The 72,089-nt window shown below is 46.7% G+C and overlaps 3 protein-coding genes, 1 long non-coding RNA gene and 2 pseudogenes across 4 annotated transcripts; 4 read left to right on the forward strand and 2 right to left on the reverse strand.

Annotated features, from left to right (window-relative positions):
- Window positions 1-8,003: 8,003 nt before the first annotated feature.
- Window positions 8,004-9,642, reverse strand: LOC120910609 (oocyte zinc finger protein XlCOF15-like). Its single transcript, XM_040322366.1, has 2 exons — window positions 9,606-9,642; window positions 8,004-8,812 (listed from the first exon to the last, which is right to left on the reverse strand). Exon 2 carries the CDS (start codon window positions 8,802-8,804, stop codon window positions 8,004-8,006), a length of 801 nt encoding a protein of 266 aa, XP_040178300.1. The 5' UTR covers window positions 8,805-8,812; window positions 9,606-9,642.
- A 1,599-nt stretch (window positions 9,643-11,241) lies between these two features.
- LOC120912512 lies at window positions 11,242-11,365 on the forward strand (annotated as a pseudogene).
- A 7,866-nt stretch (window positions 11,366-19,231) lies between these two features.
- On the forward strand, window positions 19,232-21,847 carry LOC120909597. Its single transcript, XR_005741315.1, has 3 exons — window positions 19,232-19,293; window positions 21,208-21,317; window positions 21,810-21,847. It is a non-coding gene; the product is annotated as an uncharacterized LOC120909597 (long non-coding RNA).
- On the forward strand, window positions 19,614-19,717 carry LOC120912507 (annotated as a pseudogene).
- Window positions 21,848-22,920: 1,073 nt separating the features above from the next.
- LOC120909576 (oocyte zinc finger protein XlCOF26-like) lies at window positions 22,921-25,904 on the forward strand. The gene is made up of 2 exons (XM_040321343.1): window positions 22,921-22,932; window positions 23,088-25,904. The coding sequence occupies exon 2, from the start codon at window positions 23,571-23,573 to the stop codon at window positions 24,513-24,515; it is 945 nt and encodes a 314-aa protein (XP_040177277.1). The 5' UTR covers window positions 22,921-22,932; window positions 23,088-23,570; the 3' UTR covers window positions 24,516-25,904.
- Window positions 25,905-57,285: 31,381 nt separating this feature from the next.
- LOC120909583 (gastrula zinc finger protein XlCGF17.1-like) lies at window positions 57,286-58,319 on the reverse strand (the record flags this gene model as incomplete). The annotated part of the gene is made up of 1 exon (XM_040321350.1): window positions 57,286-58,319. A coding segment is annotated over one exon (957 nt), but the record flags the coding sequence as incomplete, so codon positions are not given.
- Between the last annotated feature and the right edge of the window lie 13,770 nt (window positions 58,320-72,089).

The following is a 72,089-nucleotide window of genomic DNA, read 5'->3' on the forward strand; positions in this document are numbered from 1 at the left end:
TCTCTCTCCTAGAGGGACCCAACCAGCAGTGACACCCCCTTCTTCTCTCTCCTAGAGGGACCCAACCAGCAGTGACACCCCCTCCTTCTCTCTCCTAGAGGGACCCAACCAGCAGTGACACCCCTCCTTCTCTCTCCTAGAGGGACCCAACCAGCAGTGACACCCCCTCCTTCTCTCTCCTAGCAGAGGAAGCCAGACAGAACTTTAAAGTCTTTAGTGATCTCTGATTTCCTTATAAAGTGTTTCTTCCATAAGTTCCACGTGTTTTCTGAGGTGTATATCAAGATGAGCATCTTCCCAGTGTGAGATCTCTTATGTATGGCAAAATATGACTTATATAGAAGACATTTGCTGCACTTGGGTCAAGGTGTCGAGAGTTGTGTGGGTTCTTTGATGTTTGGTAAGGCAAGACTTCAGTGAAAAACATTTCCCACACTCAGGGCAGGAATACGGCTTCTCCCCCGTGTGGGATCTTTGATGTACTAGAAGGTCTGATTTCTGTGAATAACTTTTCGTACACTCAGAGCAGGAAAATGGCCTATCCCCTGCATGAAATTTTTGATGCCTGACAAGTGCGGATTTCCTTGAAAAGCATTTTCCACACTCAGAGCAGGGAAACAGCTTTTCCTGCTTGTGGCATATCTGATGTTCAATAAGATTAGATTTCCACAAAAAAGATTTCCCGCACTCAGGGCAGGAATACGGCTTCTCCTCCATGTGAGACCTCTGATGTCTGGTAAGAATGAACTTCTGTGAAAAACATTTTCCGCACTCAGGGCAGGTATACGGCTTCTCCCCCGTGTGAGATCTCTGATGTATAACAAGATCTGATTTATGTGAATAACCTTTTCCACACTCAGGGCAGGGATACGGCTTTTTGTCTACGTGCAATCTCTGATGCCTGGTAAATTTGCTCTTTTCTGAAAAACATTTCCCGCATTCAGAACAGGAATACGGCTTGTCGCTAATGTGAGAGCTCTGATCTACAGAAAGGTTTAGTTCCAAGTGAAAACTTTCCCCACATTTAGAACAGGAAAATGTCTTCTCCCCCTGAATTCCGGCTCCATCCCTCACAGTACGAGGTTGCTCAGAGTCAGAGGGATTCCATGGTCTATCCACACTGTGAAGTCCTCCATCCATAGTGGAGCTCATTGTCTTTTCTCCTCCACAATCTCCTGCGATGTCCTCATCTTCCATTTTACAACCTGGAGATAAAGTGAGACGATCCTTTGAGGGTTTCTCCATGGCGTGTCCTGGAAAAATAGAAAAACATCATCAATAGATATGAGAGGGTTAGTTCACTTACATCAAGATTCCATTTGTGTTAGAAAAGTAACATTTAGCAATAAGTCTGTTCAATGAAGAGGGATCCAAATGTCACAGATCAGTTGGTCTGTTACTTGTATTTCCACGGATCAGCAGCAAAGCTGATCTGTTGCTTATAGTTATATAAACATGGTTTTCTGTTACCTCATTGCTGTACTAGACTGGGAGGTATAGGCCTTACTTGCCGATTTACATAGCATGCTACATGTCTAGTCCCCATCAGCCTTACTATTTAGTCATGTTCAGATCAACGCTCTTGGCCTGTGCAATAGGTTCAATTCATCGCCCCACAATCCACTCCATGTTGTTATCATATCTCTGCAATTCTATGTTCCCTGGATTTCAGTGTTCCTGTGTTCCAGTTGACACCACTGTCCCCTGAATACATTGTTTCTATGTGTTTATCAGATGATGGGGGATCTAGGTGGAGCCTCCGTACTGCTCTCTCCTTTACAATAAAGTCTCCTCTTACCCGGTGATGTGAGGGGCGGCTGATTGTCCATCATGACGTCCTTGTAGAGATCCTTGTGTCCTTCTAAATACTCCCACTCCTCCATGGAGAAATAGACAGTGACATCCTGACACCTTATAGGAACCTGACACACACAATGATACAGTCACCATCCAGACACACCCCTTGTCTGTTACTGGATAATGTCCCAGAATTCCCAGAATCCTCCTCACCTCTCCTGTCAGCAGCTCCATCATCTTCTTGGTGACTACTAGAATCTTCTCTATGTTGTGTCTCTCGGGTTTTAGGGAGTCACATGGAGGCACTGTGATGGTCATATGATCACCTGACTTCACAAGAGGAAATCTCTGTATTGGAGAACCAATAGGAATATCATGTTAGAATCCCAGAATCCTCCTCACCTCTCCGGTCAGGTCTGTGTTTTATTAATAGAGATAAGAGTGATGTCATGTGACCTCCCAGAATCCTCCTCACCTCTCCGGTCAGGTCTGTGTTTTATTAATAGAGATAAGAGTGATGTCATGTGACCTCCCAGAATCCTCCTCACCTCTCCGGTCAGGTCTGTGTTTTATTAATAGAGATAAGTGTGATGTCATGTGACCTCCCAGAATCCTCCTCACCTCTCTGGTCAGCAGGTAGATGATCTCCAGGGTGAGGTTTAATATCCTCTCAGTCGTGTGACTCCGGTCCTCCTCCATCCTCAGGGATGTGGTCATGTGATCTCTGTGGGTTTCTCTGTAGAGAGATAACAAAGAATTATCTGGATTGTATTGGTTGTACAATATTAGGACAGTGATAAAATGGGGTTAATAGACCCACTGCTCTCAATAGGTGGCACCTTATTATTGTCTGAACTGCTCTTCAGCCTAATTCTCCAAATGTATAAAATTCTAAATGATGACAAAAAAATTATATAATGAACCAACGTGACATCTCAGGTTAAACAAAACAGAAGACAATATACAATAGAAACTGATAATAAAATTACAAAAAAAAAAAATCTATTTTACAACTCGCTGTTGAACAAAAGATAATTATGCAATAATAATAATAAAAAAAAAAAAAACAAGAAGAAACATGAAATCTGAGTTCAATAAAAACAAAACATAAGATGCAAAGTAACTGACATAATAAAAATATAGAACAAAATTAACATCTCATAATTCAATAAAACAAAAGAGGATATGCAATAGTAATTGATATTTAAAAAAAAACACAATGTAATATATCACAATTCAATAATAGCAGAAGAAAATATGCAATAGTAACCAATATAAAAAAAACTATAGAAAAAAAAAACGAATATGACATCTCACAATTCAATAAAACAAAAGAGAATATGCAATAGTAATCAAGATAATAAACATAAACAAAATAATAAAATGATAAATAAATAACATAAAAAAAAAACAAGATATAAAGCCTTAAAGTTAGTGAAACAAAAAATAATATGCAACTGTCACTGATATAAATAAATAAATACAAATATATATATAAATGGACCCCATTCTAAACTGCATACAGTTCTAGTTATTCTTCAATAATACTATAAATAATAAAAACTTGGAATTAATTAGGTCCACAAACTTGATCCCTGATATCAGCCAGAATACGGTCAGTTTATTTGTCCTTCGATTGAGCTGAAGCCGAATCTTGTCCTTCTTGACAAGAGACTGCCTAGGAGAAAAGTAGGAAAATTAAGAGACTGTTCCGGCCCCGTAATTGGGGGACTGTTCCGCCCCTGAAGGGGTTAATCTAGGTTCCCACACTATATATGTGTGTATCATCATCTGCTGGAGATAAAAGACGTCACAGTGACTATGGAGGAAGAGGACGGACATGACGGGGGGGGTTACTGGGTGTAACTAGAAAATAATATCTTATTACCTCTTCTGCTGCCAGTTCCAACAATGTCTTCTCTCTACTTCCTCCCGACTCACCTCTCACCCGGAACTTCTTGTTTATACCTGACATCACTTCCTGTCTTCCATAGAGACTTCCTGTCTGGGTAGATGTGAGATCGCCACCTTGTAGAGCTCAGAGGAACTGCAGCCCAGAGGAACGTCTCTTAGGGTGGGCACGGCCTTGTGCTATGTGTGTATGTACTATATAACCTTATAGATGCAACTCCCCTAGGAAACTCAGCTGACAATTGGTTTTGAGGCGTTCTCTACCAGGTATCCCAAACCCAAACTAATAACACCGAACCTTGGGGAACCCCACTAATAACAACTTATTACCAGGTATCCTGAACCTTGGGGTACAACACTAATAGCACTGAACCTTGGGGAACACACTGAGCCTTGAGATACACCAATAATTTTTTTATTACACCACTAATAACAAGGAACCTTGGGGTTCACCACTAATAAATTTGAAACTTGGGGTACACCACTAATAACACTGAACCTTGGGGTACACCACTTATAACACTGAACCTTGGAGTACATCACTAATAACACTGAACCTTAGAGTACACCACTAATAACACTGAACCTTGGAGTATTCCACTTATAACACTGAACCTTGGGGTACACCTCTAATAACACTGAACCTTGGAGTACACGACTAATAACACTGAACCTTGGGGTACACCACTAATAACACTGAACCTTGGGGTACACCACTAATAACACTGAACCTTGGGGTACACCACTAATAACACTGAACCTTGGGGAACACCACTAATAACACTGAACCTTGGGGTACACCACTAATAACACTGAACCTTGGAGTATTCCACTTATAACACTGAACCTTGGAGTACACCACAAATAACACTGAACCTTGGGGAACACCACTAATAACACTGAATCTTGGGGTACACCACTAAGAACACTGAACCTTGGGGTACACCACTTATAACACTGAACCTTGGGGTACACCACTAATAACACTGAACTTTGGGGTAGACCACTAATAACATTGAACCTTGGGTTACACCTCTAATAACACTGAACCTTGGAGTACACCACTATTAACCTTAGGGTATACAGCTAATAACACGGGAATTTTGGGGTTCACCGCTAATAAGACTGAGCCTTGGGGTACGCCACTCATTACACTAAACCTTGCGGTACACCACTAATAACACTGAACCTTGAAAATTAACTGGATTGCCCACCTTCTTCTAATTGGACAGCTAGTAACCGAAGCCAGCAACCTTGGAGATCTGGAGATTCAGTGCTTGAGAACTTAGTTGGTGTTTCAGAAAAACGGCTTGACTCCTCACAAGACTGGGCTGTTTGTATTCATGCTGATACTCTTGTTTAGAAGGACACTGGACATAGAATAGAGATAAAGAGGTTTGTCTATGTTAGATGTGATGTGAAAGTGAGGAAGAAAGAGGCAGTGGCCCACCAACGGGGGGGTGGGGGGTTTCCCCCCTGGGTGCCACAGATTGGGCGGTGCCCGGCCGTCACTGGTTAGGGTGCCGCTCTGTGCACTGCTCTCTGCACATCGCTTACACCGGCATGGCAGCATCCAGCAACTCCAGACTGTCCAGATTCTGCATCGCCATCTGTCTATTACTGAGCAGCGAGATCAGACTCCATGCATGAGAGGGAGAGAAGTTCCTGGCATGGGCACACTCTTCCCAGGAGGGGGGGTCATGGCATGGGCATATTCTTCTCGGGAGCGAGGGGCGATACATGCTGTGGTCACACTTTTGCTAGGTGGTGATACCTGCTATGGTTACACTCTTCCCAGGAAGGGGGGTACCTGGCATGGGCACATTCTTTTGGGGGGGGGGGTGATACCTGCTTTTATCACACTTTTCGCAGGAGAGGAGATACCTAGCATGAACACACTTCCCAGGATGGTGATACCTGCTTTTATCACAATATTTCCAGGAAGGGGGGTATCTGGCATGGGCACATTCTTCTCAGGTGGTGATGCCAGATTGAGGGGGTGCCAGATATAGGATCCACCCCAGGAGTCATATGCTCTAGGTACACGCCTGAAAAGATGATCCGAGGTTTGGATGGTGCAGAGGAGGAATTACGGGTGATATGATAGACGGGTCTATGAACTGAGGGACTTATCATTGGAGTATACTACAGACGTCCTGAGATTTATAAAAAGGGGGAGAGTCGGCTGTTCCAACAAGTACAAGCCGGTAAAACCAAAACTACTAAGACACAAGATTAAGACTAAAACTAAAACCTACAGGATGGACCTTACTTGTAGTGTTAGAAAAAAGAGAAGAGAAAAACATTTCATCATACAGATTTGAGAACCTAGTTGGTGTTCCAGAAACACGACTTGACTCCTCACAAGACTGGGCTGTTTGTATTCATGCCGATCCTCTTGTTTAGAGGGACACGGGACATAGAAAAGATGGAGGGGGGTTCTCTATGTTAGATGTGATGTGAAAGTGAGGAAGAAAGGTGATCTTGTGGTTGGAGGTGGTGATGGTGCGGAGGAGGAATTACGGGAGGAATGATAGACGGGTCTATGAACTGATGGACTTATCATTGCAGTCTACTACAGACGTCCTGAGATTTATGAGAAGGGGGAGGAGTCGGCTGTTCCAACAAGTACAAGCCGGTAAAACCAAAACTACTAAGACACAAGATTAAGACTAAAACTAAAACCTACAGGATGGACCTTACTTGTAGTGTTAGAAAAAAGAGAAGAGAAAAACATTTCATCATACAGATTTGAGAACTTAGTTGGTGTTCCAGAAACACGACTTGACTCCTCACAAGACTGGGCTGTTTGTATTCATGCCGATCCTCTTGTTTAGAGGGACACGGGACATAGAAAAGATGGAGGGGGGTTCTCTATGTTAGATGTGATGTGAAAGTGAGGAAGAAAGGTGATCTTGTGGTTGGAGGTGGTGATGGTGCGGAGGAGGAATTACGGGAGGAATGATAGACGGGTCTATGAACTGATGGACTTATCATTGGAGTCTACTACAGACGTCCTGAGATTTATGAGAAGGGGGAGGATACGGCTGTTCCAACAAGTACAAGCCGGTAAAACCAAAACTACTAAGACACAAGACTAAAACTAAAACCTACACTTGAAGTGTTAGATAAAAGGAAAGGTAAAAAACATTTCATCATACAAATCTGAAGGCCGACTTTTATTCATTAACTTGCAAATATCATGAGTTTAAGAATATAAATATTTACTCTTCAATTATTAATATTTTTTTTTTAGATTATTTACATTTTTATCAGGCAATTATAAAATGTTACATGTAATATCATATTTTACACATTCGGCCAGCAGGTAGCTCTCTCCAAGCAAATGAAGCAACTTGAGCAGGCTCGATAACTAGTGAACTTAAATGATTATTTCCGTCATGGAGTCTGTTCTCCCCTTCCCTTCATCCTTCTCTCTCCTAGAGGGACCCAACCAGCAGTGACACCCCCTCCTTCTCTCTCCTAGAGGGACCCAACCAGCAGTGACACCCTCTCCTTCTCTCTCCTAGAGGGACCCAACCAGCAGTGACACCCCCTCCTTCTCTCTCCTAGAGGGACCCAACCAGTAGTGACACCCCCTCCTTCTCTCTCCTAGAGGGACCCAACCAACCAGCAGTGACACCACCTCCTTCTCTCTCCTAGAGGGACCCAACCAGCAGTGACACCCCCTCCTTCTCTCTCCTAGAGGGACCCAACCAGCAGTGACACCCCCTCCTTCTCTCTCCTAGAGGGACCCAACCAGCAGTGACACCCCCTCCTTCTCTCTCCTAGAGAGACCCAACCAGCAGTGACACCCCCTCCTTCTCTCTCCTAGAGAGACCCAACCAGCAGTGACACCCCCTCCTTCTCTCTCCTAGAGGGACCCAACCAGCAGTGACACCCCCTTCTTTCTCTCTCCTAGAGGGACCCAACCGGCAATGACACCCCCTCCTTCTCACTCCTAGAGGGACCCAACCAGCAGTGACACCCCCTCCTTCTCTCTCCTAGAGGGACCCAACCAGCAGTGACACCCCCTCCTTCTCTCTCCTAGAGGGACCCAACCAGCAGTGACACCCCCTCCTTCTCTCTCCTAGCAGAGGAAGCCAGTCAGAACTTTGAAGTCTTTAGTGATCTCTGATTTCCTTATAAAGTGTTTCTTTCATGATAAAGATCAGAGGAGCGCTCAGCCACGTGTTTTCTGAGGTGTATATCAAGGTAAGTTTCTTCCCAGTGTGAGATCTCTGATGTACGGCCTAATGTGATCCATATAGAAGACATTTCCCACATTCAGGACACTAATACACCTCGAGGGTTGTGTGGCTTCTCAGATGTATGTAAAGATGGGACTTCTGTGAAAAACGTTTCCCGCACTCAGGGCAGGAATATATCATCTCCTCTGTGTGAGATTTTCTGTGTCTGACAAGTGCCGATTTCCTTGAAAAACATTTCCCGCACTCAGAGCAGGGAAACAGCTTTTCCCGCGTGTGGCATATCTGATGTTCAATAAGATTGGATTTCCAAGAAAAAGATTTTCCGCACTCAAGACAGGAATACTGCCTCTCGCCTGTGTGGATTCTCTGATGTCTATTAAGAACGGACTTTTGTGAAAAGCATTTCCCACACTCAGGGCAGGTATACGGCTTCTCACCTGTGTGAGATCGTTGATGTATAACAAGGTCTGATTTATGTGTAAAACATTTTCCACACTCAGGGCAGGGATACGACTTCCCGCCTGTGTGTAATCTCTGATGCCTGGAAAAACTGCTCTTATCTGAAAAACATTTTCCGCAATCAAGGCAGGGATATGGCTTCTCATCTGTGTGATCTCTCTGATCTAAAGAAAAACATGGCTGAGAGTGAAAACTTTCCCCATATCCAGGACAAGAAAATTCATTTTCTTCCTGAATTCCGGCCCCACCCCTCACAGTACGAGGTTGCTCAGAGTCGGAGGGATTCCATGGCCTATCCACACTGTGAAGTCCACCATCCATAGTTGAGGTCATGGCCCTTTGTTCGGCACAATCTCCTATGATGTATACATTTGCAATTTTACAAGCTGGAGATAAAGTGAGACGATCCTTTGAGGGTTTCTCCATGGCGTGTCCTGGAAAAATAGAAAAACATCATCAATATATCTGAGAGGGTTAGTTCACTTCCATCAAGATTCCATCTGTATTAGGAAGAATGAACATTTAGCAATAATTCTGCTTGAAGAAGAGGGATTACCCTAATTCCGACAACAAAACCGTGGATTTTTTCCGACGAATGTTGGCTCAAACTTGTCTTGCATACACACAGTCGCACAAATATTGTCGGAATCTCCGAACACCAAGAAAGGGCTAACGTACAACGCGTACGACGGCACTATGAAAGGGAAGTTCAATACCAGTCGTGTTGGTAAAAGTTTGGTGAGAGACAATATGCGCTTTTCAGCCTCGTGCTTTTCAGTCCGTTACAGCGTGACAAATGTGCTATCTCCATTACGAACCCTAGTTTTTTTCAGACCGAGCGCTTCCGTCTCGTACCTGATTTAGAGCATGCGTGAAATTTTGTGCGTCTGAACTGTCCACACACGATCGGAATTTACGAGAACAGATTCAGCTCTCAAATTTTTGTTGTCAGAACTTCCGACAGCAAATGTCTGATGGAGCACACACACGGTCGGAATTTCTGACAACAAGCTCCCATCAAACATTTGTTGTCGGCGGTGAGTACGCGGCATAAGTGTCACAGATCAGCTGATCTGTTACTTTTAGTTGTACAAACATGTTGTTTTCTGCTACCTCACTGGTAGCAATAGACCTTATTGGCTGATATCACTCAGCTCCCACCCTACTCTGGACCAATTAGTGAACAGCAACGGAGCAGAGATAAGAGAAGAATATATTATCGGTCACCTGTGCTGATCTCTGTAGGCGTGTCCTCCTCTATGAATGTCCTCATCATTCCAGCCTCCTCCGTATATTGCTGATCATCCCTCACATACGTCTCTTCTACGTCACACTCAGTTTTTATGATCATCAGATCTTCACCCTAAACCAACAGAATGGCAGAAAATAACATCTGTAACATAGAAGTATTTATGATGTGAGGTCACATAGAAAATATCATCTTGTAGAGTCTCCTACTTACGAACCTGTTCCGTTTTGGGAAGACGTACGTTGGTCCACTTTATTCACAAGTCAAACAAAGAGAGGTTTATAATGCCTTTCACAGACATAATGCATAAGAAAGCAAAATACTGTAAAAACAGAAAATATTTCTAATCTTACAGTACAGTACCTTGGAATGTACAGTTCAGGGAGTCCCCGAGTTACGAACATCTGACTTGCGAACGACTCCTACTTACGAACGGGAGGCTGCGTGGTCATTTTTCGTCGGCGGGCACATTAGACGGAACCTTTTCGACGGGACATCGGAAAACAACGTATCTGCCGTTCTGCACATGCACGGACACTTTTCGTCGGCGGGCACATTAGACAAAAAATCTCCAGTGATCTTCACGCAAGACCTGCCCAGCCTGCTGGCAACTCGTGCCTCTTTGTGCCCCTCACCATCTGTATCACCTCCAGGGGTGGAGTGCGCTTAGTTGCAAGGGGGAACCGCTCTCAGCCTTGGCGAGTACCTCCGATAACTTTTTTTGATATTATTGTCAACATCATTGGCACAGCAGACTTCACATGTTCCATGATCTTGTTCCTTAGAATTGTGCCGATGGTTGAACGATTTATGTTAAGGGAACGAGTGACGTCTACTACCTTTTCTTCTTTTTTCCTCGCTCCAATCTCTCAATTATTTTCACTTTTGCTTCCATTGTTATTGCTTGCCACTTCTTAGCAGTCCACACTACAACACAGTGCTTTTACGCTTGCTTCCAGACAGCCTGGGCTTGAAAAATCCACACTGTACAATACTGCTGTAGACTATAGTACTGTACCGTACAGTAAAGTACACATCAGCACAACCGCTTGCGACAGAACGGGCACGCATGTGACAATGTCCGGCAGGCACGTGAGCTACTCCCGTGAGTTGACATGCGAACGAAGGTTTGCATCTTTGAAAGTTTGCAACATGAAAGTTTGTAAGTGGGGGAAGTACTCTAGAGTTATTATTGTTGAAAGTGAAGTAGTTGTGTGTAAGCAGGGAGTAGGTGGGCATTGCCTTCTGGCTTAGTTCGCCTGCTTTCATGGGGTCTCCCTTCGGGGGAGCCTCACCGAGGAGTGTTCTGTTTCAGCAGACCCTCCAAGGAAGTTGGGTCCGTGTCGGCTTCGGCTGCACGGACCACAGATTACCTCAGTCCCTGCCAGGAGCCTAATGCCCCGGGGGATCAGAGCTGGGTCCTCTTTGGAGGACCATTTGACGATGCACCCGTCGCAGTTTTTTGTGTGTCACTCTTTATTGTGTGTGCACATTTTTTCCTGCACCGGGTGAAGTTTTTGGGTTGTGTTATGCACGCCACAGGCTTTTCAATAGAAAAGGTTGCGTGTAGGCATGAATTTGATGAGCTGTGTAACATCCTCCGCAGTTTTCTTTGTGGTTTCTCTGCCTTTTGGCTAAGATCAAGTGTAGTATCTGTTCTTATCAGTAGCCAAGTGGAGGTTCTGTGCGACTATCTCCACTATGGTGGAGGTTGGGGTGGTTGCTATGCAAATCCACTGGTGTAATGGTAACCTAGAAGGTTAGTATCAGTATCAACCAAAACCGGGGTGCCCATACGTCATTGGGTGGACGGGAGTCGGTTCTACTATCAGGGTATTCCCGATAGTGGCAGTCCAGGGGTGCCGTAATCTCACTGTGAGTGAGGGTCACTTTGAGTTATGGCATCTAGGTCACTGCACCATCACACTTTTTTCACACCTGCCTCTTGGGCCTCCACATGTCAGAGTGTTCAATCACTTAATGTTCCCGACCCTCAACTCCACCTACCTGATGATGGTGGGGGATGGTGTGACCTCCCTGTGTGGAATCCCGGGAATAAGGACGGGGACATCTCTCTGGTGGGTTCTTGGTATTAGGTGGCTCCATCATAATATCCTTGTGTCCTTCAAAAAGCTCCTTCATCACTCCATACTCCTCATCCTCCTCTTCTTTAATAACATTATAATTTCTGTGCTTTCTAATCTAAATATGAAAAAAAAACATTCATTATGACAAACATTATAACAGTATAAATCACAACAACCAATCATTTTTACTCATCTACCTGATGATGGTGGGGGATGGTGTGACCTTCCTGTGCGGAATCCCGGGAATACAGAGGACGGGGACATCTCTCTGGTGGGTTCCCATTACTGGATCCATCTGTAGGAAACACACACACTGACTGAATACATTGTTTCTATGTGTTTATCAGATGATGGGGGATCTAGGTGGAGCCTCCGTACTGCTCTCTCCTTTACAATAAAGTCTCCTCTTACCCGGTGATGTGAGGGGCGGCTGATTCTCCATCATGACGTCCTTGTAGAGATCCTTGTGTCCTTCTAAATACTCCCACTCCTCCATGGAGAAATAGACAGTGACATCCTGACACCTTATAGGAACCTGACACACACAATGATACAGTCACCACCCAGACACACCCCTTGTCTGTTACTGGATAATGTCCCAGAATCCTCCTCACCTCTCCTGTCAGCAGCTCCATCATCTTCTTGGTGACTTCTAGAATCTTCTGCATGTTGTGTCTCTCAGGTTTTAGGGAGTCACATGGAGGCACTATAATCGTCATATAATCACCTGACTTCAGAACACGAAAATTCTGCATTGGAAAACCAATAGGAATGTTAGAATCCTCCTCACCTCTCCGGTCAGGTCTGTGTTTTATTAATAGAGATAAGAGCGATGTCATGTGACCTCTCAGAATCCTCCTCACCTCTCCGGTCAGGTCTGTGTTTTATTAATAGAGATAAGAGTGATGTCATGTGACCTCCCAGAATCCTCCTCACCTCTCCCGTCAGGTCTGTGTTTTATTATTAGAGATAAGAGTGATGTCATGTGACCTCCCAGAATCCTCCTCACCTCTCCGGTCAGGTCTGTGTTTTATTAATAGAGATAAGAGTGATGTCATGTGACCTCCCAGAATCCTCCTCACCTCTCCGGTCAGGTCTGTGTTTTATTAATAGAGATAAGAGTGATGTCATGTGACCTCCCAGAATCCTCCTCACCTCTCTGGTCAGGTCTGTGTTTTATTAATAGAGATAAGAGTGATGTCATGTGACCTCCCAGAATCCTCCTCACCTCTCCGGTCAGGTCTGTGTTTTATTAATAGAGATAAGAGTGATGTCATGTGACCTCCCAGAATCCTCCTCACCTCTTTGGTCAGCAAGTGGATGATCTCCAGGGTGAGGTTTAGTATCCTCTCAGTCATGTGACTCCATTCCTCCTCCATCCTCAGTGATGCGGTCATGTGATCTATATGGATTTCTCTGTGGACGGATATCAGAGAATTATCTGGACTTCATTGGTTGTACAATATTAGGATGGGGATATAAAGGGTTAATAGCTGGGGTTCTCCAGTGGGAATTGGCACATGTAGATTGGACTACTTATGCCGCGTACACACGACACACGTTTTTCGGGTTGTAAAAAAAATATGTTTTTTTTAATGTCATTAAATCGATTGTGTGTGGGCTCCAGAGCATTTTTCACGATGTAAAAAATTGCAATTAAAAATGTAGAACATGCTCAAATTTTTCACAAAGTTTTTAACGTTGTCGTTTTGTATAACGTTGTAAAAAAAGGTCGTGTGCGCGCTTTAACGACGTGAAAAAAACACGCATGCTCAGAAGCAAGTTATGAGACGGGAGCACTCGTTCTGGTAAAACTAGCGTTAGTAATGGAGTAAGCACATTCATCCCGCTGTAACAGACTGAAAAGCGCAAATCGTCTTTTACTAACATGAAATCAGCAAAAGCAGCCCAAAAGGTGGCGCCATCCGAATGGAACTTCCCCTTTATAGTGCCGTCGTACGTGTTGTACGTCACCGCGCTTTGCTAGAGCATTTTTTTTTTTCACGATCGTGTGTAGGCAAGGCCGTTTTAACGATCGGGGTGGAAAAAGACCATTAAAAAAGTAATTTTTTTACAACCCGAAAAACGGTCGTGTGTACGCGCCATTAGTGTTTGTTGTGTTTCTTGCTCTTTGCAAACCTGCAAAACTTTTTGAACTGTTGTTCTGCCAATTTCGACTCATATGTAAATATATACAAATGATGACAAAAATTCATATGAAGAACCAATATAAAATCTCACAGTTCAATAAATACACAAGAGAATATTCACTTATTAAGTGGGGGAATGTTCTGACTGTGAAGGGGTTAATCTAGGTTTCCACACTATATATGTGTGTATCATCATCTGCTGGAGATAAAAGACATCACAGTGACTATGGAGGAAGAGGACGGACATGACGGGGGGGTTACTGGGTGTAAATAGAAAATACGATCTTATTACCTCATCTACTGCCAGTTCCAGCAATGTCTTCCCTCTACTTCCTCCCGACTCACCTCTCACCTGGAACTTCCTATTTATACTTGACATCACTTCCTGTCTTCCATAGAGACTTCCTATCTGGGTGGAAGTGAGACGATCACCACCTTGTGAAGTTTAGAAGAACTGCAGACCCGAGAAACATCTCGTAGTGTGAACACGGCCTTGTGCTGTGTGTGTATGTACTGTATATCCTTATGCCGCGTACACACCATCACTTTATGTGATGAAAAAAAACGACACTTTCTGTGAAGTAAAAAATGACGTTTTTGAAACTTCAATTTTCAAAGACGAAGTTGCCTACACACCATCGTTTTCTCACAATGATCTTGCAAAGCGAGGTTACGTTCCACCACGTTTTACCATTGAAGCTTGCTTCATAAGTAGTTTCTGGGCATGCGTGGATGAAAAAACGTCTTAGAAAACGACGTTTTTTGCTACACACGGTCAATTTCTGTGAAGTAAAAAGTGCACTTTTGAAAAACGACACATAAAATTGAAGCATGCTTCAATTTTTTTTGGTCGTTTTTTACAAGACATAAAACAACGTTTTCCCCCACACACAGTCAATTAAAGTGATGGTGTGTACGCAGCATTATAGATGTGTCACCTCACCCGAGAAACTAAGCAGACTCAGGGTTCTCTCCTCAATATCCAGACGGTTGAGGCAAATCTCTGGGAATATCCCAGAGACTCCTAAGAAAAATTACCACCGGGCAAATGACAACAATTCCAACTTATATGAAAAAATACCAGTCTATCATGGGACAACTTTGCCAGGCAGCTTGTCAGTTACAAGCTTTCATACAACTGCATCTGACCCAGGCCCATCTACTAACTCGCCATCTGTCTTCCTTCCCTGCTTCTGCTCAACTTGGGTGTGGAAGAGAATATCTATCATATATTATATGCCCGCAGTCATAGTTTCTCAGCTTGGATTGTCCAGCTAGCCAACCGGTCTAAACAGCTGTCAAGCCCAAACCCGGCTACCCCACTCATCTGACAAGACAAGGCCCAGGCTAACACCACTTATCTGGCAAGACCATGTCCAAGTTTTCTCATGCAATTGTCAAGCTCAGGTCCAACTAGCTCACCTAGTTCTTGAGGCCAGCTAGCCCACTCAACTCATGAGCCCAGGCCCAGATAACCTACTCGTCTTTTGGGCCCAGCTTCAGCTAGCCCACCCAGCTTTTGAGCCTAGGCCTAGATAGCTCATCCAGCCCTTAATCTCAGGCCTAGACATCCCACCCAGCTTTTGAGCCCAGGCCTAGCTAGCCTACTAATTTTCAGATGGAGGGTCAGCTAGCCTGCTCATTGGCTGAGCCCAGGCCCAATTAGCCAACCAGTTCTTGAGTCCAGACCCAACTAGCCCACCCACCTCTTGAGCCCAGGCCAAACAAGCTCGCTCAGCTGTCAAGGCAAGGCTGTGATAGTCTACTTATTTGTCAGCTGAGGCACTCATCTGTCTTGCCAAAGCCCTGCTAGCTCAACCGGCTCTTGAGCTCCAGCCCAGCTTGCCCACCCAGCTCTTGAGCCCAAGCCCAGCTTGCCCACACAGCTCTTGAGCCGAGGCCTAGATAGCCTACTCAATTTTTCAGGCTGTGGCTCAGCTAGACTACTCATTGGTCAAGCCCAGGCCCAATTAACCAACCAGCTCTTGAGTCTAGACCCAACTAGCCCACTCAGCTCTGCAACCCAGGCACAACTAGCTCACTCAGATGTCTAGACCAGGGCCAAATAATCCATTGATATGTCAGGCTGAGGCTAAGCTAGCCTACTCATCCATCAAGCCTAAGGCCAGCTAGTTGAACCAGTTCTTGAGCCTAATTTCAGCTAGCCCACCCAGCTCTTGAGCCTGGGCCAAGTCCACTCAGCTATCAAGGCCAAGGCTCATCTAGCCCTCTCATTTCTCAATCTTAAGCCCAGATAGCTCACCAAGATCTCTTGTTAATTTGTTCAATTGTATGATTTGATTCAGATCATACAGGTGAGCATCTACTTTGTATTTTTGTATGGTAATAGGAAAGAATTAAAGCTGGACGGACATCATCTTTGTATATAAAAATAAAAATTGATTGGCCATTTGCCTAGTCATTGAGTGAATAAATTGTATAGCGCTGCAAATGCGAACTAAATCACCTCAAGGCGCTTATTTCCATCCAGTGTCGTCCTGATCCTTCAGAAGAGGTGGGTCTTAAGTTTTTTCCTAAAGGCCTAAAGGTTTTCTTCCATGCGGATGTTTGTGGGTAGAGCGTTCCATAGCCGTGGTCCTTGGACTGCAAATCTTCGTTCTCCCTTTGATTTGTAGCGGGACTTGGGGATGTGGAGGAGGTTTTGGTTAGTTGATCGAAGAATGCGATTGGGGGTGTAGTGTTTTATTTTCTCGCACAAGTATTGAGGAGTGATTTCTTGTGTGCACTTGTGGGTGAGACAGAGGGTCTTGAATGTGACCCGGTCCTTTACGGTTAGCCAATGAAGCGTCCTCAGGGAAGGGGTGATGGATTTCCAGGCTTTTTGTCCGTTTACCAGTCTGGCTGCCGTGTTCTGGACAACTTGTAGACGCAAAATCTGGTATTTATGTAGTCCTATGTAGAGGGAGTTTGCCTAGTCGAGTCGGGAATTGATGATTGTTCCAACTAATAGTGCTATGTCCTTTTCTGGAAGGGGATGAGTCTACGTAGCAGGCAGAGGAGATGGTGAGATCTGCTGACTACTCAGTATCATCTGGAGACATTTCCCTTCCCTTCACTTCCTGTTCTGTGGCCACTACCAAAAATTATGCAAAAAATCTCCAATTTGGGGGAAATCCTTGGTAGCCACCAGAAATAGTATGCCCACTGCATGAATTCCCCTCTATTCCTGTTCTGGTGACCACTCAGTTAATACGTAACTGAAGGCTAAACTTGGAGTAGAGAAGGATTAGAAACCCTGTTGGTTTTTTATTGACATCTGAGCCCGTTAGAGAGATTTGCCCTCTCTATTTGCACTGGTGGCCCATATCACTGAAAGAAAGTCAAAAATTTGGGGTTGTCGCCAGAACAAGAATTAAGGGGAAATCTTCCAATGGGGACACTAGTTCCTGTAACAACCAGGGATTCCTTCAATTTGAAGACATTTCTTCTCACTTCCTGTTTTGGCTATGGAACCTGAAGTGAAGGAAAATCTTGCCAATAGGACACAGATGGGAAAAACAATACAGGGGTTCTAACTCCCTTACGCTATCCAAATTTTTTTTTTTTTTAATTGTTAGTTCAAATTTAATATATTTTAAGTTATTATTATTATTATACAGAATTTATATAGCGCTAACAATTTGTGCAGTTTTTTAACGACATGGCGGCAGACAGTAAAATTACAATACAATTCAATACAGGGGAAATCAGAGGGCCCAGCTGGTTAGAGCTTACAATCTAGGAGGGAGGGTCAAGTGACACAAAAGATAATAACTGTGGGGGAGGAGGTGATGGAGAAGAATAAAGTACAGTTTTTAGGTGGGGGCAGAAGAGGAGGGTTTTCAGGGATCGTCTAAAAGCAAACAGAGTAGGAGATAATTGGACGGATTGGGGTAGGGAGTTCCATAGGATGGGAGAGGCTTGGGAAAAGTCCAGAAGGCAAGAGTGGGAGGAGGTGACAAGGGAGCCAGAGAGCAGGTGGTCTTGGGAGGAACAAAAAGAACGATTTGGTTGGTATTTTGAGACTAGGCTAGTGATGTAGCTGCGGGCAGAGCTGTGAATGACTTTGTAAGTTTTTGTTAGTACAGTGGAACCTTGGATTACGAGCATGATCCGTTCTAGGAGAATTCTCGTAATCCAAAGCACTCGCATATCAAAGCGAGTTTCCCCATTGATGGCAAAATCCTGAGAGGGATCAAGAAGGTTATTCACAGCGCGGTGGTCGCTTAGTTGGTTGTATACCAGACTTTTAAGAAGTATGGATAAAAAGGGGAGAAAGGAGATGGGGGCGTAGGTTGTTAAGGTTGGTGGGGTCCAGTGAGGGCAGTTATTGACTAGGGTTTGTGGCTTGTTTCTTATCCATAAGTAGGGATGAACGTGGGTCTGTTTGGATCCTAGTCCAGAAGCAGGCTGAGAATTAGACTTTGCACCCTGGGGAACCCCAACTTGGCGATCTGCAAGAGCTCACTACCACAGATACATGCTCAAGTTTATTTCTACTCAGAAGCCTTTCTTCCTGTATCTTATTGGGTTGTCTGTATTGCGACATCATTTTGGAGGGTATCTGTAGAAGTGCCATATTAGAGGTTGCTTGTGTGGTCACTCCTAGAATGAAAAGTTCCTCCACATGGGTGAGGTCATGACGAGCAGAATATGGACTTCTCTGTAGCATGAGACTCACCAGGTTACATAGGGTTGCTACCTCATCCCTTTAAACGCGAACACATATTAATTACACAGGTTCTCTGGCTGATTCACCCTAAAAAACAAAGTTTCTACCATGAAATCCAGCATACTAGCGCGAGCTACAGTATGCCTTTATTTATTTTTTGCGCCATACTCACAGTTTAATCCCGTAGTTAAGTTTCTGGGCGTTCCTATGCAGACGGGAACATGATTGACGGCCGGCTATGGCGTGTCACGCTTCCCGAAAATAGCCGGAGTAGGACTCGGCTCGACTCGCCCAGTGATGCAGGGCGCTGTGTAATGTAAAGGAGTCCAGAGGTACAGGGGGCTGTGTGATGTAAAGGGGTTCAGAGGTGCAGGGGGCTGTGTGATGTAGAGGGGTCCAGAGTGCTGTGTAATGTAAAGGAGTGCAGGGGGCTGTGTATATTAATGGGGTCCAGTTGTGGAGAGGGGGTACACAGTAGTAACAAAGAGATATTGAAGGATGCACAGGTATGCAAGAGGCACAGTGGGGTGTTTTTACATTTTAACGTGGGGGGTGCCAGATATTTGATCCGCTACGAGACGTTTCTGGGTGCTGCAGATCCTCTGAGTTCCACATGATGGTGATGTTACTTCCAGCCAGATGGGAAGTCTCTGTGGTTGGACAGGAAGTGATGTCACGTACAGTCAGGAAGTTCCAGGTGAGAGGTGAGTCAGGAGGAAGTAGAGAGGAGACATTGCTGGAACTGGCAGTAGATACGGTAATAAGATCTTATTTTGTACTTACACCCTGTAACCCCCGTCATGTCCGTCCTCTTCCTTCATAGTCACTAGGGATGAGCTCCGGTGTGTTTGCACACTCCACATGCAGAGCCCGCCAGGAAGTCGGTACTGCGCTAATCACAGGCAGTGAGACATTTCCCGATCTCTGGCCGAGCATCGGGACAATGTCTCCCTGCCTGTGATTAGCGCAGTACCGACTTCCTGGCGGGCTCTGCATGTGGAGTGTGCAAACACACCGGAGCTCATCCCTAATAGTCACTGTGATGTCTTATCTTCAGCTGATAGAATAGTGTTTTCCCTCGCTTCTCGGCCTTTTGGCTAAGATCAAGTGTAGTATCTGTTCTTATCAGTTGTCAGAGGAGCGCTGAAGCACCTACATGGGGAGGGTGGATGCAATCCAATGACGTCATTGCACCTGGAAGCATGGTTTCAGCAGGGACTAGGCCGAGCCGCCCGACAGATACTGGGGGCCGGCCCATGGTTGCGTCTGAGCAATCTGGAAGGGTGCTCCTGGTGAGAATGGGTGGCTGCACTTGGTCTGGTCTTTTTGCCGAGTTCTAGTCTGGCCTTCTGGCTGGCTGGTGTAAGTGCTATCCCTGTCGGCGATCCGGTAGGAGGAGCTGGTACTGCCCTGTGATGGGTCGGGATAGAACCATGCAAATCCGCCGGGTTGACGGAGGGTCTGGAAGGGCTAGTATTGGCGGAGGCTGCTACCTGAGCGGCAGTTCTCCCTAAGAAAACCTTGAAGGGCTCTCTATCTGGCAGGGGTGGAGGGCTGCATTGGCTGGTCGGGGGGGGGGGGGGGGGGGGGGGGGGTTGGATTTGGAACGAAAAGCCTATGGTGCATGTGCTCCTGGAGTGGCAGTCCAGGGGTATCTGAGAATCACTGTGAGTGAGGGTCACTTTGATTTAAAGATACCACGGTCACTGCACCAGAAACACACTTTTTTTAGCACCTGCCTCCTGGGCCGGGCCTTTTGGCTAGGACCGGAGGATTTTTTTATTCCTGGCCGGAGGGCCTGGTCATTGTATACCACAATGATCACTTCTTCACTCTCCTCTCCACTATCTCTTCCCCACTTTATTTAATTTATTAGCCTATGTTTGTCACGTTTTTGTCTTTTTTTGTTTGTGCATGTTATTGTCCACTGTGTGATTAGTAGGGTGCGGGTCCTCGGGCCAGCCCTGAATGTCTTGGGAGTGGGTGGACATGGCCTTCTGGCTTCACCTGCTCTCATTGGGGTCTACCTTCGGGGGAGCCTCACCTAGTACTGGGAGGGTTCTGTTTCGGCAGTCCCTCCAAGGAAGTTGGGTCCGTGACGGCTTTGGTTGCTCGGACCTCAGTCCCCGTCTGGAGCCTAACGCCCTGGGGGATCAGGGTTTTTGGGTCCCTTCTTCACAGGAGGACCACTTGACGTTGCACCCGTCTACACGTTTTTGTGACCACTCTTTATGTGTGTGCACATTTTTTCTGCACCGGGTGGAGTTTTTCGGGTGTGTTCACACGCCATAGGCTTTTCAAAAAAGTGTTTTCCCTCTTTTTTTTCTTAATTAAAGCTTTTAAAATAAAGACATACGTAGTCGCATCCACAGCTGATAATAGCTTCTCTACTAAGATAACTAGTAAACAATTAAAGAAGGATCCTATTGATCGTTCCTTGTCTGCAGATCTAAAACTACAAGAAAATAATTCAGAGAAAAAAGAAAAAGTGTAATTTTGGATCAGGCAGGTAGGATTAAATATGGGGACAAGAAAAACACTATGTAACCCAACCAGTTCACACAATGTGCCAGTTCCCACCAGGGGTAGCCCAACTAATAACCCCTTATATCCCCATCCTAATAATGTACAACCAATACAGTCCAGATAATTCTCCTCTATCCATCTACAGAGAAACCCGCATAGCTCAGATGACCAATGAAGATGGAGGAGGACCAGAGTCACATGACCGAGAGGATACTAAACTTCACCCTGGAGATCATCTACCTGCTGACTGGAGAGGTGAGGAGGATTCTGGGAGGTCACATGACATCACTCTTATATCTATTATTAAAACACAGACCTGACCGGAGAGGTGAGGAGGATTCTGGGAGGTCACATGACATCACTCTTATATCTATTATTAAAACACAGACCTGACCGGAGAGGTGAGGAGGATTCTGGGAGGTCACATGACATCACTCTTATCTCTATTAATAAAACACAGACCTGACCGGAGAGGTGAGGAGGATTCTGGGAGGTCACATGACATCACTCTTATCTCTATTAATAATACACAGACCTGACCGGAGAGGTGAGGAGGATTCTGGGAGGTCACATGACATCACTCTTATCTCTATTAATAATACACAGACCTGACCGGAGAGGTGAGGAGGATTCTGGGAGGTCACATGACATCACTCTGATCTCTATTAATAAAACACAGACCTGACCGGAGAGGTGAGGAGGATTCTGGGATTCTAACGTGATATTCCTATTGGTTCTCCAATACAGAGATTTCCTCTTGTGAAGTCAGGTGATCATATGACCATCACAGTGCCTCCATGTGACTCCCTAAAACCCGAGAGACACAACATGGAGAAGATTCTAGAAGTCACCAAGAAGATGATGGAGCTGCTGACAGGAGAGGTGAGGAGGATTCTGGGAATTCTGGGACATTATCCAGTAACAGACAAGGGTTGTGTCTGGATGGTGACTGTATCATTGTGTGTGTCAGGTTCCTATAAGGTGTCAGGATGTCACTGTCTATTTCTCCATGGAGGAGTGGGAGTATTTAGAAGGACACAAGGATCTCTACAAGGACGTCATGATGGAGAATCAGCCGCCCCTCACATCACCGGGTAAGAGGAGACTTTATTGTAAAGGAGAGAGCAGTACGGAGGCTCCACCTAGATCCCCCATCATCTGATAAACACATAGAAACAATGTATTCAGTCAGTGTGTGTGTTTCCTACAGATGGATCCAGTAATGGGAACCCACCAGAGAGATGTCCCCGTCCTCTGTATTCCCGGGATTCCACACAGGAAGGTCACACCATCCCCCACCATCATCAGGTAGGTGATTGACAATTATTGGTAGTTATAATTTAAGCACAAGCATATTTTTTACGATCATTGTCTTATTGGATATTTAGAGTGGAAACCTTGGGGGTCATAATGTTGTTGTTAAAGAAGAGTGTGGAGTGATGGAGGAGTTTTCAGAAGGACGCAATGATATTACGGAGCTGCCTAGTAACAGAAACCCACCAGAGAGATGTCCCCATCCTCTGTATTCCCGGGATTCCACACAAGAAGATCACACCATCCCTCACCATCAGGTAGATTAGTGACAGTTATTGACAGTTGTAATTTATACACAGCCTTATTTGTTACAACACGTGGTTTATTATATATTTAGAATGGAAATCTCTGGGACTGTAATATTGTTAAAGAAGAGTACAAAGTGGAGGATGAGGAGTATGGTGTGATAAAGGAACTTTTTGATGGACACAAGGATCTCTATGAGGATGTTATATTGGAACTACCTAATACCAGAAACCCACCAGAGAGATGTCCCCATCCTCTGTATTCCCGGGATTCCACACAGGAAGGTCACACCATCCCCCACCATCATCAGGTAGGTGGAGTTGAGGGTCGGGAACATAAAGTGATTGAACACTCTGACATGTGGAGATGATGTGTGGACTCTACAAGATGATATTTTCTAATTGATCTCACATCATAAATGCTTCTATGTTACAGATGTTATTTTCTGCCATTCTGTTGGTTTAGGGTGAAGATCTGATGAACATGAAAACTGAGTGTGACGTAGAAGAGACGTATGTGAGGGATGATCAGCAATATATGGAGGAGGCTGGAATGACGAGGACATTCATAGAGGAGGACACTCCTACAGAGATCAGCACAGGTGACCCATAGTATATTCTTCTCTTATCTCTGCTCTGTTACTGCTCCCTGATTGGTCGGAGATATAGGACCTCCACAGAGAACATCTCCTCCCTCATATCTACCTGATCCAGATGCTCACTGATTGGTCCAGAGTAGGGCAGGAGCTGATAGATATCAGCCAATGTCTTTTCTCGGAGGAGGACCGAAGGCCCTTTGACTGAAGAGGGGAAGAGTCCCAGCTGGTTGGGACCTCCTCAGAGAACATCTCCTCACTCATATCTACCTGATCCAGATGGAATCTTGATGGAAGTGAACTAACCCTCTCAGATATATTGATGATGTTTTTCTATTTTTCCAGGACATGCCATGGAGAAACCCTCAAAGGATCGTCTCACTTTATCTCCAGGTTGTAAAATGGAAGATGAGGACATCACAGGAGATTGTGGAGGAGAAAAGACAATGAGCTCCGCTATGGATGGAGGACTTCACAGTGTGGATAGACCATGGAATCCCTCCGACTCTGAGCAACCTCGTACTGTGAGGGGTGGGGCCGGAATTCTGGGGGAGGAGACATTTCCCTGTCCCGAATGTGGGGAACATTTTAGCTGTGAGCTAAGCCTTTCTGCTCACAAGAGATCTCTCATAGGAAATGAGTTACATTCCTTGAAATCTTTTATGTATCAATCAGAACGTGTCGCACATCGCAAATCTGACAAGGAGGAGAAGCCGTTTTTCTGTCCTGAGTGCGGGAAACGTTTTTCAAGGAAGTACTGTCTTTCCAGACATCAGAGAGCTCACACGGGAGAGAACATGTATTCCTGCCCTGATTGTGGAAAATATTATACACAGAAATCAGACCTTGTTATACATCTAAGATCTCACACCGGGGAGAGGCCGTATTCCTGCCTTGAGTGCGGGAAATGTTTTTCAGATAAGAATAGTCTTACCAGGCATGAGAGATTGCACGTGGGTGAGAAGCCGTATACCTGCCCCGAGTGTAGAAAATGTTTTTCCCGGAAGTCTCATCTCGCTAAACATCAGACATGCCACAAATGGGATAAACTGTTTTCCTGCCCTGAGTGCGGGAAATGTTATGTACGGAAATCTGAACTTGTCAGGCATCAAAAATCTCACAAGGGAGAAGCTGGGACCGAGGGAAACGTTTTTCAAGGAAATCTTGTCTTGCCAAACGTCACAGAACCCGCACAACCCTCGAGTTGTATTAGTGTCCTCGGTGCCGGAAATGTCATCTACATGAATCATATTTTGCCGTATGTCGGAGACCCCACACTGGGAATAAGCTCACCTTGATAACAACCCATGATGAGTCCTCTAGTCTTTCATATGTAAGGTTTCAGCTAGCCTATCCAGCGCTTAAGACTAGGCCTAGATAGCCTATACATTTTTAGGCTGAGGCTTAGCTGGCCTACGCATTGGCCAAGCCCGGGCCCAGCTACCCAACCAGCTCCTGAGCCCAGGCTTAGTTAGCCTACTCAGTTTGGCTGAGGCTTAGCTAGCCTACGCATTGGCCAAGCTACCCGACCAACTCTTGATCCCAGGGCCAGCTAGCACACCCAGCTCTTGATCTCAGGCCTAGATAGCCCTCCCAGCTCTTGAGTCCAGGCCTGGATAGCCTTCTCAATTTTTAGGCTGAGGATTAGCTGGCCTACACATTGGCCTAGCCCAGGCCCAGCTACCCAACCAACTCTTGATCCCAGGCCTAGATAGCCCATCCAGCTCTTGAGCCCAGGCCTGGATAGCTTACTCAATTTTCAGGCTGAGTCTTAGCTAGCCTACGTATTGGCCAAGCCCTGGTAAGCCAACCAGCTCTTGAGCCCACGCCCAGTTAGCCTACTAAATTTTCAGACCGAGGCTTAGCTAACCTATGCATTGGCCAAGCCCAGGCCCAGCTACCGATCCAGCTCTTGAGCCCAGGCCTGGATAGCCTATTCAGTTTTCAGGCTGAGGCTTAGCTAGCCTACGCATTGGCCAAGCCCAGGCCCAGCTAGCCAACCAGCTCTTGATCCCAGGCCTAGATATCCCATCCAGCTCTTGAGCCCAGGTCTAGATAGCCTACTCAATTTTCAGGCCGAGGCTTAGTTAGCCTATGCATTGGCATAGCCCAGGCCCAACTAGCCAACCAGCACTTGATCCCAGGCCTAGATAGCCCAACCAGCTCTTGAGCCCAGACCCAGCTAGCACACCCAACTTTTGAGGCCAGGCCCAGCATGTTCACTCAGCTGTCAAGACCAAGCCCAGATAGTCCACTCGATTGCGAGGCCAAGATAGCCCACTCATCTGTCAAGCCCAGTTAGCTCAACCAGCTAGCCCACCCATCTCTTAAGCCCAGGTCCAGCCCACTCAGCTTCCAAGACCAGGCCTAGATAGCCCACTCATTTGTCAGGCTGAAGCTCAGGTAGCCCACTTATCTCTCAAGTTTAGGCCCACCTAGCTCACCAAGACCTCCAGTAAATTAGTTAAATTCTATGATTTCATTTAGATCATACAGGTGAACATCCACTGTGTATTTTTGTGTGGCAATGACTGAGAAAAGAATTAAAGGTAGATGGACATCATCTTTGCATATGTAGCACCCTTTAGTGTACTAGTAGGTTAGCAGGGGTTCCTAGTAGATGATAGGCTCAGCTGCTTCTAACAAAGCAAACAGAATATTGGCATTAAAAAGGGGATTCACTCCAGAGATAAAACGATAATTCTCCCGCTCTACAAGACTCTGGTCCGGCCGCACCTGGCGTATGCTGTCCAGTTCTGGGCACCAGTCCTCAGGAAGGATGTACTGGAAATGGCGCGAGTACAAAGAAGGGCAACAAAGCTAATAAAGGGTCTGGAGGATGGATATTAGTTATGAGGAAAGGTTGCGAGCGCTGAACTTATTCTCTCTGGAGAAAAGACGCTTGAGAGGGGATATGATTTCAATTTACAAATACCGTACTGGTGACCCCACAGTAGAGACAAAACTTTTTCACGGAAGGGAGTTTAACAAGACATGTGGCCACTCATTAAAATTAGAAGAAAAGAGGTTTGACCTTAAACTATGTAGAGGGTTCTTAACTGCAATAGCGGCAAGGATGTGGAATTCCCTTCCACAGGTGGTGGTCTCAGCGGGGGGCATCGATAGTTTCAAGAAAATATTGGATAAGCACCTGAACGACCACAACATACAGGGATATACAAGGTAATACTGACCTATAATCACACACATGGGTTGGACTTGTGTGTTTTTTCAACCTCACCTACTATATAACTATGTAAGTAGGTAAGTGTATTTGTATGACTCATTTTTAGTGTGAATCTGAAACTAGGTCAGTGTTAACTGCAGGTCAGGCTGGATGGCTCACAGAGGCAGGTCTCTGGTTCTGGTAGTTTGGAGAAACTTCTAGAAGCTAGAGGGCGGAGGCCAGGAGGGTTGATCTGCATACTTAGGGGAGCTTGGCCAATCACCTGTCAGGATGGCTAAGCCAGCCCTTAATAATTGAGTCATGCCCAGTAGGGGAGTTGGGTGGAAGATTGTAGTGCTGAGGAGACTGTTATTGGCCTAGGAGGGGACCCCTAATGCTGCGTGGACAGGATCGGAAATTCCGACAAGAAAAGTTCAGGGATATACAAGGAAATACTGACATATAATCACACACATGGGTTGGACTTGTGTCTTTTTTCAACCTCACCTACTATGTAACTATGTAAGTAGGTAAATTTAGTGTGAGTCGGAAATCTAGGTCAGTGTTTACTGCAGGTCAGGCTGGATGGCTCACAGGGGCAGGCCTTTGGTGCCTCCTCTGGTTCTGGTAGTTTGGAGAAACTTCTAGAAGCTAGAGGGCGGAGGCCAGGAGGGTTGACCTGCATACTTAGGGGAGCTAGGAGGGGACCCCTAATGCTGCATGGACAGGATCGGAATTTCCGACAAGAAAAGTTCGATGTGAGCATTTGGTTGGAAATTCCGACTGTGTGTAGGCTCCATCTGGCTTTTTCTGTTGGAATTTCCGACAGCAAAAATTTGAGAGCTGGTTCTCAAATTTTCTGACGGGAAAAGTTCTTGCCGGAAATTCCGATCGTCTGTATGTAATTCCGACGCACAAAAAAAAACATGCATGCTCTGAATCAATTCGACGCAGGCTCGGAATATTTGAACTTTTTTCTCGGCTCGTCGCGTAGTGTTGTACGTCACCGCGTTCTTGGCGGTGGGAATTTCAGACAAGATTTGTGTGACCGTGTGTATGCAAGACAAGTTTGAGGCAAAATTCCGTCGGAAAAAAATCCACAGTTTTCTTGTCGGAATTTTCGATCGTGTGTATGCGGCATTAGTCTCTGGGGTGGGGGGGCTCTCCCTTCATGCTGAAGTTCAGTCGGACTTGGGAGGATCCTGGCAGCAGTGCAATTTAAAAGGAATCTTGCCTAATGCCGCGTACACACAATCAAATTTTCAGTCGCAAAAACCTTGGATGGTTTTTCCGCCGAAATTCCGCTCAAGCTTGGCTTGCATACACACGGTCACACAAAAGTTCTTAGAACTTTCGACCGTAAAGAATGCGGTGACGTACAACACTACGGCAAGCCGTGAAAATGACGTTCAATGCTTCCGAGCATGCATCGGAAATTTTGCACGTCAGAATTGCTACAGACGATCGGAATTTGAGAACCTGCTCTCAAATTTTTGCTGGCAGAAATTTCGACAGGAAAAATCTGATGGAGCCTACTACACGTTCGGAATTTCCGACCAAAAGCTCACATCGAACTTTTCTTGTTGGAAAATCCGATCGTGTCTACGTGGCATTAGGGGTCCCCTCCTAGGCCAATAACAGTCTCCTCAGAACTCCATCTTCCACCCGACTCCCCTGACTCAATTATTAAAGGCTGGCTTAGCCATCCTGCCAGGCAATTGGCCAAGCTCCCCTAAGTATGCGGATCAACCCTCCTGGCCTCCGCCCTCTAGCTTCTAGAAGTTTCTCCAAACTACCAGAATCAGAGGAGGCTCCAGAGACCTGCCCCTGTGATCCATCCGATAAGAAGCAGCAGGAGCAAGGAGGACAAAGTGAGTACATCAGCACACCAAGGGAGTCATAAGGGGAGAGACTGCCACATGTAGTAAGCCTTTCAGGAGAGCAGGGTTGTGTTTAGCCCTTCCCGTCCCTTGTCCTGGGAGATATTTGGGGTGGGAAGGTGGTCCTGCGGACAGTAGAGCGGGGATAAGTGTCTACAGATAAGTGGGAGATACTCCTGGATGTTGCTTACTTCACAACGTGCTACTTTCTAAGGGACTGAGTGGTCCTAGTCCTAAAGGGGCTTTTGCATTTCATCTTAAAAGACTGTCGGTGTCCGGAAAGGAGGACAGTTCAAGATCTTGTACATAGGGAGGAAGTTGTCCCTGATTATTTGTTTCATTTAAGCTGGGCATCCCATAATTTTCATTCCCCATCCAAGTTATTACCCTTAATAAACATCATCAAAAACCAAGCTCAAAGACTGTTCCTTGTGTCTGAAGAAAATGTGGAAAATGCTTGTTGCCTGGCTGTGCAGAACTGGGAAAACCAGTCATCTTCAGCCCCACCCGACTGAAGCCCCTCTTGAAGGAAATAATAGTGCTGCATACACTATATTGTCAAAAGTATTGGGACGCCTGCCTGTACACGCACATGTAGCCGGATTCAGAGAGATCGGCGCATCTATAGATAGGCGTAGCGCATCTCATATGTGCTACGCCGTCGTAACATTGAGAGGCAAGTACTGTATTCACAAAACACTTGCTCCCATATGTGCGCCGGTGTAAGCCTGCGTAATTCAAAGTAGGCAGGTAGTGGGCGTGTTGTATTAAAATGAATCGTGACCCCATGTAAATGCATGGCCGTACGAACGGCGCATGCGCGCGCATGCTCAGAATCACGTTGCAAATACTCCCTAATATACGACTTCTCAATGCGTACGACGTGAACGTAACTTACGCCCAGCCCCATTCACGTACAACTTACGTAAACGACGTCCATACCCTAAACGACTTAGACCAGCTATTTGGTGGTTTAACTTTACGCCGGAAAAACGCCTTACGTAAACGACATAGATTACAGCGATGGGCGCAAGTACGTTCGTGAATTGGCGTATCTCGCTCATTTACATATTCGACGTGTAAATCAATGGAAGCGCCCCTAACGGCCAACGTAAATATGCACCCAAGATACGACGGCGTAGGAGACTTACGTCAGTCGTATCTTGCAACAATTCAGGCGTATCTGATTTTGAGAATCAGCGCATAGATACGACGGCGCACATTTGGACTTACGACGGCGTATCTGTAGATACGTCGGAGTAAGTCTTTCTGAATCCGGCTAATGAACTTTAATGGCATCCCAGTCTTAGTCCGGAGGGTTCAACATTGAGTTGGCCCCGCCCTTGCATCTATAACAGCTTCACCTCTTCTGGGAAGGCCGTCCACAAGGTTTAGGAGTGTGTCTATGGGAATGTTTGACCATTCTTCCAGAAGAGCATTTGTGAGGTCAGGCACTGATGTGGGACGAGAAGGCCTGGCTCGCAGTCTGCACTTTAAAGTCTGCACATATGAATGCCGCCTTTATTTACATATGAATGCCGCTGGCCTAAGCTATTTACATATGAATGCTCCCGTTATTTACATATGCATGACGGTTATCTACATGTAAACACAGGGTCTGCAGGTAAGTCATTTGTACACAACAATAGGGCAGAGCTGGGCAGCATTAGTAGCAGCACTTCACACTGAGATATCAGGACACAGCACAGGACTAAAACTTCAAGGGACAAAGAAATTTAAACTGGGATAGTTGGCAAGTATGAGGCAGCTGCTTTGGGCCCCACAACAATGACAGGGCCCAGGGCAGCTTCCCCTTTTGCCCTGCCTTAAAGACAGCCCTGCCTATGCCCATCTGCCTAGCCAGTTGCCGATATGAGCATATGTATGCACCGAGAAACTTAATGGGCAAGCCTTTCCTGACAGTGGTGTACATGATATCACTCCTTTCTGGAGATGCTCTGGCTTGGGCCACGCCACTGTGGGAACATCAAGATCCTACTGTTTCCAGTCTCTCTACTTTCCTGCAAGCTTTCTGTAAAACCTTTTGATGTGCCTGCCAGGGCCTCATCCACTTCTGGGGCACAATTTTGGCTTTGTCAAGGAAACCTGACTGTTGGTCAATATCATAGGTGTGCGCACATTGTGTTAGGTGTGCTTGGGCACACCCTAATCACCCTGTGTGGTGAAGATTGCACCAAAATATACTGGGGGTTATCCACAAAGCCGCGGCGCAACGTAACTTTTCGGATTTAAGTTACTCCGCCGCAAAATTCCCAAGTTAGGTGCCGATCCACAAAGCACTTACCTGGAATTTTGCGGCGCTGTAACTTAAATCCGTCCGGCGCAAGGCGTTCCTATTCAAATGGGCGAGTCCCATTTAAATTAGGCGCGCTCCCGCGCCGGACGTACTGCGCATGCTCCGTCGGGTAAATTACCCGACGTGCATTGCGCTAACTGACGTCGCTCCGACGTCATTTGCTTAGACGTTAACGTAAATGGCGTCCAGCGCCATTCACGGACGTCTTACGCAAACGACGTAGAATTTAAAATTCGACGCGGGAACGACGGCCATACTTAACATGGCTTAAGACAACTAGGGCTTAGCCCTAGTTTTACGCGGCGGAACTCGACGTAAACGACGTAGATTTAGAGCGACGGGCCCGTCGGAGCGTTCGTGGATCGCCGTAACTGGTCATTTGCATATTCTACGCCGGCCTCAATGGCCTCGCCACCTAGCGGCCGGCCTAGAATTGCATCCTTAAGATCCGACAGTGTAATTCAATTACACATGTCGGATCTTCGTCCTAACTATGGGAAACTGAGTCTGTGGATCAGTTCCATAGTTAGGACCAGGGATACGACGGAGTAACAGCAGTTACTCCGCCGTATCTCTTTTGAGGATCTGGCCCACTGTGTTAAACGTGCAGTAACGCACAGAAAAAAACAGCATTAAACGGCACATAACACACTGAAATATACAACGTTAAACGTGCACTAATGCACAGAAATATACTGCATTAAACATGCAGTAACACACTGAAATATACTGCTTTAAACGTGCACTAACGCACAGAAATAGACCCCTGATATTTCACCAAAGCTCCCTAATAGGGCTCCTAAAATAAAAAAAATAATAAAAACAAAAATGACTGACATCAATCTCTGCCCTACTAACACCATCCACCGCTCTACTGACACCATCAGTATACTGTATATACACATGCAATTATGTTTGCGCTTCTGAACCGACATGGAATAATGAGGTCCTTGCTGCAAACTTTGGCAGGGTCTAGTGCATGGGTGCTCAACCTGTGGCTCTCCAGCTGTTGCGGAACTACAATTCCCATGAGGCATTGCAAGCCGCTGACAGGTACAAGCATGTCTCCCAAAGGCTGAGGCATTATGGGAATTGTAGTTTTGCAACAGCTGGAGAGCCACAGGTTGAGCACCCATGGTCTAGTGGATCGTATTAAGGTTGAACTAGATGGCAAAACCATACCCACCACCTTGGGTGACTTAATTACCCTAAAGCCTCGTACACACGATCAGTCCATCCGATGAGAACGGTCTGAAGGACCGTTGTCATAGGTTAACCGATGAAGCTGACTGATGGTTCATCACGCCTACACACCATCGGTTAAATAACCGATCGTGTCAGAACGCGGTGACGTAAAACACAACGGCGTGCTGAAAAAAACGAAGTTCAATGCTTCCAAGCATGCGTCGACTTGATTCTGAGCATGCGTGGATTTTTATCGGATGGTCGTGCCTACTAACGATCAGTTTTGACCTATCGGTTAGGAATCCATCGGTTAAATTTAAAGCAAATTGGCTTTTTTTTAACCTATGGGGCCCACACACGATCGGTTTTGACAGATGAAAACGGTCCATCAGACCGTTATCCTCTGGTTAACCTATCGTGTGTAGGAGGCCTTAGTATCCAAATCGATGTCTGCTTCCATTAGTGAGATTTGGAAAGGGCTGGTTCATGTCGCCAGGGTCAGTTAGCTCCTGTTGTCCAGATAACTCCAGAAAAACCCATGTTTGGAGCTATATCGGTGTATCATTACCCCCAGTGGAGCTGCTGGATTTTTGGGCAGCGTTTTACCTCATGACTTCTCCGAAATCCTAGGGGTAAATGATGCGTATTGCAACTAGTAGAAGTAAAGGAATCTCCACGACAGGTGCTCTTTGCCGTGCTCTTTATTACCCAGCCGGGTTAAATCAATAAACTTGTGGTGAGGAAAGTAAAGTTGAAGAAGAAGAGAGAACAGCAGATTCAGGCATGATAATAGGGAAACAGTCCTGCTCCCAAGTGTAACTCCAGCCGGAGTAGGTTTAGTGTACCCGGACAGGCCTCTCTCACTGACCTGGCAGCCAGAGTATCACTCGGGCAATTGTAGGATAAAGTCTCTGCCACAGACCCTCCTCAGTGAGCCTCAGAAAGACACCTCTGCCACAGGCCCTCTCTGGATTGAATTCTCAGAGATATCCCTCCTTGGATAAGTTACACCTGGATCTCCTTCAGCTTGTTGCCCAGGTACCGACTGACAGGTGATCAATCCCTCAGTGTGCGGCTACCTTGATCCCCGGTGGTTTGTCCAGGCCCTTTTGGACTGCCAGCCTCTCAATGGCGCTACTCAGACTGACTCCCCAGCGCACAGCAGTACAGCTTGGGATCCTCAAAGGTGGGAACCCAGTCGCTCAATGGGTCCCTGTCGCTGTTCAGATGCCCCGGGCCAGCATGGTCCCGGAACCAGGGACACTGCGTGGCACGCACGCCCCGGCCAGGTAGGCCATACCTTCGGGGCACCGTGATGTGGTCACCCTAAAGGTGGGTGCCACACTGGACGAAGAAGACCCAGAACCAATGGCGTCTGCCATGTAAATACCCCTCCCCAGCATGCATAGCGAGGACAAACCCTCCTGATTAGCTGCTGGGAAAGAGCACCCAAACCTTGACTCCACTGCTGCCACCTGCAGCACCAGGGCTGGAAGAACACGATTGGTGCATGCCTATTCCGCTCTACACTCGCATTTTCTTCTGCCTTGGCTCAAGTCCCGGCCAGCCACCTGCTTATCTCCTTGCGTTCCCTTGGCGGAGTGATCTTCCTCCGCTCCCCACCCAGTAGTAGCCGGGAACCGGAGAGTAAGACTTGATAGGCTGTGAGGCGGGCGGCGACGGGCAGAGAGTTGCTGATAGCCGCCATTACCAGTAAAAAAAAATCATTTTAAAAAATGCGGTCACCTTATCCTAAAATGAGAAGTTCCTCCACACAGGGAAGGTCATGAAGAGCAGAACATGGACTTCTCAGCATCGTAAGACTTCACCAGGCTAAAGAGTTGGCCCTTCTTCGAGGTTCTACCACTTCTTCTCTTCAGTGTGGTTATATGTGGATAGATAATAAATACACCAAAATATACAGTATGTAAGGGGCAAATGTGGCAAGAAAACAATTCAAAATGCTAAAAAAAACACAGCACAAGGCCATCTTTACACTGCAAGATGTTTCTTGGAGCTGCAGCTCCTCTGAGCATCTTATGGTGGTGATCTTACATCTATCCAGATGGGAAGTCTCTATGGAAGTCGAACAGGAAGTGATTTTTTTTTTTTTGAAAAGCCTATGGCGTGTGAACACACCCAAAAAACTCCACCCGGTGCAGAAAAAATGTGCACACACATAAAGAGTGTTCACAAAAACGTGCAGACGGGTGCAACGTCAAGTGGTCCTCCTGTGAAGAGGGACCCAAACCCTGATCCCCCGGGGCGTTAGGCTCCAGACGGGGACTGAGGTACTGTGGTCCGAGCAACCGAAGCCGACACGGACCCAACTTCCTCGGAGGGACTGCCGAAACAGAACCCTCCCAGTACTAGGTGGGGCTCCCCCGAAGGGAGACCCCATGAGAGCAGGCGAACTAAGCCAGAAGGCCATGTCCACCCACTCCCAAGACGTTCAGGGCTGGCCCGAGGACCCGCACCCTACTAATCACACAGTGACAAAACGTGCACAACAAAAAAAGACAAAAAAGTGACAAACACAGGCTTAAATAAAATAAAGTGGGGGAAGGGATAGTGGAGAGGAGAGTGAAAGAAGTGGCCATTGTGGTGAAACAATGACCAGGCCCTCCGGCCAGGAATAAAAAATTCCTCCGGTCCTAGCCAAAAGGCCCGGCCCAGGAGGCAGGAAGTGATGTCAGGTATAAATAAGAAGTTCCGGGTGAGAGTTGAGTCAGGAGGAAGTAGAGAGAAGACATTACTGAAACTGGCAGCAGATGAGGTAATAAGATCTTATTTTCTATTTACACCCAGTAATGTCCGTCCTCTTCTTCCATAGTCACTGTGATGTCTTTTATCTCCAGCAAATATAATATTTGTTTCCCTCTTTCTTCCTAAACAAAGTTTATATAATAAAGACACATATTCCAATAAAGGCAGTCCCCGAATTATGAACACAATAAGGACGGACGGTAGGTTTGTTCGTAAGTGGTATTTATTTGTAAGTCCGAACACTGCATTTGCAAGTGTAACTTCTGCCTGTGCGCTTCTGGGCATACAGTTCTGTTATCTGGGGCTCTTCTGGTCATGTAGTATTGTAGTGTGGGATGTGTTCGGCGCTGCAAGATAGGTATCCAGGACCAGCGTGGAGCACAAGCGGCCGGCATTGAGGCCGTTCGTAAGTAGGAGTCGTTCATAACTCGGGTGTTTGTAACTTGAGGACTGCCTGTACAGGGTAGAGGTTCTCCATAGCTGACAATAGCTCCTCTTCTACCCTCCAAAGGTAAAAGCTAAACAACTAAAGAAAGATCCTATTTATCGTTCCTTGTCTGCAGATCTAAAACTAAGCAAAAATAGTCCTCTATCCATCTACAGGGAAACCCTCTTAAATGACATGACCACACCAATGAGGATGGAGGAGGACCGGAGTCACATGACTGAGAGGATACTAAACCTCACCCTGGAGATCATCTACCTGCTGACCGGAGAGGTGAGGAGGATTCTGGGAGGTCACATGACATCACTCTTATCTCTATTAATAAAACACAGACCTGACCGGAGAGGTGGGGAGGATTCTGGGAGGTCACATGACATCACTCTTATCTCTATTAATAAAACACAGACCTAACCAGAGAGGTGAGGAGGATTCTGGGAGGTCACATGACATCACTCTTATCTCTATTAATAAAACACAGACCTGACCGGAGAGGTGAGGAGGACTCTGGGAAGTCACATGACATCACTCTTATCTCTATTAATAAAACAGACCTGACCGGAGAGGTGAGGAGGATTCTGGGTGGTCACATGACATCACTCTTATCTCTATTAATAATACACAGACCTGACCGGAGAGGTGAGGAGGATTCTGGGATTCTAACATGATATTCCTATTGGTTCCTCAATACAGAGATTTCCTCTTGTGAAGTCCGGTGATCATATGGCCATCACAGTGCCTCCATGTGACTCCCTAAAAGCCGAGAGACACAACATGGAGAAGATTCTAGAAGTCACCAGGAAGATGATGGAGCTGCTGACAGGAGAGGTGAGGAGGATTCTGGGAATTCTGGGACATTATCCAGTAACAGACAAGGGATGTGTCTGGATGGTGACTGTATCATTGTGTGTGTCAGGTTCCTATAAGGTGTCAGGATGTCACTGTCTATTTCTCCATGGAGGAGTGGGAGTATTTAGAAGGACACAAGGATCTCTACAAGGACGTCATGATGGACAATCAGCCGCCCCTCACATCACCGGGTAAGAGGAGACTTTATTGTAAAGGAGAGAGCAGTACGGAGGCTCCACCTAGACCCCCCATCATCTGATAAACACATAGAAACAATGTATTCAGTCAGTGTGTGTGTTTCCTACAGATGGATCCAGTAATGGGAACCCACCAGAGAGATGTCCCCGTCATCAGGATTCCACACTGGTCAATATTAAAGAAGAGATAAAAGAGGAGGATGATGAGGATGGGGTGATGGAGGAAGAACACAAAGATCTGTACCAGGACACCATGGTGGAGTCATCCAGCTACAGAGACCCCCCAGAGAGATGTCCCTGTCCTCTGTATTCCTGGGATTCCACACAGGAAGATGACAACTACAGACAACTACATCAGGTAGGTGATCAACACTTATTTGTAGTTATGATTTATACACAGGCATGTTTCTTATAATAAATATTTTATTATATATTCAGAGCGAAAACCTCGGGGATGATAATATTGTAGTTAAAGAAGAGTATAAAGAGGAGGATAAGGAGTATGATATGATGAAGAAGCTTTCTGAAGGACACCCAGGTCTCTATAAGGACATTATGAGGGACCCACCTAATACCAGGAACTCACCAGAGAGATGTCCCCGTCCTCTGTATTCCCGGGATTCCACACAGGAAGGTCACACCATCCCCCACCATCATCAGGTAGGTGGAGTTGAGGGTCGGGAACATAAAGTGATTGAACACTCTGACATGTGGAGATGATGTGTGGACTCTACAAGATGATATTTTCTATGTGATCTCACATCATAAATACTTCTATGTTACAGATGTTATTTTCTGCCATTCTGTTGGTTTAGGGTGAAGATCTGATGACCATGAAAGTTGAGGGTGAAGAAGAAGAGACGTATGTGAGGGAGGATCAGCAATATACGGAGGAGGCTGGAATGACGAGGACATTCATAGAGGAGGACACTCCTACAGAGATCAGCACAGGTGACCCATAATATATTCTTCTCTTATCTCTGCTCTGTTACTGCACACTAATTGGTCCAGAGTAGGGCGGGAGCTGAGTGATATCAGCCAATAATTGGTTGATAATGGTCCCCTCCCTGTACTGATACCCGTCCTGGGGTTCAGCTGGCAGTATTAGGTTGTGTGTCACTCCTAGTTACAGTATCACAGATATGATAACACAGAATGAGCCTTTCTTAAGTTGGTCTCTCTTCTTCCAGCAGCCTTATAGCTAAATGTTTTTTTTTTATAAAAAAATAGACTTGTGGTTGTGTAACGAGCACGCTCCTCCCAGCCCTCATTGGTTCCTGCTCTTCTGACAAGGCTGTGTAAATGTAGAAGTGATCTGGGAGGAGGACCAAAGGTTCTTTGATGGAGGGAAGAGTCCCAGCTGGTTGGGACCTCCACAGACAACATCTCCTCACTCATATCTACCTGATCCAGATGGAATCTTGATGGAAGTGAACTAACCCTCTCATATCTATTGATGATGTTTTTCTATTTTTCCAGGACACGCCATGGAGAAACCCTCAAAGGATCGTCTCACTTTATCTCCAGGTTGTAAAATGGAAGATGAGGACATCACAGGAGATTGTGGAGGAGAAAAGACATTGAGCTCTACTATGGATGGAGGACTTCACAGTGTGGATAGACCATGGAATCCCTCCGACTCTGAGCAACCTCGTACTGTGAGGGGTGGGGCCGGGATTCAGGGGGAGGAGACATTTCCCTGTCCTGAGTGCGGGGAAAGTTTTAGCTCTGAACAAAGCCTTTCTGCTCATAAGAGATCTCACAATGAGTTACATTCCTGGAAATCATTTCTCTATCAATCAGAACGTGTCACACGTTGCAAATCTCCCACAGGTGAGAAGCCGTATTCCTGTCCTGAGTGCGGGAAAAGTTTTTCATGGAAGTACTGTCTTTCCAGACATCAGAGAGCTCACACGGGAGAGAACATGTATTCCTGTCCTGAGTGTGGAAAATGTTATACACAGAAATCCCACCTAGTGATACATCTAAGATCTCACACCGGGGAGAGGCCATATTCCTGCCTTGAGTGCGGGAAATGTTTTTCAGATAAGAATAGTCTTACCAGGCATGAGAGATTACACGTGGGTGAGAAGCCGTATTCCTGCCCTGAGTGCGGGAAATGCTATGGGCGGAAATCAGATCTTGTCAGACATAAAAAAACTCACAAGTAAGAAGCTGTGAGTGTAGGAAATGTTTTTTAAGGAAGTCTTGTCGTACCAAACATTACAGAACCCGCACAACCCTCGAGTTGTAGTAGTGTCTTGAGTGTGGGAAATGTCTTCTATATGGATCATATTTGGCCGTACATCAGAGATCTCACACTGGGAAGAAGCTCACCTTGATATACACCTCAGAAAACACGTGGCTGAGCGCTACTCTGATCTTTATCATGGAAGAAACTCTTTATAAGGAAATCAGAGATCACCAAAGACTTCAAAGTTCTGTCTGTCTTCCTCTGCCAGGAGAGAGAAGGAGGGGGTGTCACTGCTGGTTGGGTCCCTCTAGGAGAGAGAAGGAGGGGTTGTCACTGCTGGTTGGGTCCCTCTAGGAGTGAGAAGGAGGGGGTGTCACTGCTGGTTGGGTCCCTCTAGGAGAGAGAAGGAGGGGGTGTCACTGCTGGTTGGGTCCCTCTAGGAGAGAGAAGGAGGGGGTGTCACTGCTGGTTGGGTCCCTCTAGGAGAGAGAAGGAGGGGGTGTCACTGCCGGTTGGGTCCCTCTAGGAGAGAGAAGGAGGGGTTGTCACTGCTGGTTGGGTCCCTCTAGGAGAGAGAAGGAGGGGGTGTCACTGCTGGTTGGGTCCCTCTAGGAGAGAGAAGGAGGGGGCGTCACTGCTGGTTGGGTCCCTCTGGGAGAGAGGAGGAGGGGGTGTCGCTGCTGGTTGGGTCCCTCTAGGAGAGAGAAGGAGGGGGTGTCACTGCCGGTTGGGTCCCTCTAGGAGAGAGAAGGAGGGGGTGTCACTGCTGGTTGGGTCCCTCTGGGAGAGAGGAGGAGGGGGTGTCGCTGCTGGTTGGGTCCCTCTAGGAGAGAGAAGGAGGGGGTGTCACTGCCGGTTGGGTCCCTCTAGGAGAGAGAAGGAGGGGGTGTCACTGCCGGTTGGGTCCCTCTAGGAGAGAGAAGGAGGGGGTGTCACTGCCGGTTGGGTCCCTCTAGGAGAGAGAAGGAGGGGGTGTCACTGCCGGTTGGGTCCCTCTAGGAGAGAGAAGGAGGGGGTGTCACTGCTGGTTGGGTCCCTCTAGGAGAGAGAAGGAGGGGGTGTCACTGCTGGTTGGGGTCCCTCTAGGAGAGAGGAGGGGGTGTCACTGCCGGTTGGGTCCCTCTAGGAGAGAGAAGGAGGGGGTGTCACTGCCGGTTGGGTCCCTCTAGGAGAGAGAAGGAGGGGGTGTCACTGCTGGTTGGGTCCCTCTAGGAGAGAGAAGGAGGGGGTGTCACTGCTGGTTGGGGTCCCTCTAGGAGAGAGGAGGGGGTGTCACTGCTGGTTGGGTCCCTCTAGGAGAGAGAAGGAGGGGGTGTCACTGCCGGTTGGGTCCCTCTAGGAGAGAGAAGGAGGGGGTGTCACTTCTGGTTGGGTCCCTCTAGGAGAGAGAAGGAGGGGGTGTCACTGCTGGTTGGGGTCCCTCTAGGAGAGAGGAGGGGGTGTCACTGCCGGTTGGGTCCCTCTAGGAGAGAGAAGGAGGGGGTGTCACTGCCGGTTGGGTCCCTCTAGGAGAGAGAAGGAGGGGGTGTCACTGCTGGTTGGGTCCCTCTAGGAGAGAGAAGGAGGGGGGTCAATGCTGGTTGAGATCCTCCAGGAGTGTAGTCTGATCTCCCCTGATCTTCACAGAAAGACATTATGAGCTAGCTGATGCTTATGGATGAAGAGAACAGTCTACATGATAGGACTGGCCATTTCAGTTCAGCAGTAATAAGCATGCACAAGAAGCTCCATTTGCTTGGAGAGAGCCACCTGCTGGGTGAAAGTGGAAAATATGACGTTTTCAGCTGTAACATTTCTTAAGTCATAAAAATGCAAATAAATTAACATTTTCTTTGGTATGAAACAATTTTTTCTTTAACACTACAAGTAAGGCCCATCCTGTAGGTATGATGCCGCATACACACGATCGTTTTTTCCGTCGGAAAAAAAATCTGACGTTTTTTTCAGACGGAATTCCGCTCTAGCTGTCGCACGGACACACCAAATTCCGAACGTCAAGAACGCAATGATGTACAACACTACGACGAGCCTAGAAAAATGAAGTTCAATGCTTCCAAGCATGCGTCAAATTGTTTCCGAGCATGCATGTTTTTTTTCTCTGTCGGAATTCCATACAGAAACGGAATTTCCGATAGAATTTTTTTCCGTCGGGGAAAAAAAACATGTTCTCTTTCTAAGTCCGACGGAATTTCCGACGGAAAAAGTCTGATGGGGCTTACACGCGGTCGGAATATCCGATGAAAAAATTCCGTCTGACTTTTTCCATTGAAAATTCCGACCGTGTGTATTAGTCTTAATCTTGTGTCTTAGTAGTTTGGTTTTACCGGCTTGTACTTGTTGGAACAGCCGACTCCTCCCCCTTCTCATAAATCTCAGGACGTCTGTAGTAGACTCCAATGATACGTCCGTCAGTTCATAGACCCGTCTATCATTCCTCCCGTAATTCCTCCTCCGCACCATCACCACCTCCAACCACAAGATCCTCTTTCTTCTTCACTTTCACATCACATCTAACATAGAGGAACCCCCCTCCATCTTTTCTATGTCTCGTATACCTCTAAACAAGAGGATCAGCATGAATACTAACAGCCCAGTCATGTGAGGAGTCAAGTCGTGTTTCTGGAACACCAACCACAAGATCATCACTGAACATCTCAAGATCTCACATTCTGCTCAGCAAGTTGCTGGGTGTTGTGTTATGAGTAGACATGTTTGTTCGGGGGTTCTTTTGAACAGCAGACTTTCAGCCCATTCAGCATTAGCCGAACATTATACATAGAAGCAAGTTTTTCTCCTGCTACTATATGTCGCAACTTCCTTTTTCTTCTTTTAGGATTACTAAAGAAGCAGGAGGGGGGTGGCTCCTGCTGCTTGCTTAGCAGCGATGTCAACCAGCCCCATTCACTTACAGACCCTGGGCCCCCCCCCTCCCAAATCTACTTTAGGTTTTGTATGAATTATAAAAGTCCCCCCCCCCCACACATAATGAAAAATAAATACTAGCCCACCTCAGTACTGCTCTATCCCTCTAGCACAACCTCCCCCCCTGTACAGCTTTGCCCCTCCGTAAAGCTCTCCCCCATTACAGCTCTGCTCCCTCAGCTCAGTACAGTCCCTCCCCAGTACAGCACTGCCCCTCAGTTAAGTTCTTCCCCAATTACAGCTCTGCCCCCCCCCCCCCCCCCAGTACAGTTCTAAACCAGTACTGCACTTCAATACAGTTTCCCCCACTGTCGCTCTCTCCCCTTCCAGTGCAATTTTTCACTCTCAGTAAAGCACCTATCAGTACAGCTCTCCCCCTCAGTATATCTTTCCTCCAGTACAGTTCTCCCTCTTCAGTATAGCTTGGTGTTCTTTGTACAGCCCCCCCAGTACAACTTTATTTCCTCAGTAAAGCTCCTTCCTCCACAAGTTCAGTTCTTCCCCCCTCAGTACAGCTCTCCTCCCCAATACTGCCCCCTTCCTTTACAGCTTTGCCCCCTCAGTGCAGCTCTCCTTTCACCCCAGTATGGCTCAGCACCCTTTGTACGCCCCCCCCCAGTACAGCTCTCCCCCCTCAGTATATCTTTCCTCCAGTACAGTTCTCCCTCTTCAGTATAGCTTGGTGTTCTTTGTACAGCCCCCCCCCAGTACAGCTCTCCCCCCTCAGTATATCTTTCCTCCAGTACAGTTCTCCCTCTTCAGTATAGCTTGGTGTTCTTTGTACAGCCCCCCAGTACAACTTTATTTCCTCAGTAAAGCTCCTTCCTCCACAAGTTTAGTTCTTCTTCCCTCAGTACAGCTCTCCTCCCCAATACTGCCCCCCTTCCTGTACAGCTTTGCCCCCTCCTTTCACCCCAGTATGGCTCAGCACCCTTTGTACGCCCCCCCCCCCCCAGTACAGCTCTGCCCCCTCAGTATAGCTGTCCTTCCAGAAGAGCTCCATCCCCTCAGTAAAGCTTCCTCCTTCCCCAGTCCAGCTCTCCCTCTTCAGTACTGCTCAAAACAATTTGGCCCCTCAGTACAACTCTTCCCCTCGGTATAGCTCTCTCTCTCAGTACCAAACCCTCCCGTACAGCTCTCCCCCCAGCAGTGGCAACCCATCCATAGAGGGCGCACGGGCACCGCCACCCCTATCCATGCGTCCAGCTCCCTGATCTACATATCAGTGGCGCCGGACCATGGATTTCAATGCGGTGGGGGTGTTTTTTTGAAGCACCTGATTAGAGCTAGATGCTCGAACAGGCTTCAAAAAAGGGTCGGCTCGGAAACCAGAGCATTGCGCTCCGAGTCCGCCCAGTTGTGTGACGATAAGCGAATGAATTTTTCACTATCATCACACTAAAGTTCCTCCCCCCCAGTCAGGAGACAGGTCTGTGAGACCTGTTTCCTGATTGGCCAAAGCGTCAGGCAATCCTATTGGATGCCTGTCGCTTTGGCGGAAGTGGAGACACACAGGGGAGGAAGCTGGAGGAGTGGACACCAGTGCTGCCGCTGCCCGCATTCCAGGAGAGGACACCAGTGCCAGGCCGCCTGTGCGGGGGGGTTGTTCTGTTTTCGTTGCTGCGCCGGCAGGGGGTGTTGTTTGTTTGCCGCCCCCCCAAAAGAAAAACCCACCAGTCGCCACTGCCCCCAGTATAGCTCTGTGCTCTCAATGCAGCTCCTCCTGCAGTACAGCTCTCCCCCCAGTATCGCTCTACCTCCTTAGTAAAGCTCTGCCCCCCAGTACCGCTCTCCTCACCAGTACAGACCCCCTTCCAGTAAAGCTCTTTCCCTCTGTACAGCCCCCCCCCCCCTATTACAGCTTAGCCCAGTACAGCTCTTTCCCCTAAGTGTACCTATCCCCCATAGTATAGCTCTACTCCCCCACTACAGCTCTCCAACCTCAGTGCAGGTTTCCGTCAACCCAGTGAAGCTCTCTCCCCCAGTACGCCTCTTTTCCCCTCAATACAGCTCTTCCCCCAGTAAAGCCCACCCCCCCTTAAAAAAAAACAATTACCAGACCAGGGAAGTTCAGAATAAGGGTGGTCCTCCCTCAGCCTCCATTCCCTGTTGCCCTCTTCCAACACTGTTCACCTCTGTATCCCCCCTCACCCTCTTCCAGCACTGCCCACCTCTGCATCTCCCACCACCCTCTTGCAGTGCTGCATCCCCTGTTGCCCTCTTAGAACACTGCTCATCTCTGCATCCCCCACTAGCCATGCTGCTTACCTCTCAGTACAGTGCATGGATCCTTTATGAGCAGCCATTAGCGTAGCCTGAGCCTGTCGTTGTGCCATACTCACACAGGTACTCGTTGAAGGCCCTCTGCTGCATGTGCAGCATTGCCAAAGTCCAGTTCCACCTGGTGGGCATGTCACAAATCAGGCGGTGTATGAGCAGGTGGATTTCCTGCTGAATTTCAGCCAACCGAGCACTGTCTGTGTATGACCGCCTAAAATGGCTACAGACTCTTCTCGCCTGCTTTAGTAGATCTTCCAACCCTGGGTACCTATTTAGGAAATGCTGCACCAACAAATTGAGGACATGGCACATGTGTCAACTTTCCCAGTCTAAGGGCGGACAGGAGGTTTGTGCCATTATCACACACCACAATTCCTGGCTGAAGCTGGCGTTAACCATCTCTGGGCCTGTCCATGCAGTGCTGCAAGAATCTCTACTCCGGTGTGGTACCTCTCCCCTAGACACACCAGCTGAAGTACTGCATGGCACATTTTAGCCTGACTCATTGAATAGCCCATTGAATGCTTAGGGGGTACTTGAGGTTCAAGGAACAATTCAGCAGAAGAGGGTATGGAGGAGGAGGGGGTAGAGATGATAAATCTGGCATCATCATCAGCTGTGCAACAAGCTGCAGCACTGAGCCGTGTCCTGCATTCTTCCAAGTTGCAAGCATAGTTACCCAGTGTGCTGTGAACAAAATATATCGTCTCTGCCCATGCTTGCTGGACCACGTGTCAGCAGTAACATGGACTTTGCTGCTGACTGCCTTGCTCAACGATGCCACAACATTGCCTTCCACGTGATGGTAGAGAGATGAAATGGCCTTACATGAAAATAAATATCGACTGGGAACCTGCCATTGTGGTGCAGCACATTCTTCAAATTCACGGAAGGGGCAGAATCCACCAAGCAGATGCAGATGGGGCAGAGAAATTTGCTGGCTATAGTCTACAGCTGGTGGTGTGCTGCAAGGACCTGAGACACCTCGCAATATACCATCATCCCTGTCAGTGGAGGCTGCCAAGAGGTCATGAGGTATAGTGGGGGCAGACTGAGGTAAGTGAGGAGGAGGGACAGATTTGTGCCCCTTTTGTGTGGCATTTAGGTGCTCTTACCTACAGGGTGAGTGGTGGGAAGTTAAATGCTGTGTCAAGCATGTGGTACCCAAATGGTTGGTGTTTTTGCCACACTTGAGACAAAGTTTGCAAAATAGCAATAGTGCGATTGGCTGCACATGCATTAAAAAAAAAGCCCAGACAGATGAGCTGTGGGAACTAGGCCTAACAGCTCCACATTGGGTGGCTGCTCTCTACTTTTCCATGATGGCTGCCTCGTTGGGATTGTGCCTCACCCTCACTTTCCTCCTCTGCTCTATCCGGCACCCAAGTCGAGTTAGTGACCTTATCATAATCATCATCTCCTCCATCCTCATTACCACCGAAGACATCTTGCCAATACACGGCGGCTGGGGGAACATGACTGCCAATTTGTGTACCAGTGTTCTCCCCTATCTGTAGGCTCATGTTCCTCAACCTCAGAACCAACATATGAATCGAGTAATGGCTGTGCATCAGCAAGGAGCAAGTGGCTGACGCTGTGTTCAAATAACTCTGCTGACTTCTCCATGCCTAATGCTGGGGCAGGAATAGCTGTGGATAAGGAGGCAGGTTTTGCCACTCTGGCAGCTGCAGGGAACTGTGCATTAGTCTCTGCTTGGGTGACAGAGGATGAGGACGGTTGCTGTGGCTGGATAGCACGGGCAACATCACTAAACAGGAAATGATGCCTTGCCTGAAGACTGACCACATCCATATTTACCTGTGGACACATACGCTGCTGGCCCCCTTACAGTGCCATGGGAATGTCTGACTCTCTTTGCTGACCTCCCAGACATGATGGGGGGAGTGAGGGGTGCTTATTAACAAAATGTAATAAAGATGTGTAAATTTGTACGTGGCTGCACTGTATTCAATGGAAAGTGGTGTTTGTGTCATGAATACTCAAATTAAAGTGCACCAGACACACTCCACGGATACACTATAATATTGCAGTAATGCAATAAAATATATGGTGTTAAACTTGCAGTAACACACAGAACTAAATGGCGTTAAACTTGCAGTAACGCACAGAACTATATGGCGTTAAACTTGCAGTAATGCAATTAAATATACAGCGGTAAACTTGCATTAAGGCAATGAAAGCAGTAAAATTGCAGTAACCCAATGAAATATACAGCGTTAAACTTGCAGTAACGCACAGAATTATATGGCGTTAAACTTGCAGTAGCGCAATTAAATATACAGCGTTAAACTTGCAGTAATGCACAGAACTATATGGTGTTAAACTTGCAGTAACGCAATTAAATATACAGCGTTAAACTTGCAGTACCGCACAGAACTATATGGCATTAAACTTGCAGTAACGCACAAAACTATATGGCGTTAAACTTGCAGTAATGCAATTAAATATATAGCGGTAAAATTGCAATAACACACAGAAAAAAACCTGTGTTAAATGGTCACTACTCACACTGACTGGACTATCCTTACATTCACACGAATATAAAGATGAATGGTCGCACTACACTCACACAGAATTGATATTCTACTGACAATAGAATCAGAGATAAACTTGCATTAAGGCAATGAAAGCGGTAAAATTGCAGTAACCCACTGAAATATACTGCGTTAAACTTGCAGTAACGCACAGAATTATATGGCGTTAAACTTGCAGTAATGCAATTAAATATATAGCAGTAAAATTACAGTAACCCAATGAAATATACAGCGTTAAACTTGCAGTAACGCACAGAACTATATAGCATTAAACGTGCAGTAACGCACAGAACTATATGGCGTTAAACTTGCAGTAATGCAATGAAATATATGGCGTTACACTTGCAGTAACGCAATGAAATATACAGCGTTAAACTTGCAGTAATGCACAGAACTATATGGTGTTAAACTTGCAGTAATGCAATTAAATATATAGCAGTAAAATTGCAGTAACCCAATAAAATATACAGCGTTAAACTTGCAGTAACGCACAGAACTATATGGCATTAAACTTACAGTAAAGCACAGAATTATATGGCGTTAAACTTGCAGTAACGCAATGAAATATATGGTGTTACACTTGCAGTAACGCAATGAAATATACAGCGTTAAACTTACAGTAACGCACAGAACTATATGGCATTAAACTTGCAGTAATGCAATTAAATATATAACGGTAAAATTGCAATAACGCACAGAAAAAAAACCTGTGTTAAATAGTCACTACTCACACTGACTGAACTATCCTTACATTCACACTAATATAAAGAGGAATGGTCGCACTACACTCACACAGAAATGATATTCTACTGACAATAGAATCAGAGATCAGCCAATGAGAGGTAATGACACAATTTTTATTTTTCTCCTGCTATCAATGGGCAACACGGTACAACACTTCATCCATGTCTTTGGTGATCTCTGATCTCCTTATCAACTGTTTCTTACAAGATGAAGATCAGCCATGGAGTATATCTGAGGTGTATATCAGGGTGTGCTTCTTCCCCACGTGTCCAGCAACATTCAAATAGAAGACATTTCCCGCACTCACTAATACACCTCAAGGGTTGTGTGGGACCCCCGATGTACAGGAAGACAGGACTTCAGTGCGGAACATTTCCCTCGTACCGCTTATCCCTCATGTGAGATCTCTGATGTCTTTTATGAGAGGACTTATCTGAAAAACATTTCCCGCACTCAGTACAGGGATACGGCTTCTCCCCTGTGTGCGATCTCTGATGTGTATTAAGATGGGACTTGAATGAAAAACATTTCCCGCACTCAGGACAGGAAAACGGCTTTTCCCCCGTGTGCAATTTTTGATGTCTTCTATGAGAAGACTTGTCAGAAAAAGATTTCCCACACTCAAGACAGGAATATGGCTTCTCACCTGTGTGCAATCTGTGGTGTGTATCAAGATGCGACTTAAATGAAAAACATTTCCCGCACTCAGGACAGGAATACGGCTTCTCACCCGTGTGCAATCTTTGATGTCTTCTATGAGAGGACTTGTCTGAAAAACATTTCCCACATACAGGACAGGAATACGGCTTCTCACCCGTGTGCAATCTGTGGTGTGTATTAAGATGTGACTTGAATGAAAAACTTTTCCCGCACTCAGAACAGGAATACGGCTTATCACCTGTGTGATATCTCTGATGTATGGAAAGCTGAGATTTCGTTAAATGAACTTTTCCGCACTCAGGGCAGGAAAACGGCTTATCCCCTGTGTGAGATCTCATATGTACACGAAGACAGGATTTAAAATGGAAACACTTCCCGCACTCAGTACAGGGAAACCTCTTATTTGTTGGAAGGACAGCAACGCCCCGCACAGTCTGAGGTTCCTCAGGATAAGAGCAATACGATGGTCCGGCACCGTCCCACACAGTCTGAGGTTCCTCAGGATAAGAGGAATACGATGGTCCAGCACCGCCCCGCACAGTCTGAGGTTCCTCAGGATAAGAGGAATACGATGGTCCGGCACCGTCCCGCACAGTCTGAGGTTCCTCAGGATAAGAGGAATACGATGGTCCGGCACCGTCCCGCACAGTCTGAGGTTCCTCAGGATAAGAGGAATACGATGGTCCGGCACCGTCCCGCACAGTCTGAGGTTCCTCAGGATAAGAGGAATACGATGGTCCGGCACCGTCCCGCACAGTCTGAGGTTCCTCAGGATAAGAGGAATACGATGGTCCGGCACCGTCCCGCACAGTCTGAGGTTCCTCGGGATAAGAGGAATACGATGGTCCGGCACCGTCCCGCACAGTCTGAGGTTCCTCAGGATAAGAGGAATACGATGGTCCATCTACACTGTGTGGTGCCGGATGGACATTTGAGGTAGTCGGGTTTTCTCCTGGACTATACTGTGTGATGTCCTCATCTTCTACTTTACAGTCTGGAGACAAAGTGAGACAATCCTCTGAGGTTTTCCTCATCTCCCTTCCATCTACTAAAATAGAAATACAAAGAATATTAGTACACATGGGCTGATTGGTTCCCCTAAACCAGGACTCCGCCCACAGCAGGCAGCTTTGTCTCTGAGCCCCACCAGAGGTCAGAGAGTGAGGTTGGGAGCTAGATTATCCAAGAGGAATACAGGACGGGGAACACAGCTCAGGAAAGTGACCAGGGGATTACAGGCTGATATCACCCAGTCCCCGCCCTACTCTGGGCCAATCAGTGAGCAGTATGGGTGGAGGAATGGATTTAGTGTTAATGACCCACCTGTGCTGATCTCTGTAGGAGTGTCCTCCTCTATAAATGTCCCCGTTATTCCATCCTCCTCCATAGACTGCTGATCATCCCTCATATACGTCTCTTCTTCTTCTTCCGCTTTAACCTTAACTTTTATATCTATCAGATCTTCAGCCTAAACCAAGAAAACAAGAGAAAATTATCTGTAAAATATGAGCTTTAATATTGTGATATGACATAAAAAATCCACACATTGTCTCTGTATGTCCATGTTCTAGATGCCTACCAACCTTGTAACAGAAAGTGATGGTGTGACCTTCCTGTGTGGAATCCCGGGAATACAGAGGACGGGGACATCTCTCTGGTGGGTTCCTGTAGCTGGATGACTCCACTATAGTGTCCTGGTACAGATCTTTGTGTCCTATTAGATTCACGCATTCCTCCATCACATCATTCTCCTCTTTTATCTCTTCTTTAACCTCAACTTTAGAATCTCTCAGGTTTCCACTCTGAATATAGAATAAAAATGACATCAATGGTAACAATGCAGATAATGTACAGATCCTAATGATACTATCAGTGATTGTTCCTCATCTACCTGATGATGGTGGGGGATGGTGTGACCTTCCTGTGTGGAATCCCGGGAATACAGAGGACGGGGACATCTCTCTGGTGGGTTCCCATTACTGGATCCATCTGTAGGAAACACACACACTGACTGAATACATTGTTTCTATGTGTTTATCAGATGATGGGGGATCTAGGTGGAGCCTCCGTACTGCTCTCTCCTTTACAATAAAGTCTCCTCTTACCCGGTGATGTGAGGGGCGGCTGATTGTCCATCATGACGTCCTTGTAGAGATCCTTGTGTCCTTCTAAATACTCCCACTCCTCCTTAGTAGATACGGTTCCAGAATTCCCGGCTCCATTCACTTCTTCCGTCAGCAGCTCAACAATCTTCTTGGTGACTTCTAGAATCTTCTGAATGTTGTGTCTTTTGGGAGTCAGTGAGTGCGATGGAGGCACTGTGATGGTGACACGATCACCAAACTTCACAGGAGGCAAACTCTGTATTAAAACACCAACAGTAATGTCATACAACATTTCCATCCAATCCTCCTCACCTCTCCGGTCAGGTCTGTGTTTTATTAATAGAGATAAGAGTGATGTCATGTGATCTCCCAGAATCCTCCTCACCTCTCCGGTCAGGTCTGTTTTATTAATAGAGATAAGAGTGATGTCATGTGACCTCCCAGAATCCTCCTCACCTCTCCGGTCAGGTCTGTGTATTATTAATAGAGATAAGAGTGATGTCATGTGACCTCCCAGAATCCTCCTCACCTCTCCGGTCAGCAGGTAGATGATCTCCAGGGTAAAGTTTAGTATCTTCTCAGTCACGTGACTCTGGTCCTCCTCCATCCTCATTGGTGCCTTCGTACAGGTCTCCTTGTAGACAGATAACTTTGGGAAATAAAAGTAAGAATTATTTGGATGGTATTGGTCACACAATAATAGGATGTGAGGGGGGGGGGGGGGACAGGAGGGTTGTTGTACATTTAAGGAATACTGCCCCCATGAGAACACATTTCAATTAGACTATTTAACGTTATTACATTTTCGAGGTCCTGGGACCCTCTTGACCTGCTGGATCATAAATTGTCTTTTCTTTGTTGGGTTTTGATTAATTTTCGATCTGTAGATAAGGAATGATAAATACGATCCTTCGCCTGTCTCCGTGTTTTGCTCTGAGGCAGTGCTGTGAGGTCAATGTTAGGGTCATCATGATGTCCGGAAAGTGGAACCTTCTCTTTTTATTTGCAAACTAATCAGGATAATTACCAGAACTCTGATTGTAAGGCTCCCCACTACCTACTAAAGGGCCCTTAAAGTCCATCAGCTATCCATTACTCCTCACAGACCCCGCAGCTCCTCTACTTTACTCAGAGCCCTCAGAATTTTCCTCCCTCTGACACTAAAGATGGAACAGATTCTTCATGGCAGGCTTGGGAATGTTTTCTTCCTCCTGACCAGCAATGTAAGGGGCTCTATGCTCCATACTCCTGACCCCGGCACTCCATCATTGTGTTGGCTGCATATTGTAACGATTACCCATTGGCTGCATGTGTGGTGTAATAATTGCCCGTTGTAGGCCATGTATGGTCAGGATGGTCATTGTCTTGCCTATTTATTGTCAGTGCTTTCTGTTTAGAGAAACATATAACTGGAAATTATCTCCAAAAAGGAAATATTCCGGCCCCATAAGTGAGGAAATATTCTAATCTAGGTTTCCACACTATATATGTGTGTATCATCATCTGCTGGAGATAAAAGACGTCACAGTGACCAGAGGCGTTCCTAGGGGGGTGCGGTCCGCCCCGGGTGACACCATCCCGATTTAAATATTATTATTTTTTTTAGCTGACATGTGGGGGGGGGGGCGGCTCCCCCCCCCCCCGCGACTGCAGCGATGAGCGCCGCAGAATCGGAGCACCGAGCGGTGGTCGGCAGTCGGCAGTTAGCGGTGGTCGGCAGTCGGCACACAGGCACAGCCCCCTCCTCTCTGTTTGTGTGTACAGAGGGGGAGGGGCCGAGGGGACCTTCTGTCCATGTGCCGTGGCGCTGCATGCGATGATCTGAGGTACTGAATGGGGAGGGGGGGTGTTTGCACCTGGGGGGATTTCACTGAAGGGGTGGGGGGGATGTACTAAGGGGGGGTGTCTGCACTGAGGGGGTGTCTGCACTGAAGGGGGGTATGTGTAACATGCAGGGGTCCAGAGGTGCAGGTGGCTGTGTAATGTAAAAGGGGTGCAGTGATGCAGGGTGCTGTGTAATGTAAAGGGTGCAGAGGGCTGTGTAGTGTAAAAGGGTCCAGAGGTGCAGGGGGCTATGTGATGTAAAGGGGTGCAGAGGTGCAGGCGGCTGTGTAATGTAAAAGGGGTGCAGTGATGCAGGGGGCTGTGCAATGTAAAAGGGTCCAGAGATGCAGGGTGCTATGAGATGTAAAGGGGTCCAGTGATGCAGGGTGCTGTGTAAAGTAAAGGGGTCCAGTGATGCAGGGTGCTGTGTAATGTAAAGGGGTCCAGAGGTGCAGGGTGCTGTGTAATGTAAAGGGGTCCAGAGGTGCAGGGGGCTATGTGATGTACAGGGGTCCAGTGGCTGTGTAATGTAAAGAGGTGCAGGGTGTTGTGTAATGTAAAGGGGCCCAGAGGTGCAGGGTGCTGTGTAATGTAAAGGGGTCCAGAGGTGCAGGGTGCTGTGTAATGTAAAGGGGTCCAGAGGTGCAGGGGGCTATGTGATGTACAGGGGTCCAGTGGCTGTGTAATGTAAAGAGGTGCAGGGTGTTGTGTAATGTAAAGGGGCCCAGAGGTGCAGGGTGCTGTGTAATGTAAAAGGGTCCAGAGGTGAAGGGGGCTGTGAGATGTAAAGGGGTCCAGTGATACAGGGTGCTGTGTAATTTTAAAGGGGTCCAGTGATGCAGGGGGCTGTGTAATGTAAAGGGGTCCAGTGATGCAGGGGGCTGTGTAATGTAAAGGGGTCCAGTGATGCAGGGGGCTGTGTAATGTAAAGGGGTCCAGTGATGCAGGGGGCTGTGTAATGTAAAGGGGTCCAGTGATGCAGGGTGCTGTGTAATGTAAAGGGGTCCAGTGATGCAGGGGGCTGTGTAATGTAAAGGGGTCCAGTGATGCAGGGGGCTGTGTAATGTAAAGGGGTCCAGTGATGCAGGGGGCTGTGTAATGTAAAGGGGTCCAGTGATGCAGGGTGCTGTGTAATGTAAAGGGGTCCAGAGGTGTAGTTGTGGAGAGGGGTACACAGTAGTAACAAAAAGATATTGAAGAATGCAGAGGTATGCAGGGGGCACAGTGGGGTGTTTTTACATTTTAACGTGGGGGGGGGGGGGGGGGGGGGGGGGGTGCCAGATATTGGATCCGCCCCGGGTGCCAAATGCTCTAGGTACGCCCCTGACAGTGACTATGGATAGGGTTGCCAACTCATCCCTTTAAAACAGAACACATATTAATTACACAGGTTCTGTGGCTGATTAAGGAGGTAATTAAACTCACTTGGTGCCTTATTTGCATTAAATTAGCCTCAGAACCTGTGTAATTAATATGTGTTCTGTTTTAAAGGGATGAGTTGGCAACCCTAACTATGGAGGAAGAGGACGGACATGACGGGGGTTACTGGGTGTAAATAGAAAATTAAATCTTATTACCTCCTCTGCTGCCAGTTCCAGCAATGTCTCCTCTCGACTTCCTCCTGGCTCACCTCTGACCTGGAACTTCTTATTTATACCTGACATCACTTCCTGTCCATACCAGACATCACTTCCTGTCTTCCATTGAGCCTTGCTGTCTGGATCGAAGTGAAGCCACCTTGAGGAGCTCAGAGGAACTGCAGCCCAGAGAAACGTCTCGTAGTGTGAACACAGCCTTGTGCTGTGTGTGTATGTACTGTATATCCTTATAGATGGGGTCATCTCAGCCTTTCTGAGCCAGGGTTCCTCCAAAGGCAAAGGTTTCTAGAGTTTTGAGTAATGAACGATTTCCGTTTCTCAGTAGCAATTTGCATCTAGCGATGAGCTGACGGCTCGTTGGGAACCTAGTTTTCGGACCAAACTATGGCTGTTTTGATGAATGCCAGAACATTATCCTGTTCTAGCCACCGTTTGATGGGAGTAGAAAATCATATATAGAAGCAGTATTTCTAATGCTTCTATATATGACAGAATCCCGCTGTCACTGTTTGCCTGAGCGTGAGGTCCTTGTCCTCATCAATATGGGGTCATGGTGGTTTGCCAGGAGGGTCCTCCTAAAAAGGCACCACACCAATGTTGAGGACATGTGGCCTAGTATGGTTCGGGGGCACTTGCTTGCCCCTCCCTGTTTAGGGCATGTGGCCTGGTGTGGTTCATGAGGAGAGGGGGGGCATGCTTGTCCCTCCCTGTTGAGGGCATGTGGCCTGGTATGGTTCAGGGGGACATGCTTGTCCCTCCCTGTTGAGGGCACGTGGGCTCTTATGGTTCAGTGGGACATGCTTGCCCCTCCCTGTTGAGGGCACGTGGCCTGGTATGGTTCAGGGGGCCTTGCTTGTCCCTCCCTGTTGAGGGCATGTGACCTGGTATGGTTCAGGGGGACATGCTTGTCCCTCCCTGTTGAGGGCATGTGGCCTGGTATGGTTCAGGGGGACATGCTTGCCCTCCCAGTTGAGGCCATCTAGCCTGGTATGGTTCAGGGGGGGGGGCATGCTTGTCCCTTCCTGTTGTGGGCATGTGGCCTAGTATGGTTCAGGGGGACACGCTTGTCCCTCCCTGTTGAGGGCATGTGGCCTGGTATGTTTCAGTGGGAGGGGGGCGTGCTTGTCCCTCCGTGTTGAGGGCATGTGGCCTGGTATGGTTCAGGGGGACATGCTTGTCCCTCCCTGTTGAGGGCATGTGGCCTAGTATGGTTCAGGGGGACACGCTTGTCCCTCCCTGTTGAGGGCATGTAGCCTGGTATGGTTCAGGGGGACATGCTTGTCCCTCCCTGTTGAGGGCATGTGGCCTGGTATGGTTCAGGGGGACACGCTTGTCCCTCCCTGTTGAGGGCATCTAGCCTGGTATGTTTCAGTGGGAGGGGGGCGTGCTTGTCCCTCCGTGTTGAGGGCTTGTGGCCTGGTATGGTTCAGGGGGACATGCTTGTCCCTTCCTGTTGAGGGCATGTGGCCTAGTATGGTTCAGGGGGACATGCTTGTCCCTTCCTGTTGAGGGCACGTGGCCTGGTATGGTTTGAGGGGGCATCCTTGTCCCTCCCTAATATGCACAGATTGCCATTTGGGAACTTTCCACTTCATATCAAACCGGTGCTTCTAAAAGAAGTAATTGGGTCTAAAAGCTCACACTCCCAATTTATTTCTTCACTCCCCACTTATCTTATTTATTGGTCCCATGGAAATCCAAGATGGCGGTGTTTTCTATTCGTTGGAACGCCCACGCAGAGCCGCACAACTTGAAGTGCGGCTCGCAAATGCTGGCGATCTGTGCGTATTCGGGACGCTAATAATAATTGGTCGGGTGGCTTCTGCACATAGGGGCAACCAGACATGTAACATATATAAAGTTTACACGTATGTATGAATTTGATTACGTATCTGATCAATAAAAAAAAAAGGATTTTCTGCTTTGTTTCCCACCCCATGGTATTGGGAGGGGCTTAAGTTTCCTATACGGTGTAGTAGTATTCTATATTAACTAGGCTTCTGATATTGTTGGTTTTGGCTCTGAAGAAGAGGGATTAAACCGCGTAACTGATATTGGCCATAAAAGTGGTCTTCCCACGTCATAGGACATCCGTTGTTGATCTGGAGACAGACGTTACTTGGGTTTACAATACACCCGTTGATGTAATTTGTTTGTGTGTATAATATTGGCTTTTATTTATGTATAAATGGTGTATTATGGTAATGTGCTAGGCAGGTGCTCTCTCTCTTTGTTATTTTATAGGAGAGATGCTCCAGGGGGGCGTGTCCTCTAAAGCTTGCGCCCAATCACCTAAAGGTTTGTGTCTATAACCCATGGAGTATGAATTTATGGTTATCTCTAAACTGACCTGTAAAGGATTTTGAGGCGCCACCTATGGGCAATATTTGTTACCGAAGTTTGTCTTCATTGCCTCGGCACACACAATATTAACCGCTTAAGCCCCGGACCATTTTGCAGCTAAATGCCCAGGCCAGGTTTTGCGATTCGGGACTGCGTCGCTTTAACAGACAATTGCGCGGTCGTGCGACGTGGCTCCCAAACAAAATTGGCGTCCTTTTTTTTCCACAAATAGAGCTTTCTTTTGGTGGTATTTGATCACCTCTGCGGTTTTTATTTTTTGCGCTATAAACAAAAATAGAGCGACTATTTTGAAAAAAATTCAATATTTTTTACTTTTTGCTATAATAAAAATCCCCCAAAAACATATATAAAAAAAAATTTTTCCTCAATTTAGGCCGATACGTATTCTTCTACCTATTTTTGGTAAAAAAAATCGCAATAAGCGTTTATCGATTGGTTTGCGCAAGATTTATAGTGTTTACAAAATAGGGGATAGTTTTATTGCATTTTTATTAATTTTTTTTTTTTTACTACTAATGGCGGCGATCAGCGATTTTTTTCGTGACTGCGACATTATGGCGGACACTTCGGACAATTTTGACACATTTTTGGGACCATTGTCATTTTCACAGCAAAAAATGCATTTAAATTGCATTGTTTGTTGTGAAAATGACAGTTGCAGTTTGGGAGTTAAACACAGGGGGCGCTGTAGGATTTAGTGTTCACCTAGTGTGTGTTTACAACTGTAGGAGGGTGTGGCTGTAGGATGGACGTCATCGATCGAGTCTCCCTATAAAAGGGATGACTCGATCGATGCGCCGCCACAGTGAAGCACGGGGAAGCCGTGTTTACATACGGCTCTCCCCGTTCTTCAGCTCCGGGGAGCGATCGCGACGGAGCGGCTATAAACGAATAGCCGCGCCGTCGTCCCGGATCGCTCCCCGAGGGATCCCGCCCGCAGCGGAGGGGGTCCCGATCAGACCCCCCACCCGCTAGAAGGCAAGGGCGTATATATACGCCCTTCTGCCTGTCCGTGCCATTGTGCGGACATATATAGGCGTGCGGCGGGCGTTAAGTGGTTAAAGTGGAGATTCACCCTAAAACAATTATATAACATTACATCCAGCATAATTCGGACATGTACAGTATCCCTGTATTTTTTTGCCGTACATACCGATTTATTGTCATTCCCCACCCCCCCCCCCCCCCCCCCCCCCCGGCTTCCAAATCTATTTAATAATAAGCCGCGGTCATAACGTTAGGAAAGGCCGCGGCTTCGGCCTAGCTCCGGAGCCGCGGCAATCCGCGGATCACAGTGTGTTCCGATCCGAAGGGGGTGACCCGTTCGGATCAACTGTGATCCGTTGCACCCCTACTAGAGATCCAGGGACGCATTGGTCTCCGCTATCTTGGTGGAGCCCAGCACGGGTGGATGGAAAGAAACTGGATATTTCCTTCACAGGCACAATGCTTGATGGAGGGCCGGCAGGTAACAGAAGGTGGCTCAGAGGCTGCAGTCGATGTGGATAAGCCCAGGAGCCAGACGGAGCTCTAGAATCACACGACCATCTTGCCAATCAGTCACCACGCCCCAGCCCTTTAAGTATTTTTTTTTTTAGAAACAGACCTGTGATTGTGAAAGCTTCCACCACAAAATGTACTCAGCCAATGAGAGGTAATGACTCCATTTTTATTTTTCTCCTGCTATCAATGGCCAACACTTCATCCATGTCTTTGGTGATCTCTGATCTCCTTATGAACTGTTTTTATTTGGAAAGTTTTATTATCCCCACAAGTTGGTGGCCCCCCTTTCTCAATACTATGTTTCAATGGGAGAAACATTTACCAATCTAACCTCTAGATGGCACTGTTGTATTATTCATTCAATAGGACATCTAAGTCAAAAGGTCAAGCTACGGTTGAAGTCTATGAAGTGTTTCTTACATGATGAAGATCAGCCATGGAGTATATCTGAGGTGTATATCAGGGTGTGCTTCTTCCCCACATGTCCAGCAACATTCATATACAAGACATTTCCCACACTCACTAATACACCTCGAGGGTTGTGTGGGACCCCTGATGTACAGGAAGACGGGACTTCAGTGAGGAACATTTTCCTCACTCAGGACCGGAAAGTGGCTTCTCCCTCACGTGCACTTTCTGATGTTTGTAAAGATGTGCCTTCCTTGAGAAACATTTCTCGCACTCAGGACAGGGAAACGGCTTCTCGCCCGTGTGAGATCTCTGATGTGCGCAAAGATATGACTTCCTTGAAAAACATTTCCCGCACTCAGGACAAGAATACGGCTTTTCCCCCGTGTGAGATATCTGATGTGTGGCAAGCTGTGATTTTTCTACAAAACATTTCCCGCACTCAGAGCAGGAAAACGGCCTCTCACCCGTGTGCAATCTCTGATGAATGTAAAGATGTGTCTTATCTGAAAAGCTTTTCCCGCACTCAGAACAGAGATGTGGCTTTTCCCCTGTGTGAGCCCGTTGATGTCTAAGAAGGTTTTGTTTGCGTACAAAACATTTCCCGCACTCAGGACAATTATATGGCTTTTCCCCCGTGTGAGACATCTGATGTGTGACAAGATCTGATTTTTGTACAAAACATTTCCCACACTCCGAACAGGAATACGGCTTCTCACCTGCATGCATTTTCTGATGTCTGTAAAGACGGTAATTGTCTAAAAAGCATTTTCCGCACTCAGAACAGGGATAAGGTTTCTCGCCTGTGTGAGACCTATGATGTTTGACAAGTTCAGATTTTTTTACAAAACATTTCCCGCACTCAGAACAGGAATATGGCCTCTCCCTCGTGTGATATCTCTGATGTGCAGAAAGCTGAGATTTCGTTACATGCAATTTCCCGCACTCAGGACAGGCATACAGCTTTCCACCTGTGTGAGATCTTTTATGCACATTAAGATGGAATTTAAAACGGAAACACTTCCCGCACTCAGTGCAGGGAAACCTCTCATCTGTTGGAAGGATGACACCGTCCCGCACAGTCTGAGGTTCCTCAGGATAAGAGGAATACGATGGTCCGGCACTGTCCCGCACAGTCTGAGGTTCCTCAGGATAAGAGGAATACGATGGTCCGGCACTGTCCCGCACAGTCTGAGGTTCCTCAGGATAAGAGGAATACGATGGTCCGGCACCGTCCCACACAGTCTGAGGTTCCTCAGGATAAGAGGAATACGATGGTCCATCTACACTGTGTGGTGCCGGATGGACATTTGAGGTAGTCGGGTTTTCTCCTGGACTATACTGTGTGATGTCCTCATCTTCTACTTTACAGTCTGGAGACAAAGTGAGACAATCCTCTGAGGTTTTCCTCATCTCCCGTCCATCTACTAAAATAGAAATACAAAGATTATTACTAGACATGAGCTGATTGGTTCCCCTAAACCAGGACTCCGCCCACATCAGGCAGCTTTGTCTCTGAGGATCTTACAATTCACCCCTCAAGGTAACTAGTAAATGGCTCCTCTGATCTCCTACCAGATCATTTCTTTATTCATGGACCTTAGTCAGAGAGTGAGGAGACAACGAGAACTGTCTTTTATAGGAGTGACAGTGATGAGGGGATTATAGGACGAGGGTTCCCTCCCCCTCTATCACTCATTGCCATCTTCCCAACACAAGAAGTCCTGCACTTCCTTATTCATGATTAACAGCGGGGCTGAGCCCCACCAGAGGTCAGAGAGTGAGGATGGGGGAGAACAACCAAGATGAAGGCTGGACTGATCCTGAAGACCACCATCATTGGGTTATTGACTCCTCCCCCTCATTATCACTTTCTGTTTAAGATTTCAAAGTTGGAGGATGTTATCACATTATTATCAACATGTAAAAGTCTGTGCTCCAATCACATCATCCGATATAAAATGTCCAGCTGGTAGGAAATGGGTGTAACAAAAGAGAATACATATTATGTGTATATATATCAGTGGGTGGAGGGGAGAGAGAAGTCAGGCAGAAGTATGTAATGTACAATATAGAGGATAATAGTGCAGGGCTTTGGACTACATAATTTGCAATGTAAAAGTCAGGACTTTTAATATTGGTGTTCAGTAATCAGTGGAAGATTCAATGTTTTCATGAGACAAGTTGCAGAGATCCCACACCGCTGCCTCCCATCTCCTGAGACTGCACTCAGTGACTTGGGTCTGAGACTATACAGACATATCCCTCCACCCGGCACAGACAGCAAATAACAGAGCAAGTAACCCGGGAGAATTGTTCTGTCAGAGATCTTGCTAGACCTGGGTATGGGGCAGAAGACCCAAGACACATGCCACTGGTGCCTACGTTGAGCAATGCCTATGGTGAAAATCAACATTTTGCTGAACCCCAGAATCTCCATAAATCCAGTCTAGAGACATAAATTGTGTCTGCAGCACAGAGAAGGAAGACTATCTGAGAGAAATACAGGAATACAGGACGGGGAACACAGCTCAGGAAAGTGACCAGGGGATTACAGGCTGATATCACCCAGTCCCCGCCCAACTCTGGACCAATCAGTGAGCAGTATGGGTGGAGGAATGGATTTAGTGTTAATGACCCACCTGTGCTGATCTCTGTAGGAGTGTCCTCCTCTATAAATGTCCCCGTTATTCCATCCTCCTCCATAGACTGCTGATCATCCCTCACATACGTCTCTTCTTCTTCTGATTTCACCTCAACTTTTATATCCATCAGATTTTCACCCTAAACCAAAAATATTATAAAAAAAGATCTGCTATCACATACTGTAAAAAAAAGTCAGAGATTGTCTCCATGAGTCCATGTTCTATCTAGATGCTCCGACCTACCAACCTTGTAACAGTGAGTGATGGTGTGACCTTCCTGTGTGGAATCCCGGGAATACAGAGGACGGGGACATCTCTCTGGTGGGTTTCTGTAGCTGGATGACTCCACCATGGTGTCCTGGTACAGATCTTTGTGTTCTTCCTCCATCACCCCATCCTCATCATCCTCCTCTTTTATCTCTTCTTTAACCTCAACTTTAGGATCTCTCAGGTTTCCACTCTGAATATAGAATAAAAATGACATCAATGGTAACAATGCAGATAATGTACAGATCCTAATGATACTATTAGTGATTGTTCCTCACCTACCTGATGATGGTGGGGGATGGTGTGACCTTCCTGTGTGGAATCCCGGGAATACAGAGGACGGGGACATCTCTCTGGTGGGTTCCCATTACTGGATCCATCTGTAGGAAACACACACACTGACTGAATACATTGTTTCTATGTGTTTATCAAATGATGGGGGATCTAGGTGGAGCCTCCGTACTGCTCTCTCCTTTACAATAAAGTCTCCTCTTACCCGGTGATGTGAGGGGCGGCTGATTCTCCATCATGACGTCCTTGTAGAGATCCTTGTGTCCTTCTAAATACTCCAGCTTTTCCTTAGTAGATACCGTTCCAGAATTCCCAGCCCCATTAATTACTTCTAATAGCAGCTCCATCATCTTCTTGGTGACTTCTAGAATCTTTTGCATGTTATGTCTCTCGGGAGTCAGAGAGTGAGGTGGAGATACTGTGATGGTCATAGGATCACCAAACTTCACAGGAGGCAAACTCTGTATTGAAACACCAACAGTATCGTTAAACATTTTCATAATCCTCCTCACCTCTCCGGTCAGGTCTGTGTTTTATTAATAGAGATAAGAGTGATGTCATGTGACCTCCCAGAATCCTCCTCACCTATCCGGTCAGGTCTGTGTATTATTAAGAGATAAGAGTAATGTCATGTGACCTCCCAGAATCCTCCTCACCTCTCCGGTCAGGTCTGTGTTTTATTAATAGAGATAAGAGTGATGTCATGTGACCTCCCAGAATCCTCCTCACCTCTCCGGTCAGGTCTGTGTTTTATTAATAGATATAAGAGTGATGTCATGTGACCTCCCAGAATCCTCCTCACCTCTCCGGTCAGGTCTGTGTTTTATTAATAGAGATAAGAGTGATGTCATGTGACCTCCCAGAATCCTCCTCACCTCTCCGGTCAGCAGGTAGATGATCTCCAGGGTGAGGTTTAGTATCTTCTCAGTCATGTGACTCCATTCCTCCTCCATCCTCATACGTGCCGTCATTTGATCTATACAGGTCTCCTTGTAGACGGATAACTTTGGGAAATAAAATGAAGAATTATTTGGATGGTATTGGTCACACAATAATAGGATGTGGATGTGAGGGGGTAATAGGAGGGTCGTTGTACATTTAAGGACTACTGCCCCTATGTAACACATTTTGTTTTGACTTTTTAAGGGTATTACATTTTCTTGACTTTGCTGGATCAGAAACTGTCTTTTCTTTGTTAGGTTTGTTTGGTTTCTGAACTGGTTTTGATTCGTTTTAGATCCGCAGATAAGGAATGATAAATACGATCTTTCTTCTGTCTTCGTGTTTTGCTATGAGACAGTGCTGTGAGATAAATGTAGGGTCACCATGATGTCCAGGAAGGGGAATCTCCTGGCATATGGCCTGATTTGTCAGCTAATCCAGAACTCCAGCTGCAAGGCTCCAATCTCCGGCAGTCTGCTGACTGGGTATGAGGAGGACAGCAGGGGGTGATGGGTTTATTGTCTTAGGTGCCAAGTATACTGTAGTATCCAGGACATTGTACAGAGTGGCAGTGGGTTTTAGCAGTCTGAATTCCAGCACCGGCACGGCCAGAGCCCGTGTCACTGGAACACATTCGACTCCCCTCCACATATGTACAGAACTGACTCAGGGCCACCCGCACAAACAGACCTTCTCCTCTAAGAGCGAATGCCCACCAAGGGATGAAGGACTGTCCTTCTTCACTCCACTTGGTTTTCTGAAAAATATTATTTGACTCCGTACTGCTCTCTCCTTTACAATAAAGTCTCCTCTTACCCGGTGATGTGAGGGGCGGCCGATTGTCCATCATGACGTCCTTGTAGAGATCCTTGTGTCCTTCTAAATACTCCAGCTTTTCCTTAGTAGATACCGTTGAGTGAGATGGTAAGAAGGTGAAGGCTGCCTTCATTTTCAGGCAGGAGTTCTGTAAGGAGGTTCATCATAGACCAAGAACCCCCCTACTTACCTTAGTGTCCCCCTGAGTGCTACAGCCTCCTTTTTCCTCAGAGCTAAACCCTGTGAAGGGCCCCAGAATCCTTTAGCTACACTACCTCCTCAAAACTGTTCAGGCCCACTATCCCCTAACACCAACCACCTATCCATTACTCCTCATAGACCCCCTTAGCTCCTCAACGTCCCTCAGAACCCTCAGTATTTTCCTCCCTCTGACACCAATGATGGAACACATTCTTCATGGCAGGCTGGGGAATGTTTTCTTCCTCCCGACCAGCAATGTATATTGGTTGTACAATATTAGGATGGGGGTATGAGAGGTTAATAGGCTGACTGCCCCCAGTGGGAATTGGAACATGTAGATTGGGTTGCAGGAGGTGGATGTAGTGGGGTGTGTGTGGATTATCGTCAACGAAAGTGTGTAGAAGTGCGTATGTCAGTACAACCATACCTCCCAACCGTCCCGGATTTCGCGGGAAAGTCCCGCGATTTGCGGCAAATACCGCGGTCCCGCGAGCAGTGCTATTTTCCCGCAATTTCGCGGATCCCCCCCCCCCCGCTCAACAATTTCGTTTGGGGGGTATGCCCCCATTCTCATCCCTTGTTACAAGAGACTACTAATTTGAGAAGGTGACACATCTCTATACTGAAGGAAAACGTTCTTGAACCGTAAGTGGGGGAATGTTCTGCCCCTGGAAGGGTTAATCTAGGTCTCCACACTATATATGTGTGTATCATCATCTGCCGGAGATAAAAGACGTCACAGTGACTATGGAGGAAGAGGACGGACATGACGGGGTTACTGGGTGTAAATAGAAAAGAAGATCTTATTACCTCGTCTGCTGCCTGTTTAAGCAATGTCTCTTGTCTACTTCGCGTCACATGGAAGTTCCTGTCTGTAGATGACATCATTTCCTGTCTGGGGCTGACATCACTTCCTGTCTTCCATAGAGACTTCCTATCTAGGTAGACGTTAGGCCACCATCTTGTGGATCTCAGAGGAACTGCGGCCGAGAAATGTCTTGTAGTGTAAACACTTATAGATGGGGTCAACTCCAGTCCATTCCCACAAAGGGGGATAGAAATGCATTACTGTCTAGTCCAGCCTTTGTCATCAAGGGGTTCCTCCAAAAGTTTCTACATTTTCAGGTAATGAATAATTTCTGTTTCTCAAAAGCAACTGACATCTAGGGATGAGCTAGCGGCTCGATCTGAACCTAGTTTGGACTATGGCTGTTCTGATGTTTGGACAAACGCCAGAATGTTAACATGTTTGGACCCCTGTTTGATGAAAGCCGAAAATCGTATATAGAAGCGTTATTTCTACTGCATCTGTATAAGCCACAGGTGTCAAACACAAGGCCCGCGGGCCGAATCCGGCCCTCCAGGGCATTTCATGTGGCCCTCACACCCAGGCTCGGATTTCCCACAAGGCCACCGAGGCCAGGCCTCGGGGCGGCAGGGCATCAAGGGGCGGCAGTGGCATGGAGTACCCCGATGCCCGTAACATACAGTTAAGGGCGGTAAGTTGCTTTCTAGCAGGACTGAATGTAGTGTGGGGGAATCTGCTTGTTCCTTAACCAGTGATTGCTGCGATGTCGCCGAAATCACTTGTAAAATGTGTGCTGCCATCCATTCCCCCCACACACATACCTCTCTCTGCTGGCTCTGTCTTCGGGAATCTGTCCTCCCCCCGGCTGCTGAGTCTGTCTTCTGTCCCTGCCGCCGATGTACACAGTGAGAGGGGTAAACTGCGCTCTTCCCATCTCAGCCGTGACAGGAGTTCTAGCACAGTGCTAGGACTCCTGTTTTGGAGGTGACAGGGTCAATAAAGAGAACCTCACCTCCAATTGCTATCACACAATTGGAGGTGACAAAGCAATACTGTAAAGTTTTTTTTGGATTGATGCCCCAGGGGACATGACAGCCAACAAAGACAGAGTGAAGATAGAAAATGACAGCCAACAAAGACAGAGTGTCCCAACCCAAGAGTTTGGACACTTTGTCTTTGTTGGCTGTCATTTGCTATTTTTGAAATAAATCGTTGGAACGTTCCTGTGGTGTGCAGCCGTGGCTTGCACTCAGTGCATCTGGACTGTAGTGATTGCTCACCTGGAGCTGCGTCTTCCTTGTTTGAAGAGGGCACCGGATCATACGTGGCGCACTCACATTGGAACTCATGTTGCAGGGTGCTATACCAGAGTCCAGAGCAGGGGTTTCATTTTTATGAAATTAAAGCGGGAGTACACCCTACAAAAAAATGTTAACATTAGATTGATGCTCATTTTGTCAAGGGGGATCGGGTAGTTTTTTTAAAATCAAAGCAGTACTTACCGCTTTAGAGAGCGATCTTCTGCGCCGCTTCCGGGTATGGTTCTTCGGGACTGGGCGTTCCTATTTTGATTGACAGTCTTCCGACAGGCTTCCGACGGTCGCATCCATCTCGTCACGAGTAGCCGAAAGAAGCCGAACGTCGGTGCGGCTCTATACGGCGCCTGCGCACGGACGTTCGGCTACTTTCGGAAAATCATGACGCGATGGATGCGACCGTCGGAAGCCTGTCAATCAAAATAGGAACGCCCAGGCCCGCAGCCCATACCCGGAAGCAGCGGAGAAGATCGCTCTCTAAAACGGTAAGTACAGCTTCGATTTTAAAAAAACTAGCCGATTCCCCTAGACAAAATGAGCCTCAATCTAAGGTTAAAAATTTACATTTCCGGGTGAACCTCCACTTTAAACAGACCTGTAAGTGTTTGTAAAATCTTCCACCACATAATGTACTCAGCCAATGAGAGATAATAACTAAATTTTTATTTTAAAAGGCCTAGAGGACCGCCGCTTAACGCGTTTCGTCCTGAAAGACGACTTGAGAAAACAGACCTCTTGCAAGAGTTTCCACCACAAAATGTACTCAGCCAATGAGAGGTAATGACTCCGTTTTTTCTCCTGCTATCAATGGCCAACACGGTACAACACTTCATCCATGTCTTTGGTGATCTCTGATCTCCTTATCAACTGTTTCTTCCATGATGAAGATCAGCCATGGAGTATATCTGAGGTGTATATCAGGGTGTGCTTCCTTCCCACATGTCCAGCAACATTCATATACAAGACATTTCCCGCACTCAAGGCCCCCCTTTCCACCCGAGGGTTGTGTGAGACACCTGATGTACAGGAAGACAGGACTTCAATGAGGAACATTTCCCTCACTCAGGACAGGAATACGGCTTCTCACCTGTGTGAGATCTCTGATGTCTGTCAAGACTGTACTTATGTGAAAAACATTTCCCGCACTCAGGACAGGAATGTTGCTTCTCACCCGTATGAGTGCTCTGATGTCTGTCAAGACTGGACTTATGTGAAAAACATTTCCCGCACTCAGGACAGGAATGTTTCTTCACCCCCGTGTGAGTGTTCTGATGTATGTACAGATGTGACTTATGTGAAAAACATTTCCCGCACTCAGGACAGGAATGTGGCTTCTCACCCGTGTGAGTGCTCTGATGTCTGTCAAGACTGCACTTAAGTGAAAAACATTTCCCGCACTCAGGACAGGAATGTTTCTTCACACCCGTGTGAGTGTTCTGATGTGTGTAAAGATGTGTCTTTCTTGTAAAACGTTTCCCACACTCAGGACAGGGAAATGGCTTCTCCTTCATGTGTATTCTCTGATGTGTGGTAAGATAGAACTTCCCTGAAAAACATTTCCCGCACTCAGAACAGGAAAACGGCTTCTCACCCGTGTGAGATCTCTGATGTATGTAAAAATGTGTCTTATCTGAAAAGCTTTTCCCGCACTCAGAACAGGAATACGGCTTTTTCCCCGTGTGAGACGATTGATGTCTAACAAGGTTCCGGTTTCGTGCAAAACATTTCCCGCACTCAGGACAGGAATACGGCTTCTCCCCCGTGTGAGATCTCTGATGTATGACAAGTTCTGATTTTTGTACAAAATATTTCCCGCACTCAGAACAGGAATATGGCTTATCTGCATGCAATCTCTGATGTCTGTAAAGACCGGACTTTTGAGAAAAAAAAATTCCGCAGTCAGGGCAAGAATACGGTTTCTCACCTGTGTGAGACCTTTGATGTCTGACAAGTTCTGATTTTTTTACATAACATTTCCCGCACTCAGAACAGGAATGCGGCCTCTCCCCTGTGTGATATTTCTTATGTGTGGAAAGCTGAGATTTTGTTGCATAAAATTTCCCGCACTCAGGACAGAAATACGGCTTCTCACCTGTGTGAGACCTTTGATGTATGACAAGATGAGATTTCTTTACGAAACATTTCACGCACTCAGAACAGGAATGCGGTCTCTCTGTCATGTGATATCTCTGATGATTGGAAAGTTGAGATTTTGTTAAATAAAATTTGCCGCACGGACAAGAATACGGCTTCTCACTTGTGTGAGATTTTATATGCTCTCTAAAACCAGATTTAGAACGTAAACACTTCCCGCACTTAGGACAGGAAAACCTCCTATCTTTTGGAAGGGCGGTACCGTCCCGCACAGTCTGAGGTTCCTCAGGATAAGAGGAATACGATGGTCCGGCACCGTCCCTCACAGTCTGAGGTTCCTCAGGATAAGAGGAATACGATGGTCCGGCACCGTCCCACACAGTCTGAGGTTCCTCAGTATAAGAGGAATACAATGGTCCGGCACCGTCCCGCACAGTCTGAGGTTCCTCAGGATAAGAGGAATACGATGGTCCGGCACCGTCCCGCACAGTCTGAGGTTCCTCAGGATAAGAGGAATACGATGGTCCGGCACCGTCCCGCACAGTCTGAGGTTCCTCAGGATAAGAGGAATACGATGGTCCGGCACCGTCCCTCACAGTCTGAGGTTCCTCAGAATAAGAGGAATACGATCGTCCGGCACCGTCCCGCACAGTCTGAGGTTCCTCAGGATAAGAGGAATACGATGGTCCGGCACCGTCCCGCACAGTCTGAGGTTCCTCAGGATAAGAGGAATAGAATGGTCCGGCACCGTCCCGCACAGTCTGAGGTTCCTCAGGATAAGAGGAATATGATGGTCCGGCACCGTCCCGCACAGTTTGAGGTTCCTCAGGATAAGAGGAATACGATGGTCCATCTACACTGTGTGGTGCCGGATGGACATTTGAGGTAGTCGGGTTTTCTCCTGGACTATACTGTGTGATGTCCTCATCTTCTACTTTACAGTCTGGAGACAAAGTGAGACAATCCTCTGAGGTTTTCCTCATCTCCCGTCCATCTACTAAAATAGAAATACAAAGATTATTACTAGACATGAGCTGATTGGTTCCCCTAAACCAGGACTCCGCCCACATCAGGCAGCTCTGTCTCTGAGGATCTTACAATTCCCCCTCAAGGTAACTAGTAAATAGGTCCTCTGGTCTCCTACCAGATCATTTCTTTATTCATGGACCTTAGTCAGAGAGTGAGGAAACAACGAGAACTGTCTTTTATAGGAGTGACAGTGATGAGGGGATTATAGGACGAGTGTCCCCTCCCCCTCTATCACTCATTGCCATCTTCCCAACACAAGAAATCCTGCACTTCCTTATTTAGTCCATAATTTAGTCATGAATAACAGCGGGGCTGAGCCCCACCAGAGGTCAGAGAGTGAGGATGGGGGGAGAACAACCAAGATGAAGACTGGACTGATCCTGAAGACCTCCATCATTGGGTTACTGACTCCTCCCTCATTATCACTTTCTGTTTAAGATTCCAAAGTTGAAGGATGTTATCACATTATTATCAACATGTAAAAGTCTGTGCTCCAATCACATCATCCGATATAAAATGTCCAGCTGGTAGGAAATGGGTGTAACAAAAGAGAATACATATTATGTGTATATATATCAGTGGGGGGAGGGGAGAGAGAATAAGTCAGGACTATGTAATGTACAACATATTGTATGAGATACAACAGATAGGACTATATAGTATCAGAATTATGTAATGTACAACATAAAGTATAAAGTGCAGGGTCAGGACTAATTATATTGTGTTCAGTAATCTGTGATGGCTCAAATGTTTACTTAACCTCTTGCTTATCAGACACTTTCACCCCCTTCCTGCCCAGACCAATTTTCAGTTTTAGGCACGGTTGTACTTTGAATAACAATTGCGAGGTCATGCAACACTGTACCCATATTGCATTTTTATATACAGTAGGTGGCACTAAAGGGCACTGTCAGGGACTATACAGACATATCCTTCTACCTGGCACAGCCAGCAAACATCAGAGCGGGTAACCCCGGGAGAATTGTTCTGTACAGCCCCGTACACACGGTCGGAATTCCCGACAGAAAAAGTCAGATGGGACGGGGTGGGGATGATTTTTCTGTCAGGAATTCCAACCGAAATAGATTTAGAGATGGTTCTCAATTTTCTCGTTGGAAATCCCGATCGTGTGTACGGGGCATAAGAGAACTTTCTAGACCCGGACATGGGGAGAAGACTGTCCGGGTCTAGAAAGTTCATGGGGAGTTCATCTAGAAGACATGGGGAGAAGACATAGTCCAGGTGATTAGGTCAACCAACGCCTATAATGAATATCAACATTTTGCTGAACCCCAGAATCTCCATAAATCCAGTCTAGAGACATAAATTGTGTCTGCAGCACAGAGAAGGAAGATTATCCGAGAGAAATACAGGAATACAGGACAGGGAACACAGCTCAGGAAAGTGACCAGGGGATTACAGGCTGATATCACCCAGTCCCCGCCCTACTCTGGACCAATCAGTGAGCAGTATGGGTGGAGGAATGGATTTAGTGTTAATGACCCACCTGTGCTGATCTCTGTAGGAGTGTCCTCCTCTATAAATGTCCCCGTTATTCCATCCTCCTCCATAGACTGCTGATCACCCCTCATATACGTCTCTTCTTCTTCTGATTTCACCTCAACTTTTATATCCATCAGATCTTCACCCTAAACCAAGAAAATATCATCTGTAAAATATAACCTCACATAATAAATCCACGAGTCCATATTCTAGAAGCTTCGTCCCACCAACCTTGTAAAATTGCAGGATGGCGTGACCTTCCTGTGTGGAATCCCGGGAATACAGAGGACGGGGACATCTCTCTGGTGGGTTCCCATTACTGGATCCATCTGTAGGAAACACACACACTGACTGAATACATTGTTTCTATGTGATTATCAGATGATGGGGGATCTAGGTGGAGCCTCCGTACTGCTCTCTCCTTTACAATAAAGTCTCCTCTTACCTGGTGATGTGAGGGGCAGCTGATTCTCCATCATGACGTCCTTGTAGAGATCCTTGTGTCCTTCTAAATACTCCCACTCCTCCATGGAGAAATAGACAGTGACATCCTGACACCTTATAGGAACCTGACACACACAATGATACAGTCACCATCCAGACACACCCCTTGTCTGTTACTGGATAATGTCCCAGAATTCCCAGAATCCTCCTCACCTCTCCTGTCAGCAGCTCCATCATCTTCTTGGTGACTTCTAGAATCTTCTCCATGTTGTGTCTCTCGGGTTTTAGGGAGTCACATGGAGGCACTGTGATGGTCATATGATCACCTGACTTCACAAGAGGAAATCTCTGTATTGGAGAACCAATAGGAAGATCATGTTAGAATCCCAGAATCCCCCTCACCTCTCCGGTCAGGTCTGTGTTTTATTAATAGAGATTAAAGTGATGTCATGTGACCTCCCAGAATCCTCCTCACCTCTCCGGTCAGGTCTGTGTTTTATTAATAGAGATAAGAGTGATGTCATGTGACCTCCCAGAATCCTCCTCACCTCTCCGGTCAGGTCTGTGTTTTATTAATAGAGATAAGAGTGATGTCATGTGACCTCCCAGAATCCTCCTCACCTCTCCGGTCAGGTCTGTGTTTTATTAATAGAGATAAGAGTGATATCATGTGACCTCCCAGAATCCTCCTCACCTCTCCGGTCAGGTCTGTGTTTTATTAATAGAGATAAGAGTGATGTCATGTGACCTCCCAGAATCCTCCTCACCTCTCCGGTCAGGTCTGTGTTTTATTAATAGAGATAAGAGTGATGTCATGTGACCTCCCAGAATCCTCCTCACCTCTGCGGTCAGGTCTGTGTATTATTAATAGAGAGAAGAGTGATGTCATGTGACCTCCCAGAATCCTCCTCACCTCTCCGGTCAGGTCTGTGTTATTAATAGAGATAAGAGTGATGTCATGTGACCTCCCAGAATCCTCCTCACCTCTCCGGTCAGCAGGTAGATGATCTCCAGGATGAGGTTTAGTATCTTCTCAGTCATGTGACTCCGGTCCTCCTTCATCCTCATTGGTCATGTGATCTATGTGGGTTTCTCTCTAGACAGATAATGGAGAATAATCTGGACTATACTGGTTGCAAAATATTAGAATGAGGATGTATGGGACATAATATGAGGGTCTTTAGCATGTAAGAATGGTCCCCAGCCAGCAAAGAAAGCTACATAGGACCCCCTGGTCTAAATATACCCATAGAAAAATCATCCGCAATCTTCAATAACAACTCTATAATACGTTAGGATAGACAGACTGCTAAGGTGAAAGGGTGGCACATCTCTAAAATGAAGCGAATGTTCCAGCACTGCAGGTGGGGAGAATGTTCTGACCCTAAAGGGGTTAATCTAGGTTTCCACACTATATATGTGTGTATCGTCATCTGCTGGAGATAAAAGACGTCACAGTGACTATGGAGGAAGAGGACGGACATGACGGGGTTACTGGGTGAAAATAGAAAATAATATCTTATTACCTCCTCTGCTGCCAGTTCCAGCAATGTCTTCCCTCTACTTCCTCCCGACTCACCTCTCACCCAGAACTTCCTGTCTTTACCTGACATCACTTCCTGTCTTCCATAGAGACTTCCTGTCTGGGTGGACGTGAGATCACCATCTTGTGGGAGACAAATATATTGCTGCCTAGTTCAGCCTTTCTCAGCCAAAGTTCCTCCAAAGGTTTCTAGGGGTTCCCTTCAGCAATAAAAAATGTCTGTCTTTCAGTAACAATTGACATCAATGATCTTTAAGGGGGGGCAGTCTTCCCACTGATGGCAACAAAAGAATGTCATTTTACTGACCACTGATAAAAGAAGGTCCTTCCCCCAATGTAAGGGACCCCTACACTGATATAAGGGGCCCTCCCATTGGTCACCAATGTAAGGGACCCCTACACTGATATAAGGGGCCCTCCCATTGGTCACCAATGTAAGGGACCCCTACACTGATATAAGAGGCCCTCCCATTGGTCACCAATGTAAGGGACCCCTACACTGATATAAGGGGCCCTCCCATTGGTCACCAATGTAAGGGACCCCTACACTGATATAAGGGGTCCTCCCATTGGTCACCAATGTAAGGGACCCCTACACTGATATAAGGGGTCCTCCCATTGATCACCAATGTAAGGGACCCCTACACTGATATAAGAGGCCCTCCCATTGGTCACCAATGTAAGGGACCCCTACACTGATATAAGGGGTCCTCCCATTGGTCACTTATGTAAGGGACCCCTACACTGATATAAGAGGCCCTCCCATTAGTCACCAATGTAAGGGACCCCTACACTGATATAAGGGGTCCTCCCATTGGTCACTTATGTAAGGGACCCCTACACTGATATAAGAGGATCAATTTTTACATTTATCTCCAGTGTAAGGGACCACTATGATGGCCACTGATATAAGGGGGTTCTTCTCCCATTGACCATCAATGTAAGGGACCCCTACACTAGGGTGACCAGACGTCCCCGATTTCCGGGGACAGTCCCCGGATTGAGGACTCTGTC

This window comes from Rana temporaria, chromosome 8, assembly GCF_905171775.1.
Source record: "Rana temporaria chromosome 8, aRanTem1.1, whole genome shotgun sequence".
Lineage (NCBI taxonomy): Eukaryota > Metazoa > Chordata > Amphibia > Anura > Ranidae > Rana > Rana temporaria.

What these genes read in the sequence shown, in the direction of transcription:
- LOC120910609 (XM_040322366.1), bottom strand. Translation starts at nt 8,804, where the DNA reads ATGGAGAAACCCTCAAAGGATCGTCTCACTTTATCTCCAGCTTGTAAA.
- LOC120909576 (XM_040321343.1), top strand. Translation starts at nt 23,571, where the DNA reads ATGGAGAAACCCTCAAAGGATCGTCTCACTTTATCTCCAGGTTGTAAA.